This window comes from Oryctolagus cuniculus, chromosome 9 (genome assembly GCF_964237555.1).
Source record: "Oryctolagus cuniculus chromosome 9, mOryCun1.1, whole genome shotgun sequence".
Classification (NCBI taxonomy): domain Eukaryota; kingdom Metazoa; phylum Chordata; class Mammalia; order Lagomorpha; family Leporidae; genus Oryctolagus; species Oryctolagus cuniculus.
Window position 1 is genome coordinate 58,569,747 of NC_091440.1, and position 72,089 is coordinate 58,641,835.

A 72,089-nucleotide genomic window follows, 5' to 3' on the forward strand; every position below is an offset into this window, starting at 1 on the left:
GCCCTGTGCCCATGTGGAATACCCAGAGTAAGCTCTGTCTCCTGACTTTGGCCTGGTCCAGCCCCAGCCATTGTGGTAATTTGGGGAGTGAACCAGTGGATGGAAGACCTCTCTGTTTCTCCATTTCTCTCTCTCTCTCTCTAAATTTGCCTTTCAAATAAATAAAATAAATCTTTGTTAAAAAGCCACATTTTTAAAAAGCCAATTCAGCTAGTGACTAATGTTTTAGACAGCTTTGCTCAAGGGAATTAGAATCTAATGTATTAAACGATTTCAGTATGATGCAATTTAGACAAGATAGTGCAGTTCAAAGTGGGAGTGGAAACAAAGATAACTTGAGTAATATCACCCCTTACTATTTTGGGGGGGTATCAAGTAATGAATATAAATTTTAGTTTCTAAACCTTATTCTCCTTTTTTTTCCTGTTGCTTTTTTATCCTGTAAGAAGTCAAAGGGAGTTGAGGAATGACAAAGAAATCTTCAAAGAGAAGAATTGTTATCTTTCCTGCTTTGATTAGTTGGCACAATCTTAGGATACTGATTAGTTATGGATTTCTTGGGAGACTCTGTTGTATCCTAGTTATTCCACAATAATATTAATAGTATCCCCTTACATCCCTAATAGTGCCTTGTGTTGCATGATAAATTTCATGGCCATCCTATCCAACCACTATTGAAAATATTAGTTTCTTGCACAAACTATATTTGAAAGAATGAGCAGCATAAGATAATATACAGCTTTAAATATCTCGTTAATATTTTCACTAGGAAGTTTTAAAACATGGAAGAGTACAATTAATTATATTTATTGCATGATAAGCTGTAACATTGTATGAAGTTGATGGCTATTAAAACCATTTCAGTGATTAAACTTCTCAAGTTCCTTTTAGTGATGTCAGTTTAGTGTCTTTCATTAATCCTTATTTGCCTCACTTTTCCTGTAAATAACTTAATAACCACCCACCAATTCTTTGTTTGACAGATTAAATGGTATAAAACCTGAGAAAAACAGCATGAATGGCATAAATGACAAGGATCATTTGAAATGTGAAAATATACTTAATACAGAAGTTCTGCTTATGATTTCCACAAATATACTTAAGGAAGCAGATAGTTAAATAATATCAACAATTAACTAGGATTGGTAGAAACCTTTAACTTTTAAATTCTTATTCAGCAGTCCATTTGTCAAAATAAATATTGTCAAAAGCTTAATATAAGAGTTTCCAGGTTAAACAAAGAAAGGACAATGTTCTACACCAAGGATTCATCTACTAGATGTTCCTGTGAAAAAGACTTTCAAAAAATTCAGACAATTTGGAGCTTTTGAGTTGAAAGATGTGAAATATGGTAGGAAAATAAAACAAAAAAATCCATGACTCAGTTTCCCATTATGAGCATGTCTACAATTCTTTATTGCTCCTTCCTGAATGCTGAACACGCTTGATATTTTTCAAAATGATGGAGAACATCATTCAGTGAAGTTCTTTAGATCTCTGCCATCCAAATGTAACATTCCTATCTAATAGAAAGTTGAATTTAGCACTTTCAAAGGAAAGGATCATTCTCATGTAAGACATGGCTACTGAGAGAGCTGCATTAATACAGAGAACAGTTAGTTATACTTGTACATGGTCCTCAATTATAATGATGGAACAAACAGTGAAGGACTAAGAGGCAGTATGCAATTTAATCCACAGCTGAATCCTCTGAGCCTACATTTACTCATGAGTTACAGGATGTAACTGTGGGATGAAGGGCTCCCATTAGGTGAGAAATATTTTTGCATGTAGCATCCAACTAAGTTTGACTAATAACAAAAATTCTGACATATATGTGATTTATATATATATACACACACACAGTGAGAGAGAGAGAAAAAATACTGGGGTTGGATCAAAAGAATCATTTCTTGTTTTCTTACAGGTTTTGCACAAGCAAACAGGCATAGAAGCAACTCTTACAGACATGGATTAATGAAAAGCTTCTTTTGAACCTGATTTATGTTGGATACAGACAGAGAATGTGTGAATTCTGTGCTCTTCACACAACATTCACTACAAATTAGTGTGAACTGTAGAATGATGTGAAACACAGAGTAGGGCCAGCATATCCCATAACCACAAAGATAGAGAAAGAAAGCTTTGACGAGAATCAGGTCAGAGATTTCCCTAAGGTATTACTAGTTATCACTTTTGCCGATGTCTTCAGAAACAGAGATTAGAACTTATCTTCAAGCCGAGTCTTAGTGATGGGTATAAATTGTTTGCAATTTATATACACCCTTATATTTAAATTAGTATTTCAGATGTTCAGAGGACATTTAAGATGATTTTGAGCAGGCAGAGTGAGGCTGAGGTGTTCAGGGTTCTGTGTTGATCTCCTTCTAGATGAGTGATTTTTCCATCTTCCGGCACTGACCTTTGGTGTTTAGCTGCAGGGGCCTTTAACAATGAGACTTGCTGAATGTCCTTAGTGCAGTCTTAGAACCTACATACAAATAATTGTCATCTGATGCTGATCAGGTCCCATCTCTCATTTTCAGTTAGTGATTTTTTAGTTTCAATGTTATGCAGCTCTTTTTAAATTTGTCAGCCAGGTCCCATGTGAAAGGTGCCTCATATTTGATTCTACAATTCATATGATTTTTGCTTTCTTTGTCAAGATGCATACTTCAGACACTCTGGATAGATAAGCAGTATTTCTATAGACTTATTTCTGAGCTCTGCTCAATCCTTTTCCAACTTGCAATATATTATGAATACACAAAAAGCAGTGAGGAAAAGGGGCAATCTAAAATAAGACTTGCAAGGACTCATTGGAGGGAAAACAAATGCTGCTGAAAAGTCAATGAAGAAACATTATAATCATAATACAAAGCATGAGTCAGTGGAATACTGAAATAGTCAGGACTCTAATACTTTGTGAGTCACTGGATAACAGGCTATAACAAAAGCACATGTAAATACCATTAAAAGAAAAAGCTATTCATTACAATGAAAGAGACACAAAGCGTTATGAAAAGATTTACGAAAATTAGAGAATGTAATTGAAGAATAAGACTCTGTGCTGATAGTAATGTATTGGTAGATTTTGACAGTTCAATATGAAGTACAGGAGCATTTCAGGAAAAAGGCATAGCACTCCAGAGATGGGAAAGGACAGGTAATGTCAAGTTGTCAAGGTACACTTGAGCATAGAGAGATATTACTGAAAAGATGGGATCAGACCTGTAAAGCATAGTGAGATAAGGGTACAGAAGTTTTCGAATTCTATGCTCACATACATGGGCTTATTTACTAAATAGTAAGCATCCTTTTGTGATGTTTACTATTCAACTACAACAATACATGTGCTTTTAAGATGGTTTTTTGGTGGTGACATGTAAAATGGACTATACTAGACAACATAAAGAAGATGAGAAGTCTAGATTGTAAGTACAGATAGTAGTTCTCATTGGTAACAACTGGAAAGGCAGTTTCAGTATGATACAGTCTCTTTCTAAACCATAATGTGTCACAACCTCCCAGGATTTCAGTTTCTATGTTACTGAATGATGTTGGCTGAATGCATAGTGCTAGAAAAGATGTGACCCCTGGTAATACAGGAAGGAAAGAAATAGTGGGTAAAGAATCATAGATGAAGCCAAAACCCATGAGACTGGAAAAATGAAAGGATTGTTAATAATAATAGTGGAAATCTGTGCTTTGGAAAGATGGTAATAAATTCTCACAATGTCATTAATAGCATCTTAAAATGATCCCAATTTCATACTGATTTATCAGTTAAAACAAATCTGCCTTTTCAATGCATTTAACATGGCTCATACAAATATAACAATGTCCAAAACACACTACATATAGACAGTGAATGACTGAACAAAAATAAGTAGAAAATATTCTGTAAGTGGAAGAAATAAAAAATGACAATTTAAATTAAAGGAAAAAGCACCTTTAGGCACCATTATAAACACTACCTTTTAAGAAAATTGCAAATTACTGACAATAAAACAATTCACATTCTATAAAAATAAATGCTTATCTATTTTCAAAAGCACTGTAATTTTTCTCTTAAAAGGCGCTTTGCCATGAAAAAATACTTTCAAAGTTGTTTTCCTATGATCTAATGTTTGTTTTTTTGATGTTTCACGATTTTTGATTGAGTTAAAAATTTTCTTTGAGATTCATCTAATCAGAAGTTTAATTTTGTAGAAAAGAAAATATCAACTTTGTCACAATATTCAGCTCACTGTTCTCATGACTGTCATTGATGACAGATTTTACGAACTATAGGACCATTCACAATTTTCAGCAGAGCATGGTATTTGGTAATTTTTTTGTGAATAAAGCATTGTCACATTCATTTTACTAAATTTTCATTTGAGCATCTGAAGAAGATATGAATATCCTCCTATTGCACGTAAAGTGTTTGAAATTGAGACATTAAGTTAATTGCCAACCATCCCTAAATTCTCTGTATAACTCAAAGAGCTGACCACCTTCCTCCACCTGTCAGATACTTTTCAACTGTCAGCAATATTACTATAAAATTATGATCACTGTAGAACAATTATGTGCTTCTATAGAGAGAAAAAAATCTGTATACACTTCTGTGTATGTTAGGGAAGAAACATCCCAGTATGAACAATCTCTCACAAAATATTCTGAACAATGCCAAGTTTGGAATTAGAAGGAATTTACGAGTATCCATCACTACCATGGTTCAAATTCATTTAAAAGTTTATATTATTCACCCTGACATAGGAAACTTTGGGAAACCTGTATGTGACAGAGTGAGCTTTGCTATTTAGATTGAATTTACTAGGTCTATCCCAAAATCTTATTTTAACTGATTATATTTCCCTGATGTGTAACTTATCCTTTTGGAATCACACAAAGAGCTGAATGAGCATACCACTAAGAGAGAAAGGGGATATTTTCATAGAACCAGTATTTTCTCCATTCCATTTCCAATGGATGTGAATCAATACATACCATTGGCTATTTAGTAAAAAGAGAGAGGGAGCGGAAAAAATGCAAGATGCTCGTGTACATACACCAGTGACTTTATGTAGAATAAAGTAATGGGGAAGGGAAAATGAAAGAATGGAGAAAACTATGCTGTGACAGTAAAGACATGATGGAACCAAACTAGTTTTCTAATTGAGAATAAGTAGTTGGTCTGCGAGAAGAGAGCTCTGGAGCAAAGCAGCAGGTTCCCATGTTAGTAGACACCGCCTCTCTGGGGCTGGAACACATCAAGTGTATCTTCTTCCTCCATTTCCAGCTTGCAGGTATGTCTGATTCATTGATTGGCTGCTCATCTGTTATGAATCTGATCTGCCTCATTGACAAATCCTGTCATTCACAATAGGTTTTCATTAGTTTACTAAGTGGTGTATGCCTCTAAATCTTAAACTGCACCACAGAACCATCCTGCTTTGCCACCTTCAAATGAATATGATCGTTGTTCTGTCTTGACTCTGTCCTTGGGCTTTGCATCAGCCGTGATGATCACTGGCGTCTCCTTGGCAGCCACTTCCTGAACGGGGTACGAGGTCTGCACCGAGAGGGCACAAGAGCGACAGGAGTGGCACAAGAAGGAGGCGGCAGCCCCAGTCTTCTCGAAACCTCTGCAATGCAGCCACTTTGCTCCATTCCTGCTTCCTGATTCCTTCCATCAGCTCACCTCCTCCTTTAATCCAAAGCATCCCTCAGTGGTTTCCCTGAACTGTTCCTCTCCTAACCATGTTCTCCTACACAGTGATCCTGGTTTAAAATATAAATCATATTGTATATCCTTCCCCCGACCACTCAAATCCTCTGCTTTCCAAAGTCCCTCAATATGAAGTCACAAAGAAAGTTTCCTTAATATGGTTTAAGAGTTTCTTTGTGACCGGAACTCTGTTACCTTCTCCAGACCGATCCAAATCCTGGTTCATCAAAGGCTATTTTTATTAGCACACACAAAAAAACTGTTCAGGGTAGAATGAAAAACTTTCGAAAAGTCGGAGACACATAACAATGATACAGGTTAGAGTGGTTTAGAGATCAATTAGTAATGCTTCTGAGTGACTAGGGAGCTGGGATGAAAGGGGACAGAGAAACAAAAGGAGATTAAAAACCCCTATTCTAGATTGGGAAAGGTGGGATGGCCTTCACAGCCAGTTATCAGGGGTCCTCACTCATAACTTGCTAAGACAATGTCTTGACTGGAAGTGCATTTCAGAAAGTTCAGAATGTTTGCATCCATACAGGAGGTAGAAATTTGGGTCCACAAGAACAGTGATAGTTTAATAAATCTGTGTAAAGGGATTAGAGCACAAACAAAGGTAATGATAGAGATGGAAAGAAAGTTAAAGGCTCCAGTGACATTTTGAGAAATGTGGTGAATTTTGAGGAGAAATGCATCAACCATGACATCAGGATTTTGAATTTGAGAGACTAGGTAGATTAGGTTGTCACTGATGAAAGTGAATGAAGGAATGAAGGGATTTTGCAGAGATCAGAGCCAAACTTGTTATTTTTAATGCAATTGCAAAAGTTGTAAACACCATCATTACTATCAAGCAATGCTATGTTAATAGCCTTTTGAGTCCAGAGCTTGAATTATGGGTCATTTCTTTTACATGAAAGAAACCACATCCGAAATAGCACAGATGGATATTACCTATCCTGCTTTAAGATTCTCCAGAGATGAACAACCATATCAAACTGAGAAAGCCCTTCTTCCTAGCAACTAAGTATATTTCCAGATGTCTTAGCCATGGCAGCATCAGTTCGATGTGTTAAAGGGTCCATTTGGACAATTTCTAAAGGGACTTGTGACATCTGGTATAACAGAATCATGATTCTTAGAGTCTTTAAAATTCAAATGTGGACCAAAAGCAAGTCTTCTGTTTGATCACAAGAACTATAAAGACGTAAAGAGAGAAAGGTCTGTCCTAGCATTTCAATAATATCTGTTTTCACTGGAAACAGGAGCAGACTTTAATCATTTCCACTCTAGTCTGGTCCAATAACTCAGAAAGCAGCGAGTACGTGAATTCTGTCACACTAGCATAAAAAGCTTTTGTAGAAATTTCCCTAAAACACAGATGAAAAGAGTATACTTTCTCCATTTCCATTTGTCTCTCTCTCTGTGTCTCATAAACACAAATGTGTGCACAGAAATTGCCTTTAATTGTTATAATTCTTTCACTTTCAATTAATATTTCACCTATTAGGATATTCAGTTGTCAGGGATCAGTTCAATCAATTCTTATAAGTTGCATATTTTGGGGGAATAACCAGGAATGCAAACTCATCTATCATGGAGGAGAGATTAGTGTGCCTTGAGGTTGGGAAGGCAGAACAAAAGAGTGGAGAACACCACCAGTCAACACATTTCAGATTATGCAAACAGCACCTACTATATATCAGAGAGATTACTCACAAGCCTCTGTTTCAATTATATCTATTTATTTTTGTGTGTGATGGCATTAAAACATGGAGCACTTTATATTTAAAATATATTTCAGAAAATATATTTCATTTTGAAAAACCATTGGCACTTAAAAATAATCTCTCTGAATATATCATTTCCATGCTTAAATGGTCATCTAGTTTGATACTATCTTATGGAGAATAATAAATCTCAATAGTACTTCTATTACCTAGTATAACTGTGAGTAGGTAGCACTTAAGTTGAAGGAAGATTATTTCATTTTTATCTTTTCTGGAACACTGGAGGAAAGGCTTCTCATTGTCACATTTCATTTGCAGGTAAACCTGTATTCATCGTGGGTTAACTGGTTACGACTACTCACTTTCACCTAATGTTTCCATATTTTTCCTCATAGAGTAATGTCTATGTTCATTCCAGAATGAATCATTTGTGGCTCTTTGACTTTTTATGGCTCATGGATTCCTAATGAACATTTAAGTTGTATTTGCATCACCCAATATACAACCCTTTCTAAGTAACAAAGTTTTCATTTTGCAGGTGCAGTTTGATGCCCACTCTTAAATATTAGTCGGGAATGTCTCCTTGGCTTACCCATAAAGGAATGGCTTACAAGCATTTATACTTGATATTTTTATTCTCCTTCATTTAATCAAGGGTTTTTACTAACTACAAATGATGTTCAAAATATTCATGGAAGATGTGAACTATGAAAAATTAGGCCAGGAATTCAAATTGTTTCTCCTAAACAAACTTATCTTTTAATTCCATCTCCATTAGTTTTTTCATTTTTAAAAAAATATTTAAATAGACATAAAAATTCTTCATATCTGGGGGTATCTTTTTGATGATTCGTTATCATATAATGCACAGTCATTGCAAATCCAATCTTCTAGTTTTTAATAGAGAAATATACAATATATTAAAGTATCTACAGTCACTTTACAATGTCAAAGAACCCCATAACACCTATTCCTATGTATCTATATTCTAATACTCATCAATGAAACTTTCCCCTTCTTTCCCTCTCTACTTCCTCCCCAGTCTCTGTAACTACCACTACATTCTTAACTTCTATGAGACCACTTATTTTTCAAGAGTCTACATAAGAGTAAGATCATATATTGTCTTTCTGTGCTTGGCTTATTTCACTTATTGTAACAACCTCCAGTTCCATCCATGTTGCAAATGAAGAGATTTCATCTTTTTATGGCTGAATAATTTGTATTTTGTATATGTGCCACAATTTCTTTATCCACTCATGGGTGGGCAGGCACTTAAGTATTTTACATTTCTTCATTAACTATTAGAAGTACCCTCATGTGTGTTGGAAGAAATTACAGCAGACAATAAACTCATCACATGCCTGTTGTACACATCTTTATCTTATTCACACAAACAACATCTTAATATTTTTCTCTATATATAAATGTTTGGTAATTTTCACAGAGACATACTCTTCTCTAAATAAGGTGATATAATTCCCTAAATAAGGTGGATTAAATATGGGAATTCCTATCTACATAAAACATTTTTAGTGAAATACAAAAATAACCAAAAAGGACAAAACTATCATTCATGATTTTAAAACCTTTTAAGATTTAAGCAGTGGGTTATCATGGGAAGCATCAATAGTAACATGACAAAACTAAGATAATAGTCGTCAATCATTATAACATACAAGAAATGAAAGAAAAAACATTTAAAACACAATTCTTTAATGATATATTATTTATGAATTTTTAAAAAGTATTTTCTCACTTTACTTGAAAGTCATAGTTATAGAGAGAGAGCAGGAGAGAAATAGTGACAGACAGAGAGAGTTCTTCTGTCTGCTGATTCACTCGCCACATGCTTGCCAGGTCTGGGTCCAGGTTGAAGCCAGGAGCCCAGAACACAATCTGTGTCTCCAACTTGGAAGGCAGAGACTCAGGTACCTGAGTCATCTGGTAACCCAACACTGTGCATCTGGCAGGAAGCTGGGTCAGAAGTAGTGGAGGACTATGATATGGGATGTGAACATCCCAATCAGTATCTTTAACCACCACAACAAACACCTACACCTATTTGTAAATTTTAGAAGGTGTCCACTGACAAAGCAATAACACCTTTGAGGGAAGAGGTGTATATTTCTCAGTAGCAGAAGCACATTTCTATACTGGGATACAGTCCTTTACTTAAAAAACAGATTATCCAATGAATTTATTTATCTACATGTGGGCTGACAACTTCACATGCCAATGTTAATTTTCATAATTCTAGATTTAAATCTGTGCTCAACTATATAGAGAAAAGCATGAAATATTTGGTATTTCAGCAACATTTCTCAGCCTAATCAGTTTTTTATAATAATTATCCTTGGGTCTCTAACAATATACATTCATGGGGTTTTTATTTTCTTTTTGGGGTGTATGTGTGTGTGTGTGCTTTGTGTGTGTTTTGGACCAAAATGTTCACATTTAAGTTGTATAATTGTTTCATATTTGTTTTCCCCCAGAACTGTGAAATATGATCGAGAATAGTGTTTATACATACACATTGAACATAAACAACATGCTGTTTTGCTGTAGATAAACATTTTTAAACATTATATTTGCTTTAAACGTTATTTTTGCATTGTCCTTAGGTTATTTTCTAAACTTTTATTCAGTACGAAGAATGTTTCTTGTTTCCATGAATCAATGCTTTCACCTCTGGGTTTCATCTACCTCTCTCCATGATGACAATGGGGTGGGAGAGTCCTGGGAACATTTCATACAGCCTACGGCTTGAGAGGAAAGCAATACAAGAATGATTTCTTTCTCATTTATCCTACTCAGAGCATAACAGGACCAAATCTTAATAGTAAGTACTAACCTGGCACTAAACAGATCAATCTTTTCCATTAGATTTGTCACATGAGACACGAACTCAAATGTAATTGATTTCAAAGTCATGTGGCACAACAGCCACTATAGTATTTGTCCTATGATAGTCTCAATCAATAGACCTAGCAGTTTAACAAAAATAATTACATCAACATATCTGCTTTCCAGACACCATTTTGTTTTTAGGTATTAGTAACAGTTTGGTATTAGAAGAAATCCAGTAAGTTAGAAGCAGGAAGGCAAAGAGTCTGTGTAACTAAGTGCTTAGGCCTCCCGGGTTCCAGTGATACTGATTGTCTCATTTTCTCAATCTTTTCACAGCTCCCAGCACAGCCCATCAGTCTTACAAGCAGTTCTAATAGTTCCTGGATTTGGAGTTTGATGCAGGCTTTGTATGAGCACATGCTTATATAAAAGCTAAAATAGGCGGGTATTAAAAGGATTAAGTGATTCAGTAGAGTATCTCAGCCAGCCATAATTCAAGACACAATAGTTCAAATCTTTCATTGCTGTTTTCTTTGATAAAATGTAGGTTTTAACCTTTTGGGAAGTTTCTTTCTACAGTGTCAGCAGCAACTCCAGACCTGTCAACTCAACAATACTTTACAACTAATGCCTTTCACAGTGACTGAGGTAGAGAAAGGGATTGCAATAATACTGCCCAGGATTGAGTGACACTGGGAATATAGCAGCAGACACTGGTTAGTTGCTTTCTGTATGGAAATAGGTGAGTCGACATGACATGAAGAAAAAACAATATCGTTAGCAGAAAATCAAGGTACAGGAAACAATGAAGTTATTCCATCGGGGACCTCAAAGACAAATACACACTACATTTGAGTTAAAATTATAAACTATTAATATGCCATTTGAGTGCTTGAGAGTTTCCAAAGACTAATTTTTGTTTTCCTCAAAAGAGCAAATATTAATTAGTCATTAAAAGGTTGATAATTGATGTTTCTGTTTATACTGGTTATTAATTCATTTGTAGGTGCTGATTTCTTCTGTTAACTTCACAGGCTGTGACTGTCAATTAACTTCAATTTTGTCTTGTTCCCTAAGCAAATCTTTGAGTTATATGTTTCTCTTCCCCATATCAAAACATAGCTTTATTAACCAAAATAAAAGTATTTCTCTACAAAAGTAGCATTTGACCATTCAGCAGCCATTTATTGTTACATATTATCTTTCAACTATTGCGTTAAATACAACAATAAGAAAACAGTCAGGGAGGCCAGTGTGGTGGCATAGTGGGTAAAATCACTGCCTGTGACACCAGAATCCCATATGAGCATCAGTTCATGTCCCAGCTACCCCACTTCTGATCCAGTTTCTTGTTAATGGCCTGAGAAAAACAGCAAAGATGACCCAAGTGTTTAGACCCCTGCTACCCTCTAGGAAGACCTGAAAGAAGCTCCTGGCTCCTGGGTTTGGCCTGGCTCAGCCCCAGCTGTTGCAGCCATCTGGGAAATGAACCAGTGGATTGCAGAGCTCTCCCTCTGTGTCTCTCCCTTGCTGTAAATCTGGCTTTCAAATAAATAAATAAATCTTAAAAAGGTGAGGGGGGTTGGCAGCATGGTATAGCAGGCTAACCCTCCACCTACAGGACCTCCATACCATATGAACTGGGTCATGTCCTGGCTGCTCCTCTTCCAATCAAACTCTGCTTATAGCCTAAGAAAGCAGTAGAAGATGGCCCAAGTGCTTGGGCCCCTGCACCCACATGAAAGACCTGGAGAAAGCTCCTGGCTACTGGCTTCGGATCTGCTCAGTTCCAGCAATTGAGGCCATTTGTGGAGTGGATCAGTGTATGGAAGACACTGTCTTCTTTGACTCTCCCTCTCCCTGTCTGTAACTGTCTCTCAAATAAATAAAATCTTTTAAAAATTTAAAAGATTACAAAAAGAAAATGAAAACTGTCATGGTCCCCTCTGAGAGAGGAAGGAATCAGAATTAAAAATAATCCAACAAATTTTGAGATGAGCAGTTATCTGAATAGAGGTTAATGAAGATTCTATCTTAAATGATGAGATTAAGAAAGAAAGTAGAAAAATATTCTGGTCTACTGTTAAGTAAGAGTAACAACTGACAACATGCCTGAACATAGTTTTCAATTCATTGGCTCACAAATGTTATATAATTTGGTAGATTCCAGATGGGCTCCACTCTGTAAGAATGTATCTTATATAGTGCCTATATTTCCAAATTAAAACTTTTTGTTAGAAGAAGAGAGAGTGAGAGAGGAGTTCCTATCCACTGGTTCACTCCACAAATGCCTGTGGCCAAGCCGGACTGTGGTTGGAGACAGAAACCAGGAACACAGGCCAGGTCTCCCACATGGGTGACAGGAACTCAATTACTTAAGTCATCAATACTGCTTCCCAGAGTCTGCACTGACAGGAAGCTATAGTCAGGAACCTGAGCTGGGAATTGAATTCAGGCATTTTGTTGTGTGGTGCAGGAACCTTAATCAGTGGATTAAATAATTATTCACCCATTAATTATTTTGAGATTATATAATTATATAATTTGAGATTATATAATTACAGTCAATGAGAGCATGATTTTTAATGGGGAGAAACCAATTAACTATGGCATTGCTGGGGAGATCTGCTACAGAGAGTTCACGGAAGACAGTTTAGAGCAGAAAGATGCAAAATGGAGCTACAACTCCATAGAGAAACTTTGTGTGTCTCTGTAGTAACACTCATAATAGTCAATATTATACTAACAAAGTTAGCATAGATATATTGTTGGACTTCATTCCAGAATACGACAATGATTGACTTTAGATCATTTCTTCCTGGAAACACAAGGAATATAAGTTCTTCTTGAATGTCGTAATTAACTTTTGGCAAAGGGGATGCTTGAAGCAAGTTGACTCTGGCTGTGACTGGCACACCACACCTCTTAGAAAGCATGTTCATGTGTTCAGAGAGGAAACTTGCTCTAGCTTTAAACAAACATGAGATGAAAATTCTCAATATGGTCTCCTTTTCTGCAGCACAATTATCACAATTTAGTGTGAACAGAAAAACACAGTGGTATTGAATATCAGTCCCTGTGAAAGATGCTTGGGCTTTGGGCTAACAACATTCCTGATGAAGTCTTCAGAGACAATCAACATGTGCCTAGTCTCATAGGAAAGCACGTTATTATTCTGACATCTCAGGTATACTGGGAGTACTAGAAAAATGTTGATTTTTTTCCATTTTCTTAAAGCATATTTATTTATGTTTGAATATTGTGAGTCTCCTTCCAATCTTGTTTTTTAAATATTGTTTTTTCTTTTGGTTTGCTTTGGGTGGAGGAGAGGGAGAAGAGTGTTTCTTCAAGTAAAATTAGCTTGTACCAGTTTAGAGTACTAAAAGTTCACGTTGCATATCATCAGAATATAACAAAAATGCTGCTTCCACTTCAGCATACCAGTTATCATAATTACATTAACAATATTTTTTCAGATAATTGGAAATCAAGAATAGTAGTATCAAACTGAAAAAATGTTTTACTCTTTTTGATTTAGTAATCACATTCATTTAGATTTTCTATTAATGGTAAAGTCTGTATTGAAAAAAAAATTAAAGAGTGTTTTATAACCACAATATACATAGGTGGGATCATTAAAAAGCAACTATGTGATATCAAAAAAGAAAATAGAGGTAGATAAGAGAAAGAGAGAGGGATGAAGAAACAGACAACAGTAATATTTCTATCAATTAAATGCAATATTATTCTCATTGCCCAATACAGAAGAATGGATATGTGAAGAAGACAGGGTAGTAAATAAACAAAAGAGAAGATAGAATCTATATTTTTGTCTGAATACTATTTACAATGACTTCTTTCTTTTACTTAGTTTGTTCTGTCTTTCCCACTCCTTCTCCTTCCTTTGTTTCTGCAGAATTTCCTTGATAAGGAAAGTTTGTTGTCACTATCAACTCCTCTTTGTCCTCACTGACTTATTTTTTAAAATGTATTAATAGTTAAGGGATTATAATCTTGAAACTCTTTAAATCTCAGTTTCTATCAAAATCACTGAGTATTTGTTTAATGATATGTATTTGAGAAAATTAAGCTTTAAAAAACTAGATTATGGAATAGTTCACTAGTGAAAGCAACTATTTTTAAGAGATATAATTTTCAAGCATTTGGGGCTGCAACTCTTTTTTTAAACAGCATTTTTGGTGCTGTTATGGTACAGAAGACTAGGATGCCACCTGTGATGCCAACACCCCATATCAGAGCATGGTTTCCAGTACTGCTCTGCTTCTTATCCAACTACCTGTTGGTGCTCCTCGGATGGCTGCAGAAAATGGCACAAGTGCTGGGGCTCTGCCACCCATGAGAGCCCTGGATGGAGCTCTGGACTCCTGGCTTCTTCGTGCACCTGCCCTGGATTTTGTGGCTATTTGGATAGTGAACCAGTAGATGGAAAATATTTCCTTCTCTCTCCTCTCCCTCTCTCTCTGTTACTCTGCCTTTCAAATAAATAAATAAATGATTTTTTTAAAAAAGAAACCTTTTAAGAAGGATTTTTGCTTAGTACTTATTTGTCCAATAAATTAAGATCAACATTTTTGAAAAATACTATGTAGAAGTCTATTCCTGGAAGAATCATGTTTATAATGTAAATAATATCCATTGCCATTGAAAACAAGGTGAAGAAATTAATATTCCTGTTATTTTTCACTTCCTGCTATATTTAACCTGACATTTAGGGAAAAGTTATAATATTTATTTTTATTCAAGTAATCTTGAATTTCCCGTTATGCCAAGAGTTGTCTTTTAGTACATTCCAAAAGTATACTCTTTTGGTACACTCCAAAAGATTGGAAAAAGAGTGTAAAGAAGTAGGGCAGGAGCTGCAGGAAGAGCTGGACTCAAGAAAGAAATCATTACTGTTTCCCTTTCAAACTACACAAGTAACCTGAAAGTACACAAATACACAAGAAATTACTTACAAAGTTTAAAGGTTTCAAAATTTAAACACACAATTTGAAATTTAGTGTTTGTGCCTTATTTTGTTCTTCTACTTTATTCTAATCTTCAAGAATATTCCCTCACTAAAAAGCAATTTCATTATATTGGTTAATGATTTTCAGAATTTCTTATTTTGTATTTGCAAATGGCAGAGATTATTTTGATTATAACTGTATTTATGACATCATAAATTATGAAAAAGTCTCTAGGGGCCAGCACTGTGGTGCAGCAGGTTAATGCCCTGGCCTGAAGCGCCGGCATCCCATATGGGGGCCAGTTTGAGACCCAGATGCTCCAATTCTGAGTCAGCTCTCTGCTGTGGCCTGGGAAAGCAGCAGAAGATGGCCCAAGTCCCTGGGCCCCTGCACCCATGTGGGAGACCCAGAAGAAGCTCCTGGCTTCTGATCAGCGCAGCTCCAGTTGTTGTGGCCAATTGGGGAGTGAACCATCAGGGGAAGACCTCTCTGTCTCTCTGCCTCTCCTCTCTCTATATAACTCTGACTTTCAAATAAATAAATAAATCTTAAAAAAAGAAGTTGTTTCTTTTAAAAAAAAGAAAAATTCTCTAAATTCTGCAAAAGATTAAGCTAAATTATTTATTTTTTCCATGCATAAGATTACTATTGAATGCATATTTCTTCTAATATACACAAGGAACAGGTACTATTCACACATTCATTTCTACATAATGGATCAAGATGTTTAAAAAAAGCATTTATTCTAAATCAATACATTTCTCTAGTCATTTTAATTATGTAAGGTAGAAATGAGTGCTTTACCTATAGAAATTAATGGAAATCTAATATTGTAATGCATATCCTTAACTTGGAAAAGAATGTTACACATCCAGACTTTAAAGTTTTGTATTCTTTTTTAATTTGTACAATGAAATCAAGAGGTTATTTAGTTAAGCACATAGAAGGACTACTTTCTTTTGGCTTAGGTTTAAGTTTTCTTTTTTTTATGTTTTCTTTTGATAAGTAATTTTCCAGTGTTAGTTTCCTATTCATAGCTTTAATTTATATTTCATGTTATTTAATTTTTTTGATTGAAGAGCAGTCAAAACTGAGGTTTATCGTATTGCAATTTGGATCAATATTTATTGAGCATCCACAACGTGTAGTCCATATGTGTGTCTATAATTTGAAGTTGAAGAAATAAAAGCACAGTTCCATTTCCTTGAGAGCCATGATTTTTTTATCCAAGCAACTCATTCTCACTTTGAAAGGAAACAGACTTTTTAATAGTTCCATCTAAAAATATAACTGTATATTTAAATACATAAAGAGAGCTCATTATTTAAAGAGATTCCTTGGTGATCTACAACAAATTATTTTGTAAGAAGGTGATAACTTTGTATAATTATTTTCTCAATGCATTTTAACCTATTAATTTTATTTTAATTGAAGGATCATTTGTACACAGTTACTGATGGAAATGAGAATCCTTTGAGATAATCACATAGGTTGAGTCCATCAAGGATGTTTCTTTGGGGGAAGGACTGACATTATTGAAAAAAGAAGTGATGACTCAGTGGAGGGTAGTAAGAAATGTGTTACAAAGAAATTTAAGTAATTTTTCTAATTAAATATATTCTATTAGCTCCTACTGCTTTCTTTTGTTCTACTGTTCCTTGGATATTTCACCTATTCTTAGAAGCTATAAGTCATAGACTGTAGTTCACAGAGTTTTATTTGGCTTGAATGGTGTTCTTAAAATTTTAATAACTTTGTTTATTTGGAAGGTGGGGATGGGGGGAAGAGAATCAGACACATAGACAGAGATCTCTTATCCACTGGTACACTCCCCAAGTTTACAACACCTGAGGTTGGGCAAGATTGATGCCAGGATTCAAGGACTCAATCTAGATGTCCTACATGGACGGTGGGGACCTACATACTTGAGCCGTCATTGCTACCTCTAAAGGTGCTCATTAGGAGGAACATAAAATTGGCATAATCACCCAGATATATAATGTGGATGTCCTAAGTAGTGTCTTAACTATCACCACACACCTATCCCTTCCATTTTAACCATTTTAATAAGGGCAGACAGTCTCCAGATACCTAGTTTCTAAACTTTATGCTGTCTATATTCAGACTGTTAGATTCTTGAGTTTTCTACCATGGATTTTAATCCCTAACTGAAAAATTACTATATCCAATGATATAAAATATAATTTAATCTACTTTCATGTGAAAATTATGATTCATCAAGTAAATAGATGACAAAATAATTACATATTTAAATTGAAGTGATATTAAATACTTCAAAGGAAATTTATAGGCAATTAGAAGTTTAACAATAAGATTTAATCAAGAAGGTGATGCTGATGCTAAAACTTGAAGAATTAGTGATTCAGGTGAAGAGTTTTCTAGGTAGTCACCATATCCAGATGAAAAAAAAATGATATGGAGGGGCTGCCACCCATGACCTGACCAGTTAATGAAAGAAGAAAATTCAGTTTCTCTGGATTCTAGGTTGAAATTCTTTTCAGTCTCATGTGTTTTTTATCATCCATTGAAAATTTTAACATATACAACATTTCACGTATGAATAATTGTACATGCTTGAAAAATTTCAGAAAAATTAAATGATCAGAGATAACTTTATAATCTTCCACTATTTTACTGGGTGTTTTCTAATTTGTTGTAGCTAAGGGCCATGTAAGGAATAATAAAAAAAATATCATTAATTAGGATTAGTTTTTTTTTTTCTTTAACTGGTAAAACACTTTGTTTGAACTAATACACACCTTTATGAAATTTAGTATTTTTCACTTGAATTAAGAGTATGTTGCACCCATCACATTTTTTAATTACTAAAATTTGAATTTTGACACAGAGAATAAATATTTTTACATGCCCAGGACAGACACAATATTAAGGTTGTGCTTCAGTGAGTGCATTATCTGTTACATTGATGAATGAATTCCTCAATTTTCCTTTTATGTAGTTTTTGGACAATATTTTCATTTTTCTTTGGCTTCCATGATTATAGCCAAAAATATTGATCTGAAGAGTTTAAAACCTCTATTCTATGTACACTTAGAGAGCGTACTCAGTGGTTAACTCATACTCATTGTTATTATATTTATTCAAATGAACAGATTTGTTGGTGGCTGTGAGACATCCTTATCAGCCCTCTGTGTATGCCAATAAACCTTGTCTTCCTAGGAACCATGTCCTCCAAGGGACTTTGGTGATGACAGTGATTAGACTCTAGAAAATTCCCTATCTTAAATAACCTTAACCACAAGTCTTATAAAAATATTCTTCGTCAATTATTACATTAAACAAATAAAAGTCATCCATATATTGACCTAAATAAATTTCAAGTTGTGAAAGGGATTCTCTGACAAATAAGCACGTTTACTAATTTGTCTCCTTGCTTCATGTCTCTTCTATCCACTCTGATCAAACGGTTATCCTCGTAAAGGTTTATCTTGATAAGAGCCATTATCTCATTATGTTTTCTTTAAAAGTTTATTTATCTATTTGAAAGACAGGATAGGAGAGACAGCCACACACACACACACACACACACACACACACACACACACGGGAGTGGGGGGAGGGGAATGCCTGCAGCACCCAGGGCAGGGCCAGACCAAATCCAAGAGCCAAGAATTCCATGAGTCTCCCACATGGGTGTCAGGAAACAAAGCATTTAAGTCAGCATCTTCTGCTTCCTAGATATGCATTATCAGGAAGCTGGATTGAAGGAGAGGCAGCACTCCAATCAGGTACTCTAAAATAAGATGTGGACATTCCAAGAGGCAGCTTAACCGGTTGCAAGACAATGCAAACCCCTCATCATCCTTTTGGCTGGCTGTTATTTTTCTCCATGTGTTTGGGGATGACTGTGTGTCTGTGATGCAGACAGTGAGAACACAGTGCACAATAATAGCAACAAATAAGAAGAAAGAAAGTTGGAGGTTTATCACAAATGGACTTTTTTTTCCCAATGGGTATGAAAGAAAGTGAGGCAAAAGTAATACAAGATGAAGAGCAACAATCAACTCTCCTGGATTGTACAAATAGATGGTGATGACAATAACAGAGCCAGATAGAGAAGAGAAGAAGCAAATGCAAAGTAATAAATTTACTACATAGTGTGCTGAGAGTATCTTGTCTGATCTCAGCCTAAAAAGGGTCCAGAACGAAGACTAAGAAAATTCCTTATAGATCTTATAATCAATAGAGAGAAGTCCACCAATTCTCATCTTATAATATTTTAATCTCCATATTTTCTGTTTATTTATTGACTGGAGTAGTTGTTTCAGTCCCAACTTTTGTGGTCCAACTTATTTGATTCCCACAGAAAGATAAAAGAAAAAAGAGAATTCAGAACACCTTAAGTGATCAACAACTTGGGCATCAAAACAAAGCTTGTGGAATTATTCTTAACCAATTTCCATACACTGCTTTGGGTTGGCCTTTTATGACTTTTATTTTCTTTAAGCATGAACGCCATCCATATTATTTTTAAATTGGTGATGAAATATAATTGATGGGAAATTGTGATAGATGAATGCAGTGTGAAATTCTCTGATTTCAGCATTCCTCAGGGTTGATCCATACTGTAGACCACAGAAAGAAGGAGTGCATGACTGCCAAACTGATAGTTCATTTATCCACAGTTTGACCCGTGCCACGGCTTCACCGTACAGCCACACACACACTACCCTGACTTTTTTCCTCATGGCATATAATCAATGATGAGGGCATTATTCATGTTTCCAACACCTATGTGAAGACAAAGGTTCCTAAGTTCACCACAAATCTCAGGGAGCCCTCTTGCTGACCAGACCTGAACCCTGGCATTTAGACTGTCCTCTGCTAAAATATTTAATGTAAAGTTTATTTTTTAGTGGTAGTCTCATCGTACAGTGTCAAGATAACTTTTCTAAGAAATCGATTTTAAAAGGAATAGCCAGGAATATTCTCCTTTTCTATTCTAAAGGGAAAGTTGTTGTTATTTAATCAATTTTGAAATAAGAGATAAATGAATAGGCTGTATAAAATCATCTCATCACTCTGCAAGGTTATACTAATAAAAATAAAGAGCTTCAGTCTACAAATTCTATAATTTGACTGGCTCTAAATTATAAATGCCAATTCTTATCCTACAAATGCAAACTCACTGAGGGAATATCAATGGAAAACAATTACTGGGTGCATTTTTATGCTCTGGTTCCACAAAATAAAATACATTTAGTGTTTTCAAATCAATGCTGGAGGAAATGTCAAGGCAGGGGTGCACATTTATTCATTTTGCAGGGATGTCCAAAGCTATTAACTTTCTGCACTTTAATTAGAAAAGCAATGCAAAATTATTCTCTTGCTCAATTGTTGGAAATTCAAGACATTTCATATTGAGAAACAGCCCTGAATTTGTGAAGTCTTATAGATCCAAATGTATTTTTAGTGTGGCCATAGTTACTAAAAATGTGTTTCTATTTTTATGGCTATAGTTCGATTCTTTAAGCATAAAACCTAGGTATACAAAGATAATGGATATTGAAAGAGTAAGATAATTAAAGGAAAATTAGCAGGCTTAAGTAGCTTTAAAAATAGTATAATATAAATTTTCTTACACAATATATGAAACTGCTTAGTTTTAAGGCAGTAATTTCCATGGCTGCTAAAGTGTTTCTTAAAGATCGTTATTAACAGATAGGGTTCTTTCCTGTTTATTTAAATTACAGTTGCTTCCCTTCCATGTGCAATTATTTAAGAGGGCAACACTGTTTTCACATTAAGTCACATTGAGGGAATTACTATGACATACCCCTTAAGACACTCACAGCTACTGTCAATGCCAAGACTATATGAGTATAGGGAAAGGAGCTGGAATATTTTATGCTTCATGTTCATCTCCATTTCTTTATTAAAAACTTTATTTCCATACTCAGTCTTATAGAGAAGCAATGGTGATAAACAGTGAGTAAAAAAGAGGTGGGAAGAGAGAAAATTAATAAAAAGGAAATAATACTCTGACATATTTTACTGATTTGGATATTCAGAATAATCCTTCTTGTGGCACCAAATAAGGAGACCGCTATTCACCCCCACTTGTTTTTAAAGTGTCTTGCTGGATGATGATTAAAATGGTTTGTTTGGGTTGGGAGTAACAAGCTAATGGGTACCCTTTTCCTTTTCTAAGGAAAAAATCAAGAGATCTGTAAGTGTATTTCCACGGGAAATAACTGTTGCCATAAAGATAAATAAAACTATTCTGCTTCATTCATTCAAATTCAACAGCAACGAAATTCTACCTATGGGCCACACACGTAGGATAGGTTTGAGTACAATGGAGTTCGGACTTTTAAAAATCTAAGGCAGAAATTCTGGTGGTATCATAGGTTTGCAAAACTTGGAAACAAGTTCTGCAGCTAATGTCCAAGGTGAAATTTCGAAGTCTAAATTTCTTTCTTTTATTCTTTTCTTTTGCTTCTTTTTTTTTTTTTAACTCTGCAAGTTTATTGTGAAGAATATGGACTTCCCAGGAAGATGGTCTTGAGCAATTCACCTCATTTTCATTTCATCTTTTGGTTTTCATATCATAATCTGTAAAATAAAACTGACACCTGTGGCACCACTCCACAGGTTCTGTCTAGAACTTTCACCATTTATTTTTTCTTTGTTTTACACATGAAAGTTAAAAGTGCTTACTACAAAAATAAAATGAGACAAAATGAAAGCAATAACATGTAAAGGTCTCTGTCTCTGTTGTCACTCAACAAAATCCCAGTCGTTGAAGTTAACTTTCACCCACAAACTTGTGTGTATTTACCCTTACCAAGAACAAAATTAGCCTCTGGACAGAAACAAACAAAAGAATATGTCTACCTTTACAGAATCTTTCACTTATTATAATTTATTAGTATTCTTTCACCGTAGGAAAACAGCTTAGCTATAAAACAGGCTGTGGTTTGAGTCATGATGCCCCCTCCAAAATACATGTCAAAACAGTCCACAAGGTGACATCATTAGGAAATGAGGCCTTTGGGAGATGATTAAGTCACAAAGGCTCTGACTTTATTAATACGATTGGCACTATTTTAACAGGGTGAAACTGAAGAGAGAGTGCTCTGTTTTGGGGCTCTTCAGCTATGTGAGAACTTGGCAAACATCCTTTTTGTCTCCTCTGCCCACATGAGGGCAGCAGGAAGGTCCTTACCAGACAACAAATGCCAGTGCTGTGGATCTACTTCCTGACCTCCAGGAATGTAAGAAATCTCTGTCCTTTATAAAATACCCAGTTTTAGGTAATATTTTAGCAGCATGAATGAGCTAATATTCTAGAAGATGATAAAATTATTGCTACATAGAAATATGTGTTTATTGATTAAAAAAGGAATTCCTGTTTTGTAACAAATATGTATTAGCCCCTCTGCAGCAAGTTTCCATTATCTCCTGGGAAAATATGTATATCTATCTCTATATTTATACACATGCATGCATATATGCATATACACATGTACATATTTAAATAAATCCACATATACCCATGCATATGTATAAAATGTGTTTTTAGTTTAACATAGTTAAAATATCTCATGCAGTTAACACCACATACACGGATTTCAACTAATCTATTAAGTAAACATACAATTCTAGGGACATTTGCCTGGGCCCTCTGCATGTTAGTCTCCTCATTATACAATAAATTACAGTGGCATCTATTTCATAAGGTCATTGTGAGTGTTAAATTAATTAATACATGTAAAGAGAAACTTTGATTTAATAGCAGCAATTATTATCTGAAAAAATGGAATTGATAAAATTAACTATAGTTAAAATATAAAATTCCTTTTCTCCTTTTTGATACTATAAAAAATTTCCACCCTAGATAAATATTCATAAATATAACGATGTACAGTTTTTTAATATTTATTTATTTATTTGAAACACAGAGAGAGAGAGAGAGCAAGTGAGAGAGATCTTCCATCTGCTGGTTTACTCCTTAAATGGCTGTGGCTAGGCCAATCTGAAGCCAGGAGCCAGGAGCTTCTTCTGGGTCTCCCACGTGGGTGTAGGGGCCCAAATACTTGGGCCTTCTTCTGCTGCTTTCCTAGGCACATTAGCAGGGAACTGAATTGGTAGTGTAGCAGCAGGGACTCCAACTGGCACCCATATGGGATGTTGTCACTGTAGACAGTGGCTTTACCTGCTATGCCACAGTACTGGCCCCAGCTAAATAGATTTATAGCACATGTACAAGCCAGTGTTTAAAATATATTATATCATCTTTGAGAGAATTTTCAGATTTAGTAACAAGGTAGCAAAAGAAATTCCTTCCCTTCAGGGCTCTGACTGTAGCTTTTTTGATTCATCTGCTTTAATTATTTACATAAATTATAAATGAAAGTATATCTAATGCTTGAATAATATGGCTATTTCAATCATGGTACTTTAGGATTCTTACAGCTGTTGATATGAAAAGTTTATTACGAGGGTCAGCATTGTGGCATAGTGGGTGAAGCTGTCGCCTGCAGTGGGCGCCATTTGGGCGCCAGTTGGTGTCCTGGCTGCTCCACTTTCAATCCGGTTCTCTGTTAATGGCCTGGCAAGGTCAGTGGAGGATGGCCCAAGTACTTGGACTCTTGCTACTTGCCTGGGAGACTCGGAGGAGGCTCCCAGATCCTGTCTTCAGCTTCAGCCTGGCCCAGTCCCATCTGTTGTGGCCATCTGCAAATGAACCAGTGAATGGAGGATCTTTCTGTCTTTCCCATTCTCACTGTGGCTCTGACATTCAAATAAATAAATAAATCTTTTAAAAAAATGTTGACTGTAGCATTTTCTTTTTCATTGAAGCATAGTTTTATAAGAATGCTCTTTTATCCACCAGACCAAATCAGGCAGCTGTCAAACTTATAAACTCATGCAACTGATTATAAACAAAGTCAACAATGTAATGACAGGAAATCAATCTAAAATTGTAGACAATATGACATAATAATGTGTGTCCTTGAACACCAAGAGTTATTTTCTGAGATAAGGTATTATTTCGTACTTAAAATTGAAAGACAGTTGTAACTGTATATGAAGATAAAAATAGTGTTCTATGTTCTCAACCTATAATCATCTTTTAGGTCATATAAATCCTTGCACACATAAATATAAAACAATTTTTGATGTCTAAACTAAAAAATTTAAGCCCTATTATTTAAATTTATAGTGATTCTAATTTGTTAAAATTTATTTTTTTATTTATTTTAAAGGCAGAGTTACAGAGAGAAGAGAAATAGAGACAAAGAGAGAGATCTTTGATCCATTGGTTCACTTGCCAAAGGGCCGCAATGGCCGGGGCTTAGCTAGGCCAAAGCTAGGAGCCTAGAGCTTCTTCTATTCTCCCATGTGGGTGCAGAGGCCCAAGGACTTGGGCCATCCTCCACTGGGCATCTTTCCCAGATGCATTAGTAGGGAACTGGTTTGGAAGTGGAGTAGCCAAGTCTTGAATGGGCATTCACATAGGATGCCAGTGCTGCAGGTGGCAGTTTAACAACCTATGCCAGAGTGCTAACCCCATGATTTTAAATTTTAATATTTTTTATTATTTATACATAAATATTAAGGGACAAGTTTTTTACCTGGACTTGACACCCACATCGCTTGGAGCACTTAGGTTTGATTCCCAACTTTTGCTGGCAATCCCAGCTTCCTGTCAGTGCAGACAATGGAAGGTAGAGGTGATGGCTCAAGTGGTTGGGTCATTGCCACTCTTGTGGAAGACCCAGATTCAGTTCCCAATTCTCAGCTTTGGCCTAGTCTAGATCTGGCTTCTGTGGATATTTGAGAAGTGAAGCAGGAGATGAGAGATCTCTCTGTCCCTCTGTCTAACTCTCAAATAAATGAATATATGTGTGTATATAAATACATATGTAAAGACAGTCATTGTTTATATTGTTACATGCAGTAATATTGTATATGTAAACAAGGAAAAAGAAAATCCAGGCAGCTCTGTTTCAAATTCCAGACTAATTGCTTTCAAACTAGTTGAACTTATAGAAAAATAGATCATTTTTTTGTCACAGGATTTTGTTTGTTTAATCTATAAAATTGAAATAATCATAGCACCTATCATGAGAGATTCATATAAATTGTTTAAATTGCTAAAACATACTGGACACTCAGTTTATGTTTGCTAAAATGATTACATTTACATGTGTATAGTTCCTGAAGACAATATTGTGGTTATTGCTTTTATTCCTTTGAAAGATTTTTAACATCTTATTTATTTTTGTAATCTGAGATGCACTGAAAGGCACACAGAGAGAAAGGAAGAGAGAGAGAGAATTGACTCCCATGCACTGGCTCACTTATGAAATCCTTGCACACCCAGGACTGGGCCAGGTCAAAGCCTGGAGATGGAAACTCAATCCTGGTCTCCCACATGGTTGGCAGGGACCCAACCACTTGTGCCATCACTTTCTGTCTCACAGAATGCACATTAGCAGCAAGCTTGAATTAGAAGCAAATCCAGGACTAGAACTCAGGCACGTTGGTATAGGGTATCTTAATGACTGGGTTAAATGCATTACCTGCTATGAATGATTTTTGATTTGAAATGCTTATGATTTTATAGTTTAGCTTATTATACCTCAAACTGATATGCCCAACTAATGGTCAATCTGTCAATGTCTGTATAATTAATTGCATTCCCAATCTAATCGCAATTTATGTTCTTTACTGTGAACTTTGAAATCATATTTTGAAATCTCAATGGAAGACTGACTTGCTGCTACATCTCAAGCGTCATATTTGCCAACAACTCCTGTCACACAGGACTTGAGTTAATAAGAATGCCCCTTTTCTGTTGATGATTGGAAAATTTCATCAAAACACCTTGGTGGAAAAAGATGTTATTGATGTGGAAAGATAGAAATAAAGAGTAAAATGCACAGGGATCATGACATTTTCAGAGAATAGAAAAATAAAATAAGATAAATGTTTTCAATGCTTTCTCATGTTTTTTTTTTTTTTGTTTTTGTTTTTTTTTGTTTTGTTTTTCTCCTGAGGTCCAAATCCCTCTAATGAGTATAAGGATATATGTGTACTCTTCCATGCCTGCTCAACTCTTTTGGATTTCTGTCAGCTCATCCAACTTCAGAGAATTAAGCAGTTTTAAATGCCAGTGTATCATGTGATCTATCACATCTCTGAATATATATTTATTTTTGACTTGATTTTTGAAATAATAAATGCTTCATTATATAGGGGTAACATGAATTTGATTATTTACTTGTTTTTACCCTTTGCCTCAAGGACAATACCTTGCAAAGTAGGCACCCCAATCCTCTCTCAATCTTTATATTTGTTTATCTGCAATTCTAATAAGCTGAACATTCCAGAAGAACCCCAAGGCTAACATTTTCAACTAAATTAATAGTCATTTCCCTCTTTTTCTGTCTTCTTCCCATATTCAATTCACTTGGTCACATCATTATCAAACCAGTCAACCAAATAGTAAACTCAGAAGCCATTTATTTTTTACTTGCTTCTCCCACTACTCAATTTTGGAAAAACAAAATCACAAAAATCTATCATGTAGATCTGAAGTAAAATCATTTCACTAAATGTCATTAAGTAATGCATCCCCAGAAGGGTGTCGGGGTTAGGGGTAAGTTGAGGAAGTAAATAAAAATACTCTGCTTTCTGAGAAAGGCAAAAATCAGTAACTTGTGGCACATATATCCCACTCTGCAGTTCATCTTTGTGGAGACTGGTCAGGGAGGTGGAGAAAACTATATATGGAAGCTTTGAGGAGGGAAAAAACACAATAGTGTTTGTGTTTGTCATGTTGAAGTCCTGCTTACCGTTGCCATATTGTGTTACCCCTTTAAAGTGAAGTACTTTCTCTGTTTGAAAGGTCCAAGCATACCTGAAATTTCTATATAGAATATTGAATAGATAGCAGTAAGTCAATGTGGTGATGAAATTGGGACAAAAGTAGAAGTTAAAACAGATTAATACTTCTAAACTGTGGCACCATGAGGATGGAGATACTATTGATGGAAAAGACCAGATTTCTTACATTTTATTCTATTCTATTTTATTTTATTTTTAAGGATAAAGAAATGTGTCCATTGCAGATTTTCAGAATTTGAACTGTAACTGGGCATGGAAGTGAAAATGTCAACAGCAATGAGAAAACAGGCATAGATTGAAAAATTGGAGCTAAAGATAAAATTGAAGCATCATGAATATGGTGTTCATTGAAACTATAGAGAGAGATTGATTCTACTTGGCAAGGAAAGTAAAGGAAGAAAGGAAATGAGAACAATCCTTAAAAAATAGCTGCATGGAGGGAACAGAAAATGGAGGCATCAAAGACTACAAAAGTGGAAAAGTCACAGAAGCAGCACTACTTCTTAATCAGATAGAGATTTATACTGGGGGAAGGCACCTGACTTGTGTGAGTCACCAGAGTTTTCTAAGGCATAGACCTGGCAAGTTTCATACAAGTCAAGTCAGGCAGTAAGATGAAAATGAAGTGGTGTTCTTTTAAGATTGAATGTGGGGCTGGCGCAGTGGCTCACTAGGCTAATCCTCATCCTGTGGCGCTGTCACCCCGGGGTTCTAGTCCTGGTCGGGGCGCCGGATTCTGTCCCGGTTGCCCCTCTTCCAGGCCAGCTCTCGGCTGTCGCCCGGGAAGGCAGTGGAGGATGGCCCAAGTGCTTGGGCCCTGCACCCACATGGGAGACCAGGAGGAAGCACCTGGCTCCTGGCTTCAGATTGGCCACTTGGGGGGTGAACCAACGGAAAAAGGAAGACCTTTCTCTCTGTCTCTCTCTCTCATTGTCTAACTCTGCCTGTCAAAAAAAAATAAATAAATAAATAAATAAAAAAAAAATAAAAGAAAATAAAAAGATTGAATGTGGGCCGACAGTACTCTCTGGAGTATGTTGTGTTAGCTGCCAAGAAAAATCCCTGACTTATCAATTTTTCTGGCAGCCGTTTTGGTGTTTCAAGTCAAACCCTAAGCAAAACCTGCACCTTTGGTCCCCATGGTATCCTCAGATTCTAGCAAGAGACCAACAGTATGATTGGCAGGCAGTCAGGATAATAAATCAATACACAGATGTGAACTGAAGTTCTGTCTATCTGCCAGTCACACCAGCCTGGCCAGTAGCTTCCTGAAAGCTGAAAAAATAAAGAAGCTGGAAAAATAATTTTCAGTATTTTGGAATCAAACATTATTAAACATTGGTGTACATTGAAATTACCTGTGGTATTTGTTAAAACATTAATTTCCAGGTATTACCTCCAGAGATTCTAATTTAGTGAGTCTGCATTGGGTTCAAGACCTACATTCATAAAAAGCTCACACATTCCTGATGTTGCGTTGTCCTCCAAGCACATTTTTAACATTGCCCTGGGAAAATCTTGCTGAACTGAGTTTAAAATGTATCTGAAATATACACCACTTTTATTACTTGTAATCATTATTTTGATTATTTATGTTATACTTTTACATCATATGCTTCAACATAAATTAGTGTGCAATGTGTTAACATTTTTGCAATTTAATGATGGTAATTGATATTAAATACACAATTTTTCTCCTAGAAAAAACTGACCAAAATTAATCAAATTTGAGAAGAGTGAGGGCATCATAAATCATGACCTAAACACTTTCATATTAGCATTTTGATAGATGACTAAGGGGAGCATGTTCAGGAGGTGAGGGCTTTCCACTGAGAATCTCCTGCTTCAAATTCGAATCTAAGAATAGATAAGATTCCAGCCAGCTGCAACTGACATGACATGGAGTGTTGGATGAAGTACTTTCAGAAATAATTAGGTCCCAACACATTCAGAATGTTATAAATAATAAACGAAACCTTGAGTTGGCTAAAGAAACAGAATTGCCAAGGCTATGGAAGCCTTTTGAGTTCACCGACTCTGATCATATTTAGACAAGGTCTTAGTCAGAGTGGAAGTTCTCTCCTCCATTCAGAGAAAGGTTCCTCCTTCTTTGATGACCTGTTGTTTCCACTGGGATCTCACTCATGGAGATCTTTCATTTAGGTTTTTTTTTTTTTTGCCAGAGTGTCTTGGCTTTCCATGCCTGAAATACTCTCACGGGCTTTTCAGCCGGATCCGCATGCCTTAAGGGCTGATTCTGAGTCCAGAGTGCTGTTTAGAACATCTACCATTCTATGAGTCTGCTGTGTATCTCGCTTCCCATGTTGGCTCGTTCTCTCCCTTTTTTATTCTATCAATTAGTATTTGCAGACACTAGTCTTGTTTATGTGATCCCTTTGGCTCTTAGTCCTATCATTATGATCAATTGTGAACAGAAATTGATCACTGGGACTAGTGAGATGGCATTGGTACATGCCATCTTGATAGGATTGAATTGGAATCCCCTGGTATGTTTCTAACTCTATCATTTGGGGCAAGTCAACTTGAGCATGTCCCAAATTGTACATCTCTTCCCTCTCTGATTCCCACTCTTATATTTAACAGGGATCTCTTTTCAGTTAAGTTTCAACACTCAAGAATAACTGTGTATTGATTACAGTATTCAACCAAAAGTATTAAGTAGAACAAACAAAAAAATGCTAAGAGGGGTAACATATTAAGTTGTTCATCAACAGTCAGGGCAAGGGCTGATCATGTCACCGTTTCTCATAGTGTTCATTTCACTTTAATAGGTTTCCTTTTTGGTGCTCGGTTAGTTGTCACTGATCAGGGAGAACAAGTGGTATTTGTCCCTTTGGGATTGGCTTATTTCACTCAGCATAATGTTTTCCAAATTCCTGACAGGGATCACTTTTCAGTTAAAATTTAAACACCTAAGAAAAATTGTGAGTTAATTACAGAGTTCAACCAATAGTACTAGAACAAAAAAAAAATACTAAAATGGATAAAGTATTACATTGTATATCAACAGTCAGGACAAGAGCTGATCAAGTCACTGTTTCTCATAGTGTCCATTTCACTTCAACAGGTTTCCCCTTTGGTGCTCAGTTAGTTGTCGCTGATCAGGGAGAACATATATTTGTCCCTTTGGGACTGGCTTAATTCACTCAGCATGATATTTTCCAGATTCCTCCAACTTGTTGCAAATGACCGGGTTTCGTTGTTTTTGACTGCTGTATAGTATTCTATAGAGTACATGTCCCATAATTTCTTTATCCAGTCTACTGTTGATGGGCATTAGCTATTTTGAATTGAGCTGCAACTCATGACAAGAGCCTAGGGTGATTACTGATGCCATAAACAAGAGAGTCAATTTGTTAAGTCAACAACAGGAGTCACTGTGCACTTAACTCCTCATGTAGGATCTCTGTCCTTAATGTGCTGTACAGTGTGATTTAATGCTATAACTAGTACTCAAACAGTATTTTTCACTTTGTGTTTCTATGTGGGTGCAAACTGTTGAAATCTTTACTTAATATATGCTAAACTGATCTTCTGTATATAAAGAGAATTGAAAATGAATCTTGATGTGAATGGAAAGGGAGAGGGAGCAGGAAAGGGGAGGGTTGCAGGTGGGAGGGAAGTTATGGGGGGAGGGGAGCCATTGTAATCCATAAGCTGTACTTTGGAAATTTATATTCATTAAATAAAAGTTAAAAAAAAAAGAAACAGAATTGGTGCTAACTTGAGAACACAGGTGTTTTATGTTTGGTATGCCTGGCCTTACCCATGAGGGAAGCAGACACATTCAGAACGACTTAATAAATCTTCTGGGAAGACCCTAAATAGATCACTACAGAGGAGCCTGGTGCAGGAAGTGTCAAAGCAGACTAACTGTAGTACGATGCAGAACTGAGAACGATGATACACTCTTGAACATTATTGACTGTAGAGGCAGAGTGATTCCCTGCTTTGCACAAAAGCTCTCACAGATCCCTTAAGAAGCTTTACTTAGAATCCTCCCTAGCAACAAATAATGATTGCTATATAGTCATGTCTATGTGCATGTGTGTTGTCTCGTGTATTTCTATTTTTAAGAGCCATCTTATTTATTTTGCAAAGACTTTAGTACCATTTATTATATGATGGGCATTACTCTAAATACTTTGCAAACATTAATCATCTGTTCCACATATCCATCTTTTGAACAAAGAAATTGAGACACAAAGAGTGTAAATAACTTGCCCAGGGCCTCATGGCAAGAAGTGGTAATTAGAGATCTGGGAATTGTACTCTGCTGTCAGTCTCCACTCACACAATCACTTTGTTATATGGCTTCTTGTTATGTCCTCTTCCCAAGAACCGGAAAATGCAGCTCACTTATTATAGACATATATATTTTGTAAGGTGTCTGTACTGCAGTAGATTTAGTACGATGTCTCCAAGTTGACTTGCGCTGCATCATAAGATAGTATTACAGCTTGTGGTGGGTCAATAGTTTGGGTCTGACAACCTAATGAATATTGAATATGTGGTAACAGCTCACCTGTAGGAGTCTTCTCTAATTAGTGACAAGATAGTACGACCAAAGTACTAGACGCAAACTAGAGAGACCATAGTTGTTTTCTGTCTTTGACATAGTTGATCACATATGTATAATTATGCATGGTCTCTCTGCATCTAAATTTGCTGAACAATTGAGAAGGAAAAGTTCCCAGTGGCTTTGGTACATTCTTAGCAGCCAAACACTGTTGTCCAAAATAACCTACCCATGGAAGCCAGCATATAAAAATAAATTAAGTTGTAATCATTAAGTCTAGGAAGGGGGAACCCACTGACATAGAATTAAATACCCTCATCTGTTTTAGTTACTTTTCTTTGATGACCTAAGGCACTTTGCAGTAATGAACTTTGTATTTTGTAATGAACTGTGTAGCTACACTGAGCGTGTTTGAAAATTCTGGACATCTTTGAATGGCTCTGAATAATTTTTATTATTACAGTGGTTCTATTTCCTGACTATGAATTGTCTTCTGAATTAGACAAAGATATGAGTTCTCTTACTAGAGCTCAGCAAAATCACTGACCTATTGAAACCCATACCAGACAAGGCTGAATAGCCATACTGTATCTCCCTGATAGGAATGATGGCTGATATTGTAAAATAGCTGTTATGAGCTTTCCTTAGTGGTATTTTCAGTGTGTCCTTAAGCATAAAGAATGTTGCACAAAGATACATGGAAACCATTTTGGATATAGTCTCCATCCCTTTTAAGGTTATCAAGAAAGTTGTTAGTACATTACGCACAAGTGTTAATGGGTCTCCAAATTTAAAGAAATCTATGACTATTGAAGTTGATTTCCTACTGTCTTTTCAATAGACTTATTTTTTTTTTTTTTGGACAGGCAGAATGGACAGTGAGAGAGAGAGAGAGAGAGACAGAGAGAGAAAGGTCTTCCTTTGCTGTTGGTTCACCCTCCAATGGCCGCCGCAGCCAGCACGCTGCAGCCGGCACACCGCGCTGATCCGATAGCAGGAGCCAGGTACTTCTCCTGGTCTCCCATGGGGTGCAGGGCCAAGCACTTGGGCCATCCTCCACTGTACTCCCGGGCCGCAGCAGAGAGCTGGCCTGGAAGAGGGGCAACCGGGACAGAATCCGGCGCCCTGACCGGGACTAGAACCCGGTGTGCCGGCGCTGCAAGGCGGAGGATTAGCCTAGTGAGCCGGAGCAACAGCCTCAATAGACTTCTAAATGAAATGGAAAGTTAGTTGAATTGAACAGTATCTGCATAATAACAAATATTGAAAGTCAAATCAAGTTTTATTTCAAGACATGCATTTATTCCTGCCAAATAAAAGCTACAACTTTCTTAGTCATAAACATATTTATATATTAATTTGCTCTAAAAAACAAGACTATAAGCACAACTTAGTTTTGGTTCCATGAGTATATTATATGTTTTTACAATATCAGTGCAACGGCAAAGGAGAATGTTAACATCACAGTAGGAAATCTTTCGATGCTAAAAATATTCAAAAGCTTTTGCAATACAATATGCTACTGAAATGCTGTTACTTTTTGTTTCTGAATATAACTTGATGTTCCTTAGGTTGATGTGCAGTATCTTTTAATTTTATCAAATTTTAAATTCTCATGTGTAGTTTTTCTTTGAAAAATTATAATGTTGTTAATATAAACATTGTCTTTCACTGAGGTTAAGTTTTTACTTTTGGTTGAATACTGTAATCAATACACAAATCTTCTTAAGTGCTGAAACTTAACTGAAAAGTGATCGCTGTTAAATATAAGAGTGGGAATAAGAGAGGGAAGAGATGTGCAATTCGGGACATGCTCAAGCTGACTTACCTCAAACAGTAGAGTTAGAAACATACCAGGGGATTTGAATTCAATCCCATCAAGGTGGCATGTACCAATGCCATCTCACTAGTCCCAGTGATCAATTTCTGTTCACAATTGATCATGATGATAGGACTAAGAACCAAAGGGATCACATAAACAAGAATAGTGTCTGCAAATACTAGCTGATAGAATCAAAAAGGGAGAGAATGATCCAACATGGGAAGTGAGATACACAGCAGACCCATAGAATGGCAAATGTCCTAACAGCACTCTGACCTCATAATCAGCCCTTAAGGCATGCGGATCCGGCTGAAATGCCCATGAGAGTATTTCAGGCATGGAAAGCCAAGACACTCTGGGGGAAAAAAAAACCTAAATGAAAGATCTCTGCACGTGAGATCCCAGTGGAAAGAATGGGTCATCAAAGAAGGAGGTACCTTTCTCTGAAGGGAGGAGAGAATTTCCACTTTGACCATGGCCTTGTCTAAATATGATCAGAGTTGGTGAACTCAGGGGGCTTCCATAGCCTTGGCAGCTCATGACAAGAGCCTAGGGTGATTACTGAGGCCATAAACAAGAGTGTCAATTTGTTAAGTCAACAACAGGAGTCACTGTGCACTTACTCCTCATGTAGGATCTTTGTCCTTAGTGTGCTCTACATTGAGATTTAATGCTATAACTAGTACTCAAACAGTATTTTTCACTTTATGTTTCTGTGTGGGAGCAAACTGTTGAAATCTTTACTTAATGTATGCTAAACTGATCTTCTGTATATAAGAGAATTGAAAATGAATCTTGATGTGAATGGAAGGGGAGAGGGAGTGGATAAGGGGAGGGTTGCGGGTGGGAGGGACGTTATGGGGGGGAAGCCATTGTAATCCATAAGCTGTACTTTGGAAATTTATATTCATTAAATAAAAGTTAAAAAAATGAAAAAAAAAAAAATGTCAGTTTTCCCAGAAACATAATCTCAGACAAGTCAAACACGCAATTCACCTCAGTGAAGGACCATAGAGAGTTGACTGCATAGGGAAATCGTAAGGCACAAGTACTTCACCTGATTTTACATTATTCTTGCTCTGTTGTGGCCAAAATTGATGCCACCTGTTAGACAGATCATCTCTCGGGTAAATGTCTGCAGAGTTCTGTGGCAAATTATTGTATATTTTTGTTGTACATAAGAGGAAGTCAAGATGCAAGTGATCTATAAAATGGAGGTTTGTGACTTGAGTAAGACCTGGCCTCGGATTTTCCTATCTTATGAATTTCCAGAATTCTCAGGAAGGCTGAAAATACTTAATTGAGCAAGCAATGGCTGAGTACATTTAAAATCCACACCCCAAATAGCTGCAATGTTGGGAACTGGGCCAAGGCCAGGCTGAACTCCATCTGGATCTCCCACATGTGTGACAAGGACCAAAGCACTTGTGTCATCTTATACACCTTCCCATACATGTTTGCAGGAAGCAGAATTGGAAGCTGAGTAGCTGGGATTCGAACCCAATTTTGATATTTTATGTCTAATGTATTGCTTGAGATAACCTTCAAAGTAGTGGCACTTAAAGATATTATGAATAACAATATCAATTATCACTATTGTCATTATTTATTTTTATTATTATTTTAATGGTGAGGGATTTGGCACAGAATGATTTTTGTCCAAGTGCGAGGTGACTGGAATTTAGCAGAGAAATGCTGGTGCTCACTTAAACATACCAGTACTTTGATATCTCGGCTTAGTACCATTTTAAATCATTTCAAATCTTGTTTTAACTGCACATTTGAAAGGATGTTCCTACAGACTTTTTCTTGAAAAAAGAGTTAAAATATCACAACTACCAGATTCTTTTTGAAAATTTAAATCAAGATAGAAAAAATGTACATGAAGCAAATTGTACTATCATTGTAAATGACATAATTTCTTGCTATATATGAGCTGAAATTTTCACTCACTATCTCATTTATGTGATGATTTCCATGGTGAAGTGAAAGGCCTGAATCCTCTATTTCAGAAATATTCAGCTGTAGTAACTGAAAGAAAAAAGTTCCTATTCATGTAAGATCATTTGTGCCTGTTGCAGAGCTCTGAGAGCTGTGGCTCTGAAGGCCTGAATGCCATCTCTGGAATTAAGATACTGCCACTGGGGAACGTGCCTTTCAAATGCTATATTTTACATTTAAATAAATGTATTTCTCTGAGGATTTAAGTTCAATTCCTTGCCAAATTTTAAATTCAACTTAAACATTTGCCCAGCTCTTTTTTATTCCTTTATTTTTAATCGCAATATATTTAAATATATAAAATTCCCTAGTTAACACAGATAAAAATGTTTCATTGACTTATTTAGAGACCACTTGTTACAAAGCAATTACTCTGGTCTTTGTCTATCTCTGGTATTAAAACAATTTAGGTATAACTTCACTTTCTATTATCTCTAAGACTTTGAAACACAAGTCAATCTTTAACACATCTGTTAATTCTTCCTAATTAGAATGGATGAAACCAATTTCAGTTAAAACTTGAAAATATAGCTGCTCTTAAAGGATTTCCCATTGCTTGTAAGTTTGGAGCTGCGATTCCACAATGATTTTTTAACAGCAAAGCTATCAGATGATTTTTTAGGAAATGCATTTTGAAGCTTAAATCATGTTTAGTGACTACTTGTAGTCATATAGTCAACAGATGTTCCCAACAGGTAAAGACTATAATTGAGAATATATTTAAAAATGAGATTTTTAAAGAGAACACAGCTATTTCCTATAAGGTTTTTTTTTTTTTAATTTTTTGACAGGCAGAGTAGACAGTGAGAGAGAGAGACAGAGAGAAAGGTCTTCCTTTGCCGTTGGTTCACCCTCCAATGGCCACCGTGGCCCGCGCGCTGCGGCCAGCGCACCGTGCTGATCCGATGGCAGGAGCCAGGTACTTCTCCTGGTCTCCCATGGGGTGCAGGGCCCAAGCACCTGGGCCATCCTCCACTGCACTCCCTGGCCACAGCCGAGAGCTGGCCTGGAAGAGGGACAACCGGGACAGAATCCGGTGCCCCGACCGGGACTAGAACCTGGTGTTCCGGCGCCGCAAGGCGGAGGATTAGCCTAGTGAGCCATGGTGCTGGCCTGTTATAAGGTTTTAACATGGCAAAATGTATAAGCACTATAAATACATACATACTATTGTGTCTGAAATATGGTTATATTACAGGTAATCTCCTGGCAGAAAGATATGCATCTAGATATTGTTAAGTCTATTTAGTTATTCTAGATCTTTCTTCTCCCTGTGTTGCATACACAACAAACTTATATGTTAGTTACTGTCAGGAACAACATGATATTACTTCTCCTATCAAAAAAACAGTACTTATTCTCCTTCTCCTTTACCATAGAATTGCTCCATTATCTGAGGTTACCATATTTAAAACTTGTAATTTAACTATTGGAGCAGTTTAACAAGTTTGTGAAGAATGAAATTGAACCATGAGCTTATTTTTACTGCAAAAAATTGGAATCAATGGAAATGAAAGATGATCTTCAAAATGTTCATGGACAATGCACATTATGAAAGCTTATGTATGAATTTCAAAATGTTTTTGCCCCAAAATAAATCTATATTTCAATTCAATTTTCCACAAACTTGTTGAAGTAACCTCATATGGAAAATACTGTATAGTCAATCTAAAATGTTGTTCATTAAGGTAGAATATTTAACATCTACATATTTATCTTTGTAAGAGTAGATAATGGAGCAAGGACAAAAGTTTTAGATTTATTTCAGTCTCCTGCCTACGTGATTGGAAGCAGACCCCAGTCTCTGCTCTATGGGGAACACAGCCCCAGTCATCTTCCTCAACCAGCTCACTGGCACCCTCTGCATTCTTGAGATGCCTCCCCTATTATGTCTCCCAGATGTCTCAGTTAGGAATCTTGTCTGCTTGATTGAGAGCAGACACCAAGTTTGAAAGGCCTGCACCCAAAAAGGCCTGTACAAACCAGCACAGGTCCACCTAATGCACTCCACTCTAGACCTTCAGCTGCCTTAAGCTATATTAGTCCCAGTGTGAGGGAGAGCTGCCATCTGCCAGGTGTTCATCCTCTGGGCCTGTTGGTAGTGGGCCCCTCTCAGGTCTATTCCCTTGAATAAACTTGTGTTTTGCTTTGAGTTCATACCTTCCCTCTTCTTTGTCCTGCCTTTCTTTCTTTACACTACATCTGAAATCGGACATGACCCCCTAAAATCTACACTGAAATGTGGCCCTTTAAAGTTCTCCAGAAGTGCTATCTGGGGTGCCACATGTGCTACCAGAATGTGGGGTGCCATACGATTTCACCATGGGCTTATTAGTAAATCCCCAAGATTAATAAGCCTGAGAGGGTTCTTGCCTAATATTCAGAGAAGAGTTCTAAATACCGGCACAGATAAATGAGGCAGCATGGTACATTTTAGGCTTTTATTTAGTGAGAAAGATGCAGAGGAGAGTGAGAGCTTTATTTATGAGAGAGAGGTGAATAGGGATTCATACCAAGCACCAGGAACCAGCCACAAGGCAGAGCATCTAGGCCTGGAAGCCTAGGGCACGTGGCCTGGAGGCCATGCACCCTAGAGGTGCAGGGCTACAGCAAGCCCCTTCCTGGCAAGAGGCCAGGGCCGAAGAGACGGGCTGGACACACTGTGTCCCAGGATTTTAACCCACTTCCAAAGGGAAGTGGTCAATTAACCTGATTGGCTGGTAGGCACCCAGGTGTGGCCAGGTAGGGGGATGAGGTCACACAGGGGCATGGCGAAGGCGTGGTCTTCCAGCTCACAAATCTAATCAATTTTAGCCTGTATGCCTGCCTACTTCACATCTATCATAAAACCACGATGTTGATGTTAATAGCTACTTAAAAGATATCCTCCCAGAGCAGTGGTGTCCTGTGAGCCTTGCCCTCATCGTGGGTGGGGCTAAGGGTTTTCTGGTCACTGAGGAGACCCCTGTAGCTGGTGTTGTCCTGAGCAGAAAATCTCCACTTTTTCAGGGGTACCAGTTTGTGTGGAGTCTTGTCCAAGGTAAAGGACATTAAAAAATTATTTAAAGGCAGAGTGAGAATGAGCTTCCATCTATTGGTTCACACCCCAAATGCCTACAACCACAGGTGATTGGGCCAGGTAAAGCTAGGAGCCAAGAACTCCATCCATATCTCCCACATGGATAGAAGGGATCCAGGTATTTGGGCCATCACCTTGTGCCTCCCGAGCATGCATTAGCAGGAAGCTGGGATGGACAGTGGCACTGGGACTAGAACCCAGGCACTTTGATGTGGGATGTAGATATCCCAAGCAGAGTCTTAACTCCTTCACGGCCAGGGTGTCCTTGGGATTTGGGGACCTCACAAGTGGCTGGGCCAGCAGTCCTGAGACAGTGGTATTTGCAGTGCCGGTGCCAACCACCCTGACCCCAGCTGCCTAACTTGTGCAGCTCCCTTTCTAACACAGGAGCCAAGAAACAAATCAGGAAAGGGACTCAGACTGGCGGATTCTTTGCAACAAGATTTTCCTTCTTTGATTTCCCCCCAAAACATTAAAGTTGTTCATCTGTTAAAAATAAAATATTTGGTGAATTGAACTGAATCTACTTCCATTACTTACAAATCTTGAGATACTAGTTTGTAGTTCATCTGCCTTATCACATTCTTCTTAAAATTTTAGCTATTTGAGAGACTGTAACCTTAATACAAACTTCAGCTACTTTGATTGTTTAAAAAAATGTTCCCCCCATCATATTGGAGGAGCAATAAGTGGAACTACTGCTATGTAGGCTTGAAGCAGAAAGTGCTGCTTGAGCACAGAGGGGGTTTGCTGAGAACGTTTTGTACAAAGACTCTACAACATTGTACATGGAAAAACCTAAGCACTCCACTAAAAAACCTGTTAAAATTAATAAGCCAATTCAGTAAAGTTGTGGGTTACAAAATTAACATACAAAAAACAGGAGCTTTTTTGTATGCTAATGATAAACTCACAGAAAGAAATCTCATTTCCAATAGCCATAAAAAATCAAATATTAGGAATTAATTTAACCAAAAAAGTACAAAATTTCTATAATGAAAACTATCAGATATTGATAAAAATCATCAAGAATACAAAAAATGGAAAGATATTCCTTGCTCATGGATCAGAATAATTCATATCATTGAAATGTATGTACTACTTAAAGTAAAGTATGGATTCAATGCAATCCCTATCAAAATAGCAATGATATTCTTTACAGAATTAGAAAAAACAATCTTAAATCATATGGAATCAGAAAAGACCAGAATATCCAAAGCAATCCTAAACAAACAAAAAAAAAATAAAGCTGAGGCATAACAATATCTGACTTCAACGAATACTACAAAGCTAAAGCAATTAAAATAGCATGGTACTAGCATAAATGCAGATACACAGATCAGTGGAATAAAATAGAAAGCCCAAAAATTAATCCACACACAGAAAACAAAGTGATCTTTGACAAAATGGTCAGACGATACAATGGAATAAGAATAACCCCTTCAACAAATGGGGCTGGAAAACTGGATGTATACATGTAGAAGAATTAAATTAGCTCCATATCTCTCCCCATTTACAAAAATCAATACAAGATGGATCAAAAATTTAAATTTAAGATCCAAGACTATGAATTTGCTGGAGGAAAATGGCTGGGAAACACTCCTAGACATTGATGTAGGGGACAACTTCTTGGATAAGGTCCACAAAGAGCAAGCATCAAAAGAAAACTATACAAATGGGATAATCTCAAACTCCGAAGCTTTTGTACAGCAAAGGAAATGATAAATAGAGTGAAGAAACATCCAACAGAATAGGAAAAAATATTTGCAGACTATCTATCTGTCAAAGGATTAATATCCCAAATATATCAGCAACTTAAAAAACTCAACAACAATGAAAAAACCAATCCAGTTGAGAAATGGGCAAAGAACTTCAACAGACAGTTCTTTTTTTTTTTTTCTTTTTTTGACAGGCAGAGTGGACAGTGAGAGAGAGAGACAGAGAGAAAGGTCTTCCTTTGCCGTTGGTTCACCCTCCAACGGCCACCGCAGCCAGCGCACCACGCTGATCCGAAGGCAGGAGCCAGGTGCTTCTCCTGGTCTCCCATCGGGTGCAGGGCCCAAGCACTTGGGCCATCCTCCACTGCACTCCCTGGCCACAGCAGAGAGCTGGCCTGGAAGAGGGGCAACCGGGACAGAATCCAGTGCCCTGACCAGGACTAGAACCCGGTGTGCTGGCGCCGCAAGGCAGAGGATTAGCCTATTGAGCTGCGGCGCCGGCCAACAGACAGTTCTTAAAAAAAGAAATACAAATGGCTAACAAAAATATGAAAAAATGCTCAACATCTCTAGCCATCGGGGAAATGCAAATAAAAACCACAGTGTGATATCACCTGCCCTCATGTCAGAATGCCTAAAATCCAAAACATAGAGTATAACATGTACTGGCCAGGATATAGACTAAAGGGAACACTTACACGCTATTGATGGGGCTATAAATTATTGTAGTCATTTTGGAAAACAGTGTGGAGATTTCTTTAAAAAACTAGAAATAGACTTGCCATATGGTCCAGCTATCCCACTAATAGGTATATCCAAAAGACTTGAAAATAATGTATCAAAGAGATACCAGCATCACCATGTTTATAGCAGTACTGTTCAAGGTATCCATTATCAGATGAACAGATAAAAAAATGGCGGAATGTATCCAAATGGAATATCATTCGCCTATAAAAAAGAATAAAATTCTGTCATTTGCAGCAAAATGGATACAGCTGGAGTACATCACATTAGTGAAATAAGCTGGACCCAGAAAGACAAATACTGCATATTCTCCCTTATGTGTAGGAGATAAAATATAACAAATAAAAAAGGAAAAAGATAGAAATGTCTGTGTGTATCAGTACTGCTGCAAATACAGTTTTATAAAATTTTGCTGTATACCTTTGTGACACCAGTGGTTAAGAATGATAGTTTTAATGATCAAGTATTATTTTAAAATTTAGTATATATGGGTGAAATGGTTATTTTTCCATTCAATTATTGTTTATAGCCATTGTCTACATTTCCACTAAACTAGGGTCTTTTTGCTTTTTATTTGTTAATCTTCTTATTCAGTGAAGTCTTAAGCTATTTTATTGTAATGTAATTTTAAAATATGCTATCTCAAAAATTTAAAAATAAGACAGAAAAAGAGAAGGAAGGGAGGTGGAAGGAAAGAAGGGGGAAGGAGAAAAGAAATATCATTATGTTCTTAGAATTGTGTCTACAAATCACACTGAATCTTTTAATAACTAAAACTAATTTTTAAAAAAATAAAAGAAAAAATGATAAATTGCATAATTTGGTTTGAGGGAATTTCTCTTTTGCATTATGAGAATTCCTTTAAACAAGAATTAGAAGAGGGATATTTTGATAGTTTTTTTATTTTTTATTTTTAAAATCTAACAATTTTTAACAGCTGTCACATACGGTTCAAATGTAGATATGCTATACAACCACATATATATATATAACAGATACTATCTTTTCTTGAAAACAAATATTAATATCATGATGTGAGAGATTCATGGCAATGGTCATAATGTGGAAAAAGAAGGGTATGTTGTCCTTTACATGGTCTGATTCAATGAGTCAATATTTATAACTATATTTTAACAGGTAAGTTGTGAAAGGAAAATAGTTGATGGTTTACTCAGGTAAAGATAATTTTCACTTTAATGCAGAAAAGAGTATGGACTTTGGTTAAGATGAGACTGGAAATGTTGATGTAGGCTGGATTTGGATGACCATATATTTTTAGCACATATTTTATTTTCTTGGTAGCATTCCTATGTATATTTAAGCAACTAAATGCTCCCATCCTTCATTATCTAGGAAGCTGTCATTCACTGATAAATGTTTTCAACAATTTTGATAGGGGTGACTATTCATTGTTCAAGGTTCCTCTGATTTCAGTATGCTTTTCTAAGCTCAAATAAATCTATTCTTTTTTTTTAACACCTCTCTGATCCCTCTTGGTGAGTAAAATGTGAATCGTAATATTAGCAGCAAAATGTTTGTGGTTTTCTGAAAGAAACTAGTTTAGTCACAAATAAACTTATTCAAATAGATTATTTCACATTTTGAGCGGAGATTTATTGCCAAATTCTCCTGTAGTCAATTGTCAGAGAATATGTTTGCCTGCTTCTTTCTTTTCAATCTTTCCATACCTCTATGGAAATAAAGAGGTGATAAACCGACAGGAGCACTATATCGGAGAAGGAAGAAACTCAGTGGACTCAGAAATCGTTTTAAATAATTTCCTCTAGCTGAGGCTCAGAACAAAATAATAAAGCACTATTGACAACAAAATAACTATGAAATTGTTTACATGCAATTATTGCAATAAAAACTTTGCATATAAATGAGCAAGTTTACCATCTCATTGACTTTGAAATTATACATTTTAGATGGAATAAACAGTTTGTCTTTCTTAATGCTGAAGTGTGGTTAAAATGTGCTACATATTTTATGCTCAAGTAATACTGTCACTTTTCATTTGCCAACTTATCCATTTTACCTATAGTTTTGCTTTGTGTGCATTCATTTCTATTGAACCAAAGCAGACACTGAAGCTTTAGGATCCCTCAGTCACATACTTATTATGTTCCTAATAAAGACAGCTGAACTAGAATGATGAGTCACTAGATTAGATAAGTTTTCATTATTCAAATTTCACAAAAGAAGCACATATCATTAGGCCTCACTAATCCATGTTAAATATACATAAACTAGGCACTTTTCTAAGTGACTTAGGATAAAATTTAAATTTCCTTGGACACTATTGCTTGATGTACACCTTGTTCAAATACAACTTGTATCATTTGGTCCAGTAATATTGCATTTGAGTATATATTTTGAAATTTCAGTAGTTGGAAAATACACATGTATTAAAATATTTCTTTATACCAGTTATAAATTAAAATTACCCTAATATCCAATGATACTGGTGTAATTAATTAAGTTCTGGCATAATCCCGGCTAACATTTACTCTCAAATCATAATTTTATAACAACATATAAATAAATACAAACTGGATAAAATACAAAGATGCCTTCAAAAATTTTAAGGAAAATGTAAGTTCTGGGAAAATGTTGGCTATAAGCTTATCCATGCATGCAAGGGGTCTCAGAAGACATGGAAAATGTACATTATTAAAAACACTATGTATGGATTCAAGAATCTGTAGCAATATACTCATTTTTAATAATCTTTTCATGAATTATTGAAGTGCCTTATGTATTCTGCTGTATAAAAATGGATATATGGAAAGACTGAAAATGTTTATATATGTTTACTATAAATCATACAGAAATACAGACTACAGAAATAAAATATAACATATATAAAATAACAATTATATCCCCCAAAATATAATATTTATTGTTTTCACTCTGCGTTTTATAAAGTTGATTTTTAACATAAGCTTTTGGTAAACCAAATGATCTCCATTTTCTTTCTTTTTTTAAAAAAATGTCTTTATTTGAAAGGCAGAGTTACAGGGAGAGGAAGATAGGGAGGGAGATATGGAGAGAGAGGGGGAAAGAGAGAGAGAGGGAGAGAGGGAGAGAGAGCGAGCTAGCTATCTTCTAACTGTTGGCTCATTCCCCAATCCCCAGATGGCTACAACAGCTAAGGCTAGGCCAGGCCAAAGCCAGCGGGCTGGAACTCCATCTATGTCTCTCATTTGGAGAGCAGGGGCTTAAGCATTTGAGTTATATTCTGCTGTTTTTCCAAGTACAATACCACGGAGCTGAATCAGAAGCTGGTAAGGAGGGACTCAAATCAATGCTCATATGGGATGCTAGCATAACAGGTACAATTTAACCTATAGGGACACAATGCAGGCCCCATATCTCCATTCTTGAGATGCCCTGGAATTATTGAATGAGTAGTAAAATGAGACACAGGGAATTTATTCCAAAGGGAATGTTAGATACGGTAAGAGTGTTAACATTCTGAAATTATTTGTTATCAAATATAATATGTATTTGATGTTGCTATCAACTGATGTCATAATGAAAAGACACTAAACAACTTATATTTATGGTTATGAGGACTGGTTAATGGGATGTGCGCAACATGAAATGGATTAGGCATGGGTAAAATTTCAAAAAAAATGTTAATCTTAGGCAGAAGGACCTTTGATCTTAAGTAAGTCACTTTCTTGAATTCTACCACTGTAGAGTAACCATTCTTCCCCCATTTGTCTGAGATGTATCAAATTAACATTGTTTTCAAAATATAATTATCTGCATGCTCTTATACTATTCAGGGGACTAAAGAGAGTTTATTCGATTTACAAAGCCTACTGGGATTTCACATATGGGATGGAGCAGAAAGTGATTTTGAAGTACTTACAGACTTGCTAGATTGCTTCAGATGTTCTTATGGAGGTCTATTTCAGATCCAGGTCTTGTTTACTGGATTTCCAACAATCTTCTAATGGGGTTACATTAAGAGGACCCTGCTTTTTCAGCACGGAGCTCTCCATCTGTCTTTGAAGTTTCTATGTTTTGCTTTGATCTTGAAATAATTTCTCACAGTGTTTTGATGATTAGTAATGGTTAAAGTCACAAAGCAGAACATGGCTTTACCCACTCTCTCTTGCAGGCTTAATGGCATCGTCAAAGCTAAACTCTTGAGTTTCTCTTTGATAGTAGATTGGGAGTTGTTTTTCAAACTCATTTTCCTATCTTCCTGAAAATAAAAGAAAAACAGATACAAAAACATGTGAAAAAATAAATACATATATATGACTGGAAAGTTTTTCTGGAGCTAAAAATGTATTATTTCAAAAACATGGGTATGCCCTCAGGGTCATATTCTTCGCTATATATAAGGAGAATAAACCAAATTTACCATGGTTTTACTTGATGATTCTAAAGCCAGATTATCTTTTGATTTCAGAATCAGAATATCAGATCATGTTTATAATCAGTTCAAATAGCACATACTAGAAACCAGTTAAACTAGGATTTCTTTTACAGAATGTCTAGATGTTCTGACAATATTATCCTCTTCCTGTGTCCTGATTTTTTAAGATAGATTTTTAAACATATTTTTAAAGATTTATTTATTTATTTGAAAGGCAGAGTTACACACAGAGAGAGAAGGAGAGGCAGAGAGAAAGAAAGAGAGAGAGAGAGAGAGAGGTCTTCCATCCTCTTGTTCACTCCCCAATTGGCTGCAATGGCCAGAGCTGCGCCGATTTGAAGCCAGGAGCCAGGAGCTTCCTCCGGGTCTCCCATGTGGGTAGAGGGGCCCAAGGACTTGGGCCATCTTCCACTGCTTTCCCTAGCCATAGCAGAGAGCTGGATCAGAAGTGGAGCAGCCAGGACTTGAATTGGCGCCCATATGGGACGGCAGCACTGCAGGTGGCGGCTTTACCAGCTATGCTACAGTGCCAGAAACATAATTTGTTTATTTGGGAGGGAGAGAGAGAAAAAGAGAGGGAGAGAGAGAGAGCAAGAGTACTAGCTCCCATCTACTGGTTCATTGCCCAAATGCCTTGGGATCAGTCAGGCCACAGTTGGGTGCCAAGATTAAATCCAGCTCTCCCACATGGGGGCAAGGACACAACTATTTGAGCCAATTTCCTACACTTTCCGAAGCACACATTAGCAGGAATCTGGAATCAGAAGCGAGTTGCTACTTGATGTGGGTCTGGGTCTCTCAATCAGCATCATAATATCTGTGCAAGATTATTTCACCTGATTAATGTTGTAAGAATTTTCCTGGGGGCCCAGCGCCGTAGCGCAGTAAATTAATCCTCCGCCTGCAGCGCTGGCATCCCATATGGGTGCCGATTCTAGTCCGGCTGCTCCTCTTCCCATCCAGCTCTCTTGCTATGCCCTGGGAAAGCAGTAGAAGATGGCCCAAATCCTTTGGCCCCTGCACCCACATGGGAGACCTGGAAGAAGCTCCTGGTTCCTGGCTTTGGATCGGCCCAGCTCTGGCTGTTGCAGCCATTTGGAGAGTGAACCAGTGGAAGAAAGACCTTTCTCTCTGTCTCACTCTCTCTCACTGTCTGTAACTCTACCTCTCAAATAAATAAATAAAACCTTTTTTTTTTTTTAAACGAGTTTTCCTACCTGAAAATGACTGATCATCAGTGTTATCAAATAAGCAAAAATTCACATATGAAAGGATCCTACAAAATTCATGGAAAAATATGTATGGATTTCTGGATGTTTTGTACCAAAAAAAATTAATTGTATATTCCCACAATATTTTAAAATTTATTTGCACAGGGGTCAGGGGAAAGGGAGAGCACTCCCATCAGCTGGTTAATTCCCCAAATGCACCAGGGCTGGGCAGGGGCCAAAGCCAGAAGCCAGGAACCCAATTCAGGTTTCCCACATAGATGACAAGAACTATCACCACTGCCTCCCAGGGTTTGCATTAGCAGGAGGAACCCATTAACAGGAGCCATAGCCAGGCATCAAGCCTAGGTACTTTGACATTGTTGTCTTAACCACTGGGCCAAATGCCTGTCCTTTATGTACTTTTTTTTTCTTTGACAGGCAGAGTGGACAGTGAGAGAGAGAGTTCACCCTCCAATGGCAGCCACGGCTGGCGTGCTGCAGCCAGCACACCGCGCTGATCCGAAGCCAGGAGCCAGGTGCTTCTCCTGGTCTCCTATGTGGGTGCAGGGCCCAAGGACTTGGGCCATCCTCCACTGTACTCCTGGGCCATAGCAGAGAGCTGGCCTGGAAGAAGGGCACCTGGGACAGAATCCGGTGCCCCAACCGGGACTAGAACCCGGTGTGCCGGCGCCGCAGGAGGAGGATTAGCCTATTGACCCGTGGCACCGGCCCTTTATGTACTTTTTGAGGTACCTTCATATAACTCATGAAACTATGTAAACTATGTTGTTATCTGGGATGTAAATTAAATGGCCATAGTCACTTATCTAGTAGTATTTTTGTTTTCTTAGGACACCACAGGCAAGCAGTGGGAATGGAATGATGACATAGCACTGAGCGGATGAAAGTAATTCCAAGCAAGCAAGACTCACTTAAACATATTCACTATCTTTCTCTAAATGTGAAAGTTGTTTCCTAGAATTAGAAGTTGTTTCAATGGATGGGTAGTTAGTTAACTGAGAAATCTTTGTGGGAATGATGAAGTTTAGAGGAAAGACATTCCTAGCACACAGAACAGCAGGTATATAGATTAAACATCAAGTTAATAGCATACAAAGTAGGGAACATTTGTAAAAATCAGTGATACAAGGCACCTTTCTATCAATATTACTGTTGTGACACCCCATAAAGCTCGTGGTTTCCAAGTAGAAATACAGGATAAAGGTAACAGAACACAAAATAATCTACATCATTGATCTGTCCCTGCTTCTATGTAAAGCCAATTATATTACCCGCACCATTGATCTCAACCTCTGCTACCTTTCTGGGGTTTGCCTTCCTTATCCTCAGGTTCACACTTCCTTTTAGGTCTATTCACCCCTCCACAAACATTCTCAATTCTATGCCCTACTCCTGCTCCAACAACAGAAGATAATGTGTTTTCACTCGTCTTTTGCCACCCTGCTTATTCCACGACTTTCTGTTATCACTATTTACTGGTAGTACAGGCTGCCCTAATGGCCTATTTCTTCGTGTGATTTTTATTTATTTTATTTTATGTTTATAATTAACATTATTTGATTAAGCATAGGTTATAGCCAGGTACATTTCCAATTACTTTATATTTAATTTCTTGAATTCTCATAACAACACTATGAGTAAGGTATTATGATTACACCGACTTTCAAGATGAGGCAAATGAGGCACAGTGAAGATAAGTGTATTACCTAGTTAATAAATTGCTAAGGGAGGATTCTAACCCAATTCCAGGGTCCCTGTTCCTAATTGCTATGCTAGGTTGTTATTTGGAGACTTTGCAATAAGTGCATCAGAGATTACCAGGCTGTCAGAAATCTGTAAGCACTTTTGGAGAGCTCTATCAGCTGAGGTTAAAGAGACAAGTTTTTGCCTGGTTGCTGATATCACCAATTCGAGGCTTTATCCTTAAAACAATGTGAAAAGTACTAGTGTGTCTTCTAGGACCAATGCCCCATGTTTAGAAAATAATCAACAAAATATTGTATGATATGTGTTTTGAATGATACTACTCTACATATGGTTTCAGTTAATACATGCATATAAACCAATATCTTTCTGAAGATATATCTCATCTACCAAGTAAGCTCTCACTAGATTCAAGGAAGAGCAATCCCTTTTGAACAATGATAATCACTAGCTTTTCATTTGTTCATTCCTTTTCCTCTTCTGTAGTTACTTGAACATGTAATTACTACATACCTTATAAAAACCAGCAACATCTTAGAGTCACCCAGATTCACATATCTTCAAGTAGATAGCATTATATTCTGCCATTTAACTTAAAGGGAGAAAATGGCTAAGTGCTTTATTCTGACCCTTCATCTTCACCCACAATACACTAATATATTCCTAAATAAATGACAAGGATGGGTAATGTAAGTGATTTATCATCTCTGGCTCCCTTGAAATATTCAAATTAAATCCATCCTACACTGAAATTATATTGGACTTATTCTTTACCTGACAATTATTATCTATACCCCACATTTCAAACAAGGTTATGCAATGGTGTTGTCTATAAAACTGGATTCCAGTTTACTTAAAAAAGACTCTCATTATTTCCCAGTTTAGTGCCAAAGTCTCATTCCTGCTAGCTAGTATTTCCATGTTGATTGTTCCTGATACCTACCTGGAAGGTCTAAGACCATTTGTAGAAGATACTGAAGCTGCTACAGTATCCCATAGAACCTAACAGAAAAGAACTGGAAAAAAAGTGGCTGCATCTTAATATCCCAAGATGCTTGGCCTAGAAGCCAAGTTACATAAGTGTGTAAGTGAGTGTCCATTTCCTCATCCACACTGAAAAATTTTGATTTGCGTCTTGGGGACATTCAAAAAGTATAGGATTATAAATGCATTAAGAAATCACAGATTATAGTTTTATTTCTATAATTTAATTCTGATGAAAATGGCACATGGCTCAATGGGTGACAGTGTAGTTATTTACCATATGCTAATTTCTAGTGTTATGTTTCCCACTTTTATAGTTTACTGTATTTTCTGATGATCATAAAAATACTTTATTAGTATCAACATGATTACTTGCAAACTTTATATGGCTAATCTTGTTAAAGAAACAGATATTTGCCTCAGATAATGATTATATCATTGTTAAAAATGTAGTAATAAACATAGTTTGCTGAACACAGTGCAAAACATATGTATCCCTGTTTCACTTAGCACTATGTAATAGAATGAATTTTAATTTTGCTGTTGAAATGGATTTAAATGTCTTCTTTCAAGACATTGTTTTTGAAAATAGACAAGGTACCCAACATTTCTGAGATCCCCTTATCTATTTTTTTTAACTTTTATTTAATGAATATAGATTTCCAAAGTACAGCTTATGGACTACTTGGCTCCCCCCTCCCCGATGACTTTCCTCCCACCCGCAACCCTCCCCTTTCACTCTCTCTCTCCCCTTCCATTCATATCAAGATTCATTTTCAATTTTCTATATATACAGAAGATCAGTTTAGTATACATTAAGCAAAGATCCCCTTATCTATTAAACAAGGATAGGATTGTCTTTCAGGGTTCATGTTAGCATGAAAATAGATAACGTTTCCAATGTACCTGATTCATTACCTTGTATAACATAACTATTTATTATGTAAGAATCATAATTCACATTGTCTTAATAAAAAATTTACTGATTTGTTCAAAAACACCATTTTCAAAAGTTACAGCTTTTCACTCAGAATTTTTTTTCTGTTTTCTCTTAAAGGGAATTATAAGACACTCTTGAAACCAAATCCTTTGTTGCAAATGGGTTCACCTTCTCAACCCATTAACAAGCTTGCTGTGCTCTGACCCTACTCCTATTTATGGCGCTCAGCCTTTTGAGAATCCACTTCTCCCCTCCTTTATCCCTATTGCAGTTCTATCATTTTTTCAAGGCTGAGTGTAAGCCCTTCCTGCTTGTGAAGCTTTTCAGTGTCACACTGCTCTAGAATGGTCTTGTACTTGAAGCTTTACATACATTTCCTTTCATGTGATACTGTGCTCTACAGACAGAATAGCTGGATCCATTTTTTTCTTGACCTGTGAGGTTGATAATAGATTCTCACAGGTGGCCATGACTTGTCTACAATGTTTTATTTTGAGCTTTATTTTGATAATAAAAATTTCTTATTCTTAATATTTTCAATGAACATTTATTAATCGAATCTCATTTAGGAGTTCATGACCCACACTTGCAGTTGTATTTATAATCTTGTTGGGGCCAAGAGTGTGCCTACTATAATCATTATTTAGGTTTCAATAAATTGAGAGGCAATTCTTACTATCTGTAGTTCTAATATCAAAGTACTAACATTCATTTATATCCAATTTTATATTTGTGTTTTATAATGAACAAATAATTGAAATAAAACTTGATGGTTTTGTTCATGACAATTTATAATCTTAAGGATTTTAAAATACAAGATTTCCATTTTGGAACTGTGATAGTTGTTACTTGTATTCACCAATGTCTGAAATCCTGTCCTTCTGGGACACACAATTGTTCACATTTCCCAATCTTCTTACAGTAAGATAGGGCCACATGACAAGCTTGGATCAACATTTCATTTCAAGAGGAGGCAAGAAAAATTGCTCTGCATATAACTTCAGTTATGTATCCAGTTATTACCAACATGCAGACTCTGAATTGAGATGGTGAAACCTCCTCCAGAGGGACAACTGACACAGAGTGTGCATTAGAAATTTATATTAAGCCACTGAGATTTAGTCTCTTGTCACTGCTGCAAACACTAACTTATGCAGACTAATTCCAATGCTGGTCTACAGCTGTCAATACAGAATTCACACTGCAGTGACTTTGGTTCATTTTAAAAATAGTGTGTCACAACAGTATTGTTAATTTGAATATTTTTGTTTTAGTTTTATTTGTAGTTGATTTATAAAATTCAAAAAACATATTGTTTCATTTTTAAAGATCAAGAAATTTATAAAAATTTGTAGCTATTATTTAGTATTTTAAGTAACTTCATCTAAATGCTAATTTAATTCTATACTAGGAGTCTTCAGAAATATTTTTCTCTTTTAAGTGGATCTAAATATTACTGAAATCTGACAAGTACTGGTTTGAAGTATAAATTTATCAATTTTAGAATCAAATATACCAAAAACATAATCTAAATACTGACATTGATAGGCTAGTATAAATCATAATTTTTAAAAAAATGTTTATTTGAGAGGCAGAGAGGAAGAGGGAGAGCTCCCATCTGTTGCTTTACTCACCAAATGCCCACAGTATCCAGGGCTGGGCCAGACCAAAGCTGGGAGCTTGGAATTCAATTCTTGTCTCCAACACAAATAATAGAAACCCAACCACTTGAGCTGTCGATACTGCATTAAGAGAAGGCTGGACTTGGGAGCCAGATAATGAAAGCCAAACCCAGAACCAAACCAACACGGGACTTGGGAGTCATAATGGATCTTAGGATCTCAATGGGACTCAACCACTATACCAAATGCCTAGCCCCACTAACAACATTTGGATTATCAATTATTTCTTTTCTGAAAAAAACTTACATAACCAGTCTTCCTTGTACCGGACTTATGAAGATTAGTCTAGGTATTCTGAATGTTCTATTATAATGCAATGGGTTTCTATTATAATGTTAATGAGTTTCAAATACAAATGATTTTTATTAGTGTACTTCCATCTAATTTTTAAGAAGATTAAACACATTTTAAGTAGTTTTCATAAGACAAAATCTTTCTTAATTTTTAAGATATTTTGAAAATTTTTACACCCTTATGTTCTATGGAGACTTAATCAGGTCTATATCTCCCCACAACTTTTTCCCTATCACATTTCCTCAAGGCCCCATTTTCCATTCCAAGGCCAAAATAAAAGTGTGATAAGAAACACTGTCTACAGCTTCAATGGATGTATGCAACTGATTTGTTCAGTTTTAGATAACTCTGCCTGAATTAAGTGTTAGAGTTCCTCATCTTGAATCTTAGCCACTTCAGTTTTTCTGGAAAATCCCATGGGCAGAGACTCTTATGCAAGCTTTTAGCTAACACAAGTATATCCCCTTTTCCCCAGCACCAAACTCTACATTTACTTGCCTTCCTACTGACTTTCCTTGGCTATCTAGAAGTCATTTTAATCTCAAATATGCTTCAAATGTTTTTCCTCATCCTTTTTTAATTCAAGCTTGAGTCTTTAAACCTAGGTTCGGGGCATAGTTATGAGTTTACCAAAAGAAAAGTGTCTACTCAACTTTCAAATTAATTGCCCCAGATCTTACATAGTAAGTATGTTCTTCAAAAGAGAATATGAATCGAAATGTTGCTAAAATATTTTAGAAACAATAGGAAGATGACTGTGAATTAATCTGCTAATGAGTCACTGCTTACCTTGAGCGGTTCTCCTTTTCAGTCAGTGCCTATTTGACAGCTCTGTATTCTTACCTGTCTTGCTTGCTGTAGCTTAGTCGTGCCTATTATCATGCTTGCTAAATATTCAGCCTTGTTAAATGTATGTGACTTTTAGTACTATGTCTTGTCTCAAATCCTAGCTGAATTTATTTGCTTTTAAATTTGAACATCAGAGGTAGGCATTTGGTGCAATGCTCAAGATGCTACTTGGGAAGTTCACTTCCCCCAATGGAGTGCCTGGGTTCCAGTCCCTCCTTCAATTCCCATGCAGCTTCCTGCAGATACGCACCCTGGGAGGCAGCAGGAGATGATGGTTCAAGACCATGAATCCCTGAACTGATCTCATTGTGGGAGATCTCAACTGCGTTTTCAATTCTTGGATTTTATCTGGCTTAACCCCAGCTATTACAGACATTTAGGAAGTAAAACAATGAGTTGGGGGCTGGTGCTGTGGCATACTGGGTAAAGCTGCTGCCTGCAGTGCCGGCATCCCATATGGGCTTTTTCGAGACCTGGCTGCTCTACTTCGGATCCAGCTCTCTGCTGTGCCCTGGTAAAACATTAGAAGATGGCCCAAGTCTTTGGGACCCTGTACCTGCGTGGGAGACTTGGAAGAAGCTCTTGGCTCTTGGCTTCGGATCCACACAGCTCTGGCTGTTGTGGCCAATTAGGGAGTGAACCAGTGGATGGAGAAACTCTCTCCTTCTCTCTGCCTGTCCTTCTCTTTCTTTGTAACTCTTTCAAATAAATAAATAAATCTTTAATTTTTTTTTAAAGTTAAAAAAATAAAACAATGAGTGGAAAGTCAGTCTGTCACTGTGTTGCTTTGTCTGTCAGATAAATAAAGATACACAGATTTTACAACATGATCTCAATTCTATTATTGATTACTCTCATGTTATTACACCACATATAAGGGCTGATCAAATAATATTTTCAAATAAAATATGAAGACATATTCCTTGGAAAACCATACAGATATAATTGAACTTCTATTGGAAAGTTATTACAAACATATTAACTATTTTTAATGTCTTTATACTCAATCTTCCCTTTAGGTTTTACTAATGATTTTAATAAAATAAAAGGAATCCAATTTCTTGTTTTAGAAAAAGACTTTGAATCATGAACTACAGTGGGGAGATATACTGACCCCTTAACAATGAAAAAGAATTTAAAGGCTAAGTAAATCTAATTTTCACATGTAAAATGTTGGGAGATAGTCTTAAAGAAAGCCACACACACAAAAAGCCATATATTCTTCTTATTGTGATAAAATGTTACTCATCAACAGAAATTAATACATGGATACAAATTAATTTTTCCTTATGAAAACTAGTCTCCTGGAACTTCCAATCATTATTCTGTAGGGTGGCTGAAAAGCCCACTTATAGTGGACACATTTTTTCTGTCTTTAAATATTTGAAGACACTGTTTATGTTGCTCCATAGAATGTTTTCTATTTTTAAGTTATATGTAACACTTTCTTAAAACAGAACATCTACCTTTGTTGTCCTTATATTCTTCTCACATGTTCCACTTTGCTATTATTCTAAAATGTGATACAACTAAATGCAGTATTAATCAATTAATAACAATTTCAACAAATATTGAATACATACCAGGTAGTACTCTTTTAGGCACATAGGACAGCAATACTAAACAACAGAGAAAAATTCTTGTTATCATGGAGTCTACATATCTCAGTTTAATTTTTATTTTAACCTAGGAAAAACACTTGACCCTTCTCATTTTCTTTTGTGATCACTTCTCAAAGTAGTGCTGTAGCTTTGTAGGTTTTCTGTAACGTTTTTGGCCCATTCTCCAGAGTCCTCATCTTGAAGAAATAGAGGCGGGAATAAGGAAAGGATAATGATAGAGGCTACATTCAGTGGCTCTTACTTCTACTCATACTACTCTGTGTGTGTTCATGTGTGTGTGGGGGGGGATTATAGCTCACAATTACTTGTGTGTGTTGGCTCAAATAGGGAAGTGTTTCCAATGCCCAACCCCCTGAACTTGGACAATTGAAAATTAACATTAAAAACCAAACTATACAATCAACGCGGAATGCATGGAGCAGACAAACATTCTTGGAATTGAAAATTCATTTTCTGTTTGATCTTCCCAATAACCTAAAGAAAAAGTTTGTGATCAGAAAGGGCCATCAAGAATATTAAAAGAAAAGAAAAGAAAAGCAAGACCACAGATGCTTGCTCAAGGAATACTCCTGGCAGAGAGCATCTGCTAAGGCTGCTATGAATTCTCTGTGCAACTGCCTTCACAGGTGCATGATTATTATGGAGATGAACATTTCAGCTTTTAGAATGACAATTATTATATATTCAGATCTCACAGCTAGTCCACATTTTTGTTCTGGATGCTTCTTAAGGTGTAATGGACATTTTTTTCTGGATTATTTTAAAGTAAACAAAAATTTAGCTCTCTAGAGATGCATTCAGCATTTGGAGTCCATCTACTTTGAGTAACTAGAGTTCACTTCTCTGAAATCAGGTATCCAACACTAGCAGAGTCCCGTATCAGTGGTAAGTACCTTCCATAAGCAGAAATTCTCAACTTTTCTATGATCTCTTTGTTAAAAAAAGTCCAAGTCTTGTACATTCCCACAGACCATAACTAGTGACCATTACCACCCTTACAATTTTTTTTAATTTTTTAAATTTTTTTTGCACATTTTTTTAACTTTTATTTAATGAATATAAATTTCCAAAGTACGGCTTATGGATTACAATGGCTTCCCCCCCATAACATCTCTCCCACCCGCATCCCTCCCCTTTCCCACTCCCTCTCCCCTTCCATTCACATGAGGATTCATTTTCGATTCTCTTTATCTACAGAAGATCAGTTTAGCATACATTAAGTAAAGATTTCAACAGTTTGCTCCCACACAGAAACATACAGTGAAAAATAATAGATGATTTTTTAAATGATGATGAAATCAGATCAGACCTATTGTCATGTTTAACCCCAGTGAGAGTCAAGTTGGGAATTAATAATTTCTTTTTTTTTTTTTTTTTTTTTTTACAGAAGATCAGTTTAGTATACATTAAGTAAAGATTTCAACAGTTTGCACCCCCATAGAAACACAAAGCGAAATACACTGTTTGAGTACTCATTATAGCATTAAGTCTCAATGTACAGCACATTAAGGACAGAGATCCTACATGAGGAGCAAGTCCACAGTGACTCCTGTTGTTGACTTTACAAATTGACACTCCTGTTTATGGCATCAGTAATCTCCCTATGCACCAGTCATGAGTTTCCAAGGCTATGGAAGCCTTTTGAGTTCACCGACTCTTATCTTGTTTAGACAAGGTCATAGTCAAAGTGGAGGTTCTCTCCTCCCTTCAGAGAAAGGTACCTCCTTCTTTGAAGACCTGTTCTTTCCACTGGGATCTCACTCACAGAGATCTTTCATTTAGGGTTTTTTTTTTTTTTTTTTTTTTTTTTTTGGCCAGAGTGTCTTGGCTTTCCATGCCTGAAATACTCTCATGGGCTTTTCAGCCAGATCGGAATGCCTTTAGGGCTGATTCTGAGGCCAGAGTGCTGTTTAGGACATCCGCCATTCTATGTTGGGCTCACTCTATGTCCCAGTTTACCTAGAAGATCCCCGGGAATCAATGTCCTCTTCACTCTGATTATTATCAATAAGCTTTCACTCTCAAAAATGTGTCTCTTGGACTTTACATGTATACAAATCTTCATCATGCATTGAATGAATACAAATTATTTCTTTTTTCTGGATTTACTCAGTTTTTAGTACTTTTTTTTTTTAAATCATGCATTTTCTTAGGGTGCTCTCTGTGCCCATTTGGAGCACATATACTTTCATGAATGGTCCTGCTCACCTTTGACAACTAGTTGGGCTCATCCTTAATCATTCATCTGTTGTACTCACTAACAGTATTTGATACATTTCCTGTCGTTTTTGTTGTAGTTAAAATTAAACTGCAACATCATTGAAAGGAATACTGAATGTTAGCTTTGTTTCAGTAAAAAAGATTTCTTAAAAAAAAAGGTGATCAATTCTGAGTTTTAAAAGTTAATCATGTTCTCTGTTGAGTAATTGATGCATAATTATATAATTACTTTATCACATGGCTCTCATCAAATAATTATATGTGGCCTTTAAGAAGCTTTCTATGTTCTGAAAATTTCATACACATGATTAAATAGCTAGATAATTTTTCCTTAAAGGGTAGGATTATATACTAGGCTTTTAAAATGTTTATTTATTTATTTTCATCTACTTCAAAGTAAGAGTTCTAAAAAGAGAGAGAGAGAGAAAGATCTTCTGTCCACGGGTTCACTCCCTAAATGACCACAAACCAGAAGTCAGGAACTCTATCTGGGTCTCCCACATGGTGTGCGGGAGGCCAAGAACTTAGGTCATCATCTGCTACCACCCACAGGATGCATTGGCAGGAAAACAGGTTGGAAGCAAAGCAGCCAGATTTGAACCAGCATTCTGATGTGGGATGCATATGTCCCAAGGGGCAAGTTAAATCAGGTACCTCAATGCTCATGCATTTAGGCTTATTTTGAAATATTAAGTAGCTGAATCATTAAATATTCATTTGAAAACCATGATCCTTGAGTCACAATAATGGCGTCTATTCTCCATCTTTCCCCATACAGCACAATGTGCAAGGTGGTTTTGTCATTTTTTCAGCAAGAGGTAGATTCTATAGTGTCATTCCTTATGTCAGTGCTGGACTTGTGATCCTTTTTATCTAACAGAGTATCTCAACAGTAATTTGCCAGATGAAGGTCTTCAAGGGGCCTTTCACATTTGTGCTTAATTTGTTGCTACTCTGTTCAGCTACCATAAGAACAAGTACAGCTTAGCCTGCTGAGTGCTGAGTACATGGGTAAGTTATTTCTGTCACTTCTGAGGATGACTGAATGTCAGACATGAAGATCATGCTAAAAAAAATCTATTTTCTAGTTCACCTGATAGTTAAGTAAAAGCACACATGTGAACCCTTCAGAATCAGATACCAGTTGAGCCTAGCACAAAGCAGTAAAACAACATAGCTGACCTATAGACTATTAGAAAACAATAATTTGATCTAAGAGATTAAGTTTTATAGTAGATTGCCAGAGTAATTCAATGTCTTACTTTAGGAAACAATAAAATAACTTTGAAAAAACATAAATAATATAAATTTGAATTATTAGCCAAATAACTTAATCTAAATGTATAAGTGGCATTTGAAAGGCAAAAATATAAAAAAGATCACATTTTCTCAAAATATTTTCTTTCCCCAAATTGTGTTCCTATTTTATGATCACTCTACATACACAAAGAAAATGTATTGTTTATATCTTTCTTTTTTTTAAAGATTTTATTTATTTATTTGAAAGTCAGAATTACGCAGAGAGAGAGAGAGAGAGAGAGAGAGAGAGAGAGAGGTCTTCCATCTGCTGGTTCACTCCCCAATTGGCCGCAAAGGCCAGAGCTGCTCCAATCTGAAGCCAGGACCCAGGAACTTCTTCGGGGTCTCCCATATAGGTGCAGGGGCCCAAGGACTTGGGCCATCTTCTACTGCTTTCTCAGGCCATAGCAGAGAGCTGGATAGGAAGTGGAGCAGCCTGCTTTCAAACCAGTGCCCATATGGGATGCTGGCTCTTCTGGCCAGGGCGTTAACCCGCTGTGCAACAGCGCTGGCCCCTATATCTTTCCATATTTAGTAAATTTTATCCAGAAATTATTTGCTATGGCCAATGGATTCTCCATTCAAACAAAAACCAAGTATGCTCCCAACTGTTCATTCACTTCTCTATTGCCATCCCCATTTCTATTCTGAATTAATTACCAGACTTTGAGTTTCTCCCTTCAAACAACCTTTTTTAAAAATTTTTAAAAATATTTTTCATATATTTTCAATTAACATTACAGAAAAAAGGCTTAAGACCCCACTAAATAAAGAGTTCAACAATCAAAAAAAAAAAAAAAAAGAAAAGAAAAAGAAAAAACTCTGTCAGCAGAACACAGAAAAAGGCCATAAATAATCAAATAAAAATATGGCAACTTCACCGACATACAGAAATCTTCAAGATAGTCAGATCTACAAATCTATAGTAGTAAATAACTCCTAAAATTTTTCCCAATAAATATTCAAAATAAAGTTGGACAAAACACCATGATTGCAGTAAAATATACATATAGGCAATTCTTTATTTTTTATTTTCTTTAATTTTAGTTCCTATATATAAGGTAGAACATGCAGAACTTATCTTTCTGTGTCCAGTTTATTTCACTCAACATGATGCCCTCCAGTTACAACCATTTTGATGAAAATGATAGAAGTTCATTCTTTTGCAGTTGAATAATATTCCAATGTACATATATATCCATTCATCTGATTTTGGACAGTTTGTTTGATTCCATATTTTGGCTTTATGAACAGTGCTTCTATGAATATGGTGATGCATGCACTTTATTTATTTTTATTTATTTTTTTGCAGTGGAAAGCAAAATAGTAAGGTTTATTAGGGTGGGGACATCCGTAAGAATGGTTGGGCGCCTTCCAGACAGAACCTGAGAGAGAATGCATAGTTCACATATAGGCTGGCGCTTTTAAGGGGATGGATCTTACCTTCCTGCTTTTTCCCTCCCCCTCTCCTTCTTCTCCTCCTGAACAAAGGACTTGTTGGGTGTAAATATGAAAAATTCCTTTCTGAGTTTTTCCCCTGAAGTTATCAGACAGGGGAAACATGGTTGGCATCACCTCGCCTTAGAGGAAGGATGTTATCAGGACAGGTAGATGGAGCAGGACCCCCTGCATGGTCATCAGGATCTGGGCAGGACTTTGTTTTGTTTTGTTTTGTTTTTTAACTTTTATTTAATAAATATAAATTTCCAAAGCACAATTTTTGAATTTTAGCGGCTTTTCCTTCCATAACCTCCCTCCCACCCGCAACCATCCAATCTCCCACTCTCTCCCATCCCATTCATCATCACGATTCATTTTCAATTATCTTTATATACAGAAGATCAACTTAGTATATACCAAGTAAAGATTTCAACAGACTGCACCCACACAGACACACAAAGTCTAGAGTACTGTTTGAGTAGTAGTTTTACTGTTAATTCCAGGTGGGACTTTGAGGTGCCAATACTAGGCTGCACCTGGAAGATTATTGAGTAGAAGGGTCAGGACTTTGAAGTGCAAGATGCTGGGCTTCTGGAGCTTCCGCAGTGGGTGCTGGTCTTCTGGCCTTTCTCATACACACATAGGCTTAATTTCTGACTTCCTACCTAACATATCCCCCCTCAAGAAAAAATAACATAATTCTTTTATGGGGATAAATGGGCAGAGTTCCGGCTTCTATAGCTACTTCAGAGCTGACAAGTGAGTGTAGCGATGGATATGGGTATTTTTCTCTTGCTATCTGTCCAAGGTGCTTGAGAGTGGCCTCAGGAAGCGTTGTCCTGCTTGGTCCAGAGGGTGGGTCACCTTGTCGGAGGTAGGCTGGAAGCCGTGTCTTAGAAGTACCCGGAGCCAGATGGCTGTCTTCTGTTAGAGACAGAACAAACAAGATGTTAAGGCACAATAGTTTGCAGAGAAGCAGAAAGAATGTGGACGCTATGTCGCCAAGGAGAGGCGATGAGCAGGATTTCCATTACCAGATGTGATGTTAGGCCAGATATTTTAGCCTTTTTGACCTGAGCTGGTCTTCTCGCCCCAGGGGAGGCACCTCATTTATATAATATGTCCATGTCGTTTTGGATGTATATTCAGTAGTGGGATTGCTGGATCATATGGCATATGGCAAGTCTATTTCTAGCTTTTAAAGAAATCTCCGTGCTGTTTTCCACAATGCCTGAGCTAATTTACATTCTCAAAACAGTATAAATGAATTTCCTTTTCTTCACATCTTTGCCAGTATTACTCTCTGTCTTTCGGACATTCTGATTGGGGTGAAGTGAAACCTCATTGTGGTTTTGATTTGCATTTCCCTGATGGCTCCTTATATTGAGCATTTTACATACATTTGTTGGCCATTTGCATTTCTTCTTTTAAGAACCCTCTATTGAGGTCCTTTGCCCATTTCTTAGCTGGAATGTTCTTTTTTGTTGTTGAGTTTTGTTAATTGGTAACATGTTCTGGATGTTAATCCTTTGTCAGATTAGTAGCCTGCAAATGTTTTTTTTTTTTTTTTTCCATTCTATTACATGTCCAGAAGCTGTTAAGTTTGATTTTTCCCATTTGTCTCGTTTTGCTTTTGTTGCCTGTGTTTTGGAGGTCTTATCCAGGAAGTTATCACCTACACCAGTCTGAAAGTGTTACTGAAATCAGAGAAGACCCCTAAAATTTAAACTGAAATGTGGCCCCTTAAAGTTCCCTAGAAATGCTATCCAGGGTGCCACATGTGCTACCGGAATTTGGGGTGCCTTACAATTTCACCATGGGCTTATTACTAAATCCCCAAAATTAATAAGCCCAAGAGGGTTCTTGCCTAATATTTAGAGAAGAATTCTAAATACCAGCACAGATAAAAAAAGCAGCATGGTATGTTTTAAGCTTTTATTTAGTGAGAAAGATGCATAGGAGAGTGAGAGCTTTATTTAAGAGAGAGAGGTAAATAGGGGTTCATACCAAGCACCAGGAACCAGCCACGTGGAAGAGCATCTAGGCCTGTATCTGGGCCAGGAAGCCTAGAGCACATGGCCCGAAGGCCATGCACCCTGGAGACGCAGGGCTACAGCAAGCCCCTTCCTGGCAAGAGGCCAGGAAAGAAGAGCACCCCCCCAACCCCCCCACCCCCTGGGACACACTGTGCCCCAGGCTTTTAACCCACTTCCAAAGGGGAGTGGTAAATTAACCTGATTGGCTGGTTGGCACTCAGGTGTGGCCAGGTAGGGGAATGAGGCTACCCAGGGCATGGCAAAGGCATCAGCTGGGGTCATGAGGTCACACAGGGGCCAGGCAAAGGCGTGGTCTTCCAGTTCACAAATCTAACAATTTTAGCCTGTATGTCTGCCTACTTCATTACCACTACCTAGTTTTCCAGCAACTTCATAGTCCCACGTCCTAAATTTAAGTCTTGAGTCCATCTTGAGTTGACTGTTTATATGGTAAGTGATAGGATCTACTATCATTTTTCCACGCATATACATCCAGTTTTGCCACCATCAATTATTGAAAAGATTACCTTTTCTCCAACATATGTTCTGGGTATTTTTGCCAAAAATCAGCTGGCAGTATGTATATGGATTAATTTATGGTCTCTTTCTTGTGTTCAATTGATCTATGTTTCTATTTTATACCAGTACCATGTTGTTATAATGACTATAACTTTGAAATATGTTTTAAAGTCAGGTATTGCTATGGTTCCAGCTTGATTTAACTTTTTTTTCTTGCTTTCTTACTTACTTTCTTTCTTTTCTTTTTTTGCTTAGGATTGGTTTGGCTATAGTGGGTCTTTTGTGATTCCATACAAATCTTAGAATTTATTTTCTAATTCTATAAAGAATTTCATTGGTGTTTTGATTGGGATTTCATTGAATCTGTAGATTATTTTAGGTAGTATAGATATGTTAATTATATTAATTCTTCCAATCCATGAGCTTTCCATTTTTTGTATCCTTGATTTCTTTCATCCATGTTTCATACTTTTCATTATAGAGATCTTTTACTTTGGTTAAACTTTTTCATAAATATTTGAATTGTTGTAGCTATTGTGAATGTATTTATTTCTTGATTTCTCTTTTGGCAAGTTCATAATTAATGTATTAAATAAAATTCTGTTTTTTATATGTTGATTTTATAACTTGTAATTTTAAGCCACATTGGCCTCAGCCTATAGAAAGATACCAGAAAAACAACAGAAGAATGACATTTTCAGAGGACTGAACAATTTTACAGCAGAGGACTGACAGAACAGAGAAGAGACTCCATGGGGCAGTGAGAAGACAGGATAGAATTTACCAAAGTCAAAATGGAGGATGGACATTCAGCATAGCTTTTCAGATACTGTTAGATAACACCTACATCTCACATCACAATGCAGGGTTTGAGTCTTGGCTTGCTCCCAATTAGAGCTTTCTGTTAATGCACACCCTTGGAGGCACCAGAAAATGATTTAAGGGCCCTATTACCCACATGGGAGACATAGATTGAGTTCCTGTCTCCTGGTTTCTTCTTTATCCAGCCTCAGCTGTTAGCTGAGAAACTGACCAGATGATAAGAGTTCTCTCTGTATCTCTGTCTATGAAATCCGTTTTTAAAATCCATTTTTAAAAAAATTAGAAAAACATCATAATTATCTATAACTCTATTTTAATATCTTTTTTACATAACTAGAATCACTTAGGAACATAATTTAATCACAACATAGCATAAAATTAAAGTCCCCAAAGTGTTTAACTAACTTCAGAGTTCATACATACTGAAAGGTTAAAAGTATGCATGAATATTTTAAGGTGCAATTTCACCAGCATAGGCTTATAAAACTGCTGTGTCTCCCCAAATTTTGCTTCATAGTAATTCTTAAGTCTTGCTAGCCTCAACAAAAATCACTGTTGGTAAAAAAAAAATGTGTAATATGAATAACTTTGACAATTGCAAATTATTTCATAATTCTCAAAACATGGAAATGAGTGAAAACCAGTGGAGTTTAAATGTAATTCTCATAACACAACAACAAAACTTCCATTTGAATTCATCTGGCATCAAAGTTTTATGAACGGCCTTTCCTGAACAACTGTCATCCTCCTTTCCGTGGAAGGATTTCCTTTGCTCTCTGGCACCACATGGATATTTCCTGTCTTGAAGTCTGTCTTTCTTTGTCAGTCTAGTTTGACATTCAAATGCTCTGGGTAGTGATTTGTCTCCTTTGCAGATTCTGCAACACTAGCATTTCCTTTTCCAATAATGAAATTGAAAATAACTATGATGCTAAAGACATATCCCAATGAAATCAAAACAATATTGAGAATAAGATAAATATCACAGCCAACTGTTGATACAGAGAAATATGTGATGTCGAATTCCAAATTATTTTTTATATTGGAAGTCATGGATCTTATTCTAAATCTAAAAATTTTGCCAGGCAATTGAGTATTCTCCATAGAGTACTACAGATAAAACTCTAAGCAAATACAACTATACAATACTGTCCTTGATAAATTGCAAAGAACTACCTGAAATTACCTCCTAAACTCAGAAAGAGTTCACAAGTAGGAAAATTAGGAAACATATTTGTCACTGATTGAGCAAAATTTTAGATGTCTAGCTGATATGCTGTTAAACCTTTGCCAGTATGCTGCTTATCTGAAAAGTGAATAGTGTGTGTACAATGTAGGAAATATATTCACATATAATTGCCTCTCAAGATGGGAAGTTCATTTTATACTTAATAAAAACTTATTTTTATCTTTATAAAACCTTTATTATTTACATAAAGAGAACAGATTTCATGTATTTCAAATGCAAATTTAAGAACATAATGATGCTTTTACCCTCCTTCTTCTCTCCCTTCCTCCTCCTTCCTTCCTTTTTCTTTAATTTTTGCGATAGCATACTTTCAATTTACTTTATAATCACCAGCTCCACTAAATAAAGCCTTGGAAAAGTAGAAAGACCACTGTTCCACAGTATAAAGGCCAAAAGCAATAATCAAATCTCAAGATGTCAATTTCACTCATCTACATCACATTTTTTGCATTCTATCATATTAGATACCACAAATCAGGGAAAATATATGATATTTGTCTTTGGGGGGTGTGGCTTATTTCACTAAGTGTAATGATCTCCATTTCATCCCTTTTGATGCAAAGTTCACTATTATGATCTCAGTGGACTATATGTGTCCATTGCTGAGTCCCACAAAGATATTTCACAGAAATTTTAATGATTCACCACTAGTAGTGTTGCTGGCTTCTATATCATTATGAATGAATGATTTGAATTTCTACTTAAAATACTTATAGTGAAAATCAGCTATGCTGGTCTTTGACTATTATCTGCTAAGATAAAATTTGTAAAAAGATTTGTGTATTTATTTGAAATGGAAGGATAGAGGAAGAAACAGAAAGAGGGAGAGGAGAGAGGGAGAGAGGAAGAGAGAAATATTCTCTACCTACTGGTACACTCTCCAGAAGGCCAGATGGCCACAATGGCCAGGACTGGGCAGGTGGAAGCCAGGAGCCTGGAAGTCCATCCGTATCTCTCATATGGTAGTAGGGGCCTAGGTACTTGGGCTGTCTTCTGTTGTGCCCCAAGATCATTAGCAGGGAGCTGATCCGAAGTACAGCAGCTGGGACTCAAACTGACACCGATCTGGGATGCTGGCACTGCAGACAGTGCCTTAACTCACTACACCACAACACCAGCCCCAAGATGAATCTTTTAATGAAGTGTTTTCTGTAACACCCTTCCTAATGCATGACCTCCCTGTCTCATTGTAGAGAGAAAAAAATTTAGAGAAAAAAATAAAATTTCTCAGCAGTCTATTAAATGCTCAAATCAACATTAAAAACTTCATTAACAGCACCTTGAGAACTGATTTACTTGAATATCATGTAAACTAGACTATACATGGCATTGTATTCTCCCTATAATGTGACAGAATTTTAGATCACTGTGTCAGTTGTGTTTATTTGGATTTAAGAAAGATAAATGGATTATAAATTATTCAAATATGAAAAACAGACTCTAAGTCATTCATTGGATGAAAACAGGGTTGAAAATCCAGGTTCTGAGCTCATACTGTAGAAGTAAGAATCTGATTTGCCTAGTACAAGTTATTATTTCAATCTGAGTGATATTGGTAGGGCTGGGCACTGGGGTTTGTGTTGCATGAAATGTTGAGCTAAGACCTGTTCCAGGAAAAACGAGAATAGGCACTTAGATTTCAAATGGTAATAAGTGATTTATTTCTGCCAATCTTTTTATCCCCCATGGTAATCATCCCACTTATTTCTCTCCTTCGCTCCTTATATTTAACTCTCATGATGAGACGAACTGAATAGTTGCCAGAAAAGCCAAAAGTATGTTATATGAGCCATGATTTTCTTTCACATTATTTGTGTCTGGGAGGAAAAAAAATGAATTGCTATGTCTAGCACTAAAGCAAAATGGCATACGTGAAGCAGCAGCAAACCTAGAGAAGTGGCAGTCGGTCCACTAAGAAACCTGAAGCAGATGTCCGGAATGAGAGAACTGGCGGAGATAACCAACAGCAGGGACACTGATTTCCAGAAGGGACATCCATTCCTTGGGTGTCTCCAGCATAGTTATGGAAAGGAACAATGTCAATTTAGCATCCTGTTTCATGTGAAAGATATCAGCTGAAACTATTGTTATCTGGTTGTTACTATGCAGGTTGAATGATATGGGACCACATTATGAAAAATGATAAAAATTTCCCTCTCTCTCCTCCCCTTTTCTACATTAATTCCATTACATATACTTCTTTAAGCCCCAACTATAGTAGGATTTTGAGGCTCTATATCTAAAAACATCATATCTGTCTGTATTTGAGCATAGAACTAGAGAAAAATTTGCCAATCTTGTGCAATGGTATGTGCTGAAAGAGTTGAACACTGGATGTACGTGTGGGTAACTCCCCCAAGCTCTTTTATGTTGAACCAAGAGCTAGTTGTGTTTCTCAGATATCTTCCAGCAGTTTTTAAAAATGTATTTGAGAGAAAGGGACAAAGAGACAGAGCTTCCTTCTGCTGGTTCACTTCCAAAGTGTCCATAATTGCGAGACTTAAAAGACCAGGCCAAGCTGGCAACTGAGAACTCAATGTGGGTCTCTCACAGAGGTTGCAGAGATCCAGCTATTGGATCCATTGGTAGGATTCGTCAATTTGGAGGACAGCTGGGTATTGAACCTGGCTATTCTGATATGGGACATGATGTCCTAATCACTAGGCCAAATGCTCACCCCTCTTGTATCACTTTTTTTTGTTTGTTTGTTTTTGACAGGCAGAGTGGACAGTGAGAGAGAGAGAGAGACAGAGAGAAAGGTCTTCCTTTGCCGTTGGTTCACCCTCCAATGGCCGCCATGGCCGGCGCGCTGCAGCTGGAGCACTGCGCTGATCCGATGGCAGGAGCCAGGTACTTCTCCTGGTCTCCCATGGGGTGCAGGGCCCAAGTACTTGGGCCATTCTCCACTGCACTCCCTGGCCATAACAGAGAGCTGGCCTGGAAGAGGGGCAACCGGGACAGAATCCGGTGCCCCGACCGGGACTAGAACCTGGTGTTCCGGCGCCGCAGGCAGAGGATTAGCCTATTGAGCCATGGCGCCAGCCCTTGTATCACTTTTAAAACAATTAACTCTGGCCTACATCTATATGATTTTTTTAACCAATCGTTTCCCCCATAAAAATTAATTTCAAATTATCATTTTTACATCTAGAGAGAAAATTAAATCTGAAAATAACTGTATTTTTCCACTTATTTTGGGAAAATCTATTTTGAAAATGTAATTTGATGAATTACTATATATTAATTATTTTGTTTCATTTGTTTGTAAAAGAAAAGAGTTGTACATACAAAACAAACTCAATTCTCTTGATTCCTGAGGTTGGCTTTGCAAACTCCAATTCTATAAAGTCATATTCAGAAGGATACTTTCTTATCTCCTTGCAATTGTGGTAAAGGATTTTGCGTGGCAATCAACATCTCCATGGAACACAGTGAAGTGAGCTTGCGTAAGCCCTGGTAATGTGTGTTATTATATTTGTGGAGGCTTCTCTGGTGATGAAGCACATAACTCTATCATATGTTAATTTCAGAGCATGACTTAACATCCCTTTCAAGATCCAGAAGCACTCAAAGACTTTAAGGATATCATGATACTAAAGACTGCAAAAAAGTAAATATTTGTTTTTATATATCTTTGTATTATATATGTTCATATTTATGAAAACCTTAAGAATACTTATGATATAATTTGTTATCAGGCATGTCCACAATGCATTCTCAATTTTTTTTTTTAATTAAAAAAAGAGGGGTGGGTATTGTGATATAGTGAGTTAAGCTGCCACTGAGATATCCACATCCCATATGAGAGGGCGGGGTCTAGACCTGGCTCGTCCACTTTCAATCTAGCTTCCTGCTAATGCATCTTCGGAGTCAGCAGATGATGACTGAAGTGCTTAGGGCCCTGTCACCCATGTGGAAAACCTAGATGGAATTCTGGGGCCTGGCTTTGGCCTAGCCCAACTCTGGCTGTTGTGGTCATTTGGGGAGTGATCCAGCAGATGAAGGAACTCTCTCTCTTTCTGTCTTTCCCTCTTCCTGTCACTCTTGTGTGTGCCCATCTCTCTCTATCACCCTGCCTTTCAAATAAATACATAAAACCAATTTTATTTATTTATTGAAGGTGAGAGTGAGGGGCAGGGAGAGAGAAAGAGCGATATCTTCCACCACCTGCTGGTTCAATCCCCAAATGGTTGCAATAGCCAGAGCCGGTATGATCCGAAGCCAAGAGTTTCTTCCAGGTATCCCACATGGGTGCAGGTGTCCAAGTATTTAGGTCACTTTCCAGTGCTTTCTCAGACCATTAGCAGGGAGCTGGACTGGAAATGGAGAAGCCAGGACTACAACTAGTACCCATATGGGATGCCAACTCCATAAGCAGTGGCTTTACACACTATGCCACAGTGCCAGGCCCAATACATAAAATCTTCAAAAAATTTAAAGATAGAGATAAAATGGAATCATCAATACAAAGACCTCAGTACTGAAGTTTGTCCATGCTATAGAAAAATAACTCAGGGATCACTTGATAATCAATTAATCAAATGCTTAGTTGGTAAGGGGTAGCTAATTTGAGTGCTAAGGGGGGCAAAAAATAACATAAAGCAGAGAAAAGGTCAGGTATAAGACATGGAGTGGGAGGGGTTTGTGGAGATCCAGTAAGTACAAATCTGTTTCCAGAAGGTCAGCTGGTAATTAGCTGCAGGCTGTTGTAGAAAAGCAATCCCAGTATTTCAGATACTTCAAAACAACAGCAAATTCTAGCTCTGGTGGGGGCGAATCATAATTTTTAAATATTTTGAATTCAGTCAGGTTTTTTGGACACTCTACACCACACCACACCATCTATAATCAACATCCTGTCTTTGGCTTATGAATTCCCAATTGCCAGCCTCCAAGCATAGAATGTCAAGATACTGTACTAAAATACCTTAATTGGAAGTGTACGGAGCATGATTTAACATCCCTTTCAAGACTCAGAAACATGCAAGGACTTTAAGGATATCACAGTGTTATAGACTATGCAAAGGCAAGTTAATTACTAACAAAAACTAGTTGATAAAATGCCACTTAGATTTTTTTAAAGTCTTAACTAGGATTATGTAGTTGGTACCTAGTCATTTATATTTTCATGATTTTCTTTCAACAGTATTTATGCTATTTGTAATCATAGGCATGTAAATACCAGTACAATTTGAAATATACTGAATATGAGTTGAATAAGCCACATATAGTTACATGTTCCATATTTTGCCTTTAGAGAAATAGCTTCAGAAAAACGCATTACTATACAATCGATGTCTAGAATAATAATACAGTGACAAGTGTGGAGCCCTGTGCACCTGCAAATAATGGCAGCTTCAACCAGAGACTCTGCCCACAGTCTCTTTGTTAGGAAAAACAGCTGTTTTAAAATCTAATTATCATCATTTCCACTGATTATGATGTTTTTCAAAGAATTAGACTAAAACACAGTGTTGCTTATATGACAAGATCAAATAATGACAAAGACACACACACAAAAAGTGTTTGATCTCAATGATAGACTAAACCTTCCAAATTGTTAGTCACTATGGCATCATGTTAGGAAAAATTTCTGTGATTCATAAATAAAGCTTTAGCATGGAATTTGGATGAAAAAACAGTATATTCAGTTTTAGTTTTATTTAAAAAATAACATATAGTCTGATATCTGCTTTTTGTTGTTTTTTTGTTTTGAGTTTCTAGAAAAGATTATTAGCCCTGAAAAGTGGGAATATAGGTGATCCTTTATGTCAGTTACAATGTCCATACCAACGAAAAGAAGCTGATTCATGTGATGAAATTCAATCCACATATACAACAGGCATCCATTTTCTTAGCTAGTGTTTCCTTCAGAAACTCCCTTGTTCTCGGCTGGCACCACGGCTCACTAGGCTAATCCTCCACCTACTGCGCCAGCACCCTGGGTTCTAGTCCCAGTCCGGGCGCTGGATTCTGACCTGGTTGCCCCTCTTCCAGTCCAGCTCTCTGCTCTGGTCCGGGAGTGCAGTGGAGGATGGCCCAGGTCCTTGGGCCCTGCACCTGTGTGGGAGACCAGGAGAAGCACCTGGCTCCTGGCTTCTGATCAGCGCGGTGCGCCAGCCGCAGCAGCCATTTGGGGGGTGAACCAACAGTAAACAAAGACCTTTCTCTCTGTCTCTCTCTCTCACTGTCCACTCTGCCTGTCCAAAAAAAAAAAAAAAAAAAAAAAAAAAAAAAACACCTGATAAGCTTTATTGTACATAACATTGCTAGGACAAAGTTTTCTGTTTTGAACAAATCTTTTTTCATTATATTCCTTCACTTATAAGAGAAGCATTGACAGTACTGTGTAGGCAATAGGGAATATTGACTGCTAGGCTTTTGGGGGTTAGGCGGGGGAATGTGCATGTATTAGATGTGGAGATGCAGGCTATCCTAATATCCATTTAAGTGACAAAGTAAGAACCTTGTGCGGGTTACCCAAACCTACAATAAAAGCTTTGGTTTTCCCTTGACAAATATCTCTCTCTCTCTCTCTCTCTCTCTCTCTCTCTCTCTTCCTGTGCATGTGAGTATGTGTGCATGTGTGTGTGTGTGTGTGTGTGTGTGTCTCATCCTTATCTTTACAATGTGTGTTGAAAGTTGAGGTGATGAGGAAAAGTGTGTTAGATGATCTAGCCTAGGGATTGTGGAGAAAGCTCTCCCATTTCAAGGATGAGACAGACACACACACACACACACATTGTTTGTGAAAATTCTGCGCTCGTATTTCTTATACCCTCATGTGTCTTCTCCTTTCTTAACAAGGTTGATGCTTTTTAACTGGTTAAAGGAGATATTATTTAAATATAAAATCTTGTAAGTGTACTATTTAATTATTAATAATAAATTCATAGAGTTGGATAACAATTCTGACCCTCTAACTTCAGAAAATATTTCTCACCTAAAAGAATTCCCTCTTGCCTATTTGGAATTACTATTCTTTCTTTCTTTCTTTCTTTTTTTTTTTTTTTTTTTTTTACAGGCAGAGTGGACAGTGAGAGAGAGAGATAGAGAGAAAGGTCTTTCTTTTGCCGTTGGTTCACCCTCCAATGGCCACCGCGGCCGGCGCACCGCGCTGATCCGATGGCAGGAGCCAGGTGCTTTTCCCGGTCTCCCATGGGGTGCAGGGCCCAAGCACCTGGGCCATCCTCCACTGCACTCCCTGGCCACAGCCGAGAGCTGGCCTGGAACAGGGGCAACCGGGACAGAATCCGGCGCCCCGACCGGGACTAGAACCCAGTGTGCCGGCGCCGCAAGGCGGAGGATTAGCCTAGTGAGCCTCGGCGCCAGCTGGAATTACTATTCTTATTGGACCCTAACCATATACAATCCTAAACCCTGGCAATAATGACCTATACATTAGCCATTTTGAACTTGTAAAACAATTAGTAAAATGTATTTTTGCAAGAGTTCTTTCACTAACAATCTTTAAGACATGCATTTTGTAGCATACATCAGTGCTCAATCTTCTTATTATCAAAAAAGTAATTTACTGTACAGGATTTTGCATTTGTTTATCCATCTACCAGTTTATGGATATGCATTTGGATTGCTGCCACTTTGTGACTGTTATGAATAATGGTGCCTTGAACATTCACACACAAGATTTTGTGCAGGGATATGAATTATTTCTCTTAGGGAAATTACTGGATCATATGATAAATATATTTTTCACCATTTTAAGAAAC